The sequence below is a fragment of the Canis lupus genome, chromosome 7 (genome assembly GCF_003254725.2).
Source record: "Canis lupus dingo isolate Sandy chromosome 7, ASM325472v2, whole genome shotgun sequence".
Taxonomy (NCBI): Eukaryota; Metazoa; Chordata; class Mammalia; order Carnivora; family Canidae; genus Canis; species Canis lupus.
Genome location: NC_064249.1, coordinates 43,794,424 through 43,847,546, shown reverse-complemented (window position 1 = coordinate 43,847,546; position 53,123 = coordinate 43,794,424). Strand labels below are relative to the sequence as shown.

The 53,123-nt window shown below is 47.6% G+C and overlaps 1 long non-coding RNA gene across 1 annotated transcript; it reads left to right on the top strand.

Annotated features, from left to right (window-relative positions):
- The first annotated feature begins 41,678 nt into the window (after positions 1–41,678).
- Positions 41,679–50,866, top strand: LOC112648248 (uncharacterized). Its single transcript, XR_003128857.3, has 3 exons — positions 41,679–41,831; positions 49,267–49,359; positions 49,477–50,866. It is a non-coding gene; the product is annotated as an uncharacterized LOC112648248 (long non-coding RNA).
- Positions 50,867–53,123: the final 2,257 nt, after the last annotated feature.

Here is a 53,123-nt window from a genome sequence, read left to right as displayed (position 1 = left end):
GACTGTGTTTCCTCAGTTTCCCTTGAGCTGCCTCAAGGATTTCACTTTTGAAATTCTGTCAATTGTGATACATTTAAGTGGATTAGCATTTTCCTCTTCCCACCAGATAATCTTACCTTTTTTCATTTGTAGAGAACTTGGAAGAGGATTATACTCAAGCCCAGGCCTTTCTGGCTCTACTCTCCCACTGCCTAGCCGACTAAGTAAAAATATTTTACTCCTCACAACTTGCCAACATTCCACACAGGGCAATTCCACACAATTATTAGCTGTGTGATCACTGCCATACTGCAGGGGAGCCTGGGGCAGGAGGAATGTGTTGGGTCCATGGGGCAGGGGCTGGGCTGGGGGACAAGGAGAGGTTCATAAAGGCCAAAGTGAATACTGAAGCCCAAGCTTTGGGGCACCGCAATTTTGCCAAAGGTGGGCTCTGCAAAAATGGACATAGGAACCTCACCAAAACGAACCAGGGCCCAGGAGGAGAGGAAGCTTTGGCAGTGTTTACTGCTTCCTTACTCCTTCTGGAAGCCCATTGGTGTCATTAAGCCAGGCTTTCACCAGGGCCTGGAGCTTTCGAGTCCTAGGACTGGCATTATTTGGGATCAAACTGGTGAAAATGTAATGTTTTTCCTGTTTGTTTTGCTCAAAAGCTCCCGAGTGGGGTTCAGAATCACACTGGGTCTGCACCCCAAGGAGCCTCGTGTTTTATAGACTCCACTTTCTGTGACGGAAGGGGTGAGTGCAGGATTGGGGAAGTGACTTTCCTTTCCTTCTTTATTTTATTTTATTTTATTTTATTTTATTTTATTTTATTTTATTTATTCATGAGAGGCATAGAGAGAGAGGCAGAGACACAGGCAGAGGGAGAGACAGGCTCCCTGCGGGGAGACCGATGGGGGATTCAATCCCAGGACCAGCTCTGAGCCACCCAGGCATCCCAACTGTCCTTTTCCTATGAGTATGGGAAAGAGTATGAAGTTCACAGCCATACCAAGAAATGAGGCTATTGTGGGCAGAGTCAGACACCAAAGGTGACACCAAAGATATGGGATATGCACCACTTGTTCCTTGGGAATTTACGCTGGGCTGGGTCCTATCTCGGTCCATCTGCCTCATGGCAGGGATTTACTGGGTGCCAGTTAAGTGCCCCAAATCTGTGTTACGATGAAACAGTTTTGATAAAACGGTGCTACTATTTCTTGTCCAGAGCCTGCAGCATGTCCTCTGAGGTTGTCTGTCCCCTGTTTCCAGGAGTCCGGGAGGGCTGTGCCTGCAGGTAACCCAGGCTGCAGGCCAACCGTGCGTATCTTGGCATCAGTGGGAATTGCTGGGTCCCTCTTTTCACTCACCTGTACCTCCAAACAGATCTCTTTTGGGGGTGACCACAAATGAGCTACCTGCTCCGGGTCATTCACTATGCCAGACTTTTTTTTTTTATATAGAAGTTATGGAATATTTCAAAAGTACAGAAAAGTATGGAGAGGATAAACTCTTTAAACCTGCTCAGAATTAACACGTTAGCCTTTGCTCATATTGGTTTCAGATCTTTCTTTATTTTTAAAACAAGTTTCCAGAAACATCATATATACATTTTGAAGTCTTCTTGCAACTTTCTCTACTGTGTGACCTCACTTAATTCTCACCACAACCCACTGGCTTTAATAATATGGCACTGTCCTTTCCTTAGAAATCATAAAGGTGAGGGTCTGTGAGGGAAGTGTAAATATCTATGGCTTGGAAGCCAGAGCGGGAGCCTTCCGACTTGGACCCATCTCACCTCTCAGGTTAATGGCTTTCAACCATCCCACTGTTGTTGTTCTTATCCCAGGAAAGAAGAAAGCCTATATTCTCTAGGTTTCAGCAGGACTTAAAGGGAAGCAGTGAGTAGACAAAGAGTTTTGTTGTTGCCCCAAGCCTGGAAAGTTAGGCCGCCCCTGCTTTGTCCTCTATCAAAGCTCCTTTGTGAAACCAGGTGAGATGGGATCTTGAACGTCAGGCGGAGCCCAAGCATGTGTGCCTGTTACATCTTGTCTCTTTCCTTTAGGAAAATGTAAAGGAGGGAACTAGGATTATTTAATGGGTAAAGGTGAAAATAGGTTGGTTTCAGCAGTGATTCTCTACAGCTTTTGTGCAAGAATGCCCACTCACACTGCTGCATCCACCACGATGATCTGAAGGGCTTTGGGTCCAGGCTTCCTCATTCTGAAACCCTATGAGTGGGTAGTGAGATGCCCCCGGCTGCAAGGAACAAGGACTCTGGCCCACAGGGACTTACATACCCCCCTTCAGTCATCTTCAGGTCCAGAGGTAGAAAGTTCTGAGTAGAGGTCCAGAGGTGGGTCATCTAGGCCACATCTGAGCTCAGCACCACTATCAAAGCCATCCTTCCAGTGACACCATCCTTAGAAGTTTGTCTTTCTGTCCTTTGGTGTGTTGCCTTATGGTCCCAGGTGGGATGTAGCAGCTCCAGGTATCATAACAATATTCAAAGATATGGGGCAAGAAGTGGTTGGGAGTATGGGGTTGACAAAAGGGCGGTGTTTTCTTCCCTTCCATGGCAAAAAAAATGTCTTTTCCAAAAATCTCTCAGACTTCTTTTTATATTTCATTGTGGGTCACACTATCACTCATTGCTGCAATAAAGTCTGGGAAAGGTAGCTTGTATTTTCCCCCCCAGTGTTAAGGGCTGAATGTTTGTGTGCCCCTCCATGCCCCCAATTCATATGTTAGAACCCTAACTCCCAAATATGATGGTATGAAACCATGGCGCTTATTGTAGATAATTAAATTTAGATGACGTCATGAGGGTGGGGCCCCTATGATGGGATTAGGGCCCTCACAAGAAGAGGAAGAGAGACCAGAACTCACTGCCTTTGAGGACACAGCAAACCATAGAGAAGGCTCTCACCAGAAACCCGCCATGCTGGCACCCTGACCATGGACGTTTAGCTTCCAGAACTGTGAGATAATAAATCTCTGTTGGTTGAGCCCCTGGTATTTTGTTCTAGCAGCTGAATGGACACGTAGACCCAGTAAATGTCTTTTTTGTAGATGCTGGAGTGGGAAGCAAGCAAGGGCAAAGTGGCTGGGAGTTATTTTAAGTCTGAAAGATTCTGTGGAAATTGTTTTCTCGGGACTTGTAAACAATGAGATGGTTTAGGTCAATGGTCCCCAAACCCAACTTTCTCCTGGCCCTTTGGGGCCTGGGTACTCCTTGTGCAATCAGAACCTCAGGGAGCAGGGGCTCGATCCTGCATTCACTGTCTTCTCTCCTCCTCTTTGGGAATTCAGAGGCTGTGGGCTCCATACCATTTGGGGTTGGGAGCTGCTGGCTTGGGGCAGGAGAGTGTGGTGAAGGAGTCTGTGGCCAGGCTGCACCAGACTGGTTGCCTGGCTCTGCAGTGCCCGGACCTGCCTGGAGCACAGACGGGGTGTGTCCTTCAAGCCTTTAGGCCAGAGTCAACATCTTCCATAAATGGGCTCCATGCTGCCTCCCTCGTTTTATCTCTATACTCTTGCATTCACTGGCAGTCACTGTTTCCCCTCTCTGCCTTCCTGCCTTGGCTCACGTCATTCTTTCCTCCCTCCCTCCCTTTCTCCCTGCCTTTCTCCCTCCCTTCCTCCTTCCCTCCCTTCCTTTTTTCCCTCCTCAAAAAATGCTTGCTGATGGCTAACATTTTCCCTCGAGCCTTGACCATTTACTCCCAGCCTTTCTGCTTCTTTAAATATTTTATAGTTGCTTCTTCTTCATCTTTTTTTTTAAAAGTATATTTGTCTCAATTTTTAATTTTCTTTAGGTTAAGGATGTTTGGTTAAACTGTTTATAAAAGTTCAAAAGTGACTTCGAATTTTAAAATCCTCCTTCAGCCTCCCTATCAAATTTTATTTTAATTGAGATATAATTGACATACCAAATTATATTAGTTTCAGGTGTACAACATAATGATTCAATATTTGTATATATTGCAAAATGATCACCATGATATGTCGAGTTAACATCTGTCATCATACATAGTTATTCACCACCCCCCTCCCCAGTCTGGTTCCTTGTTGAAGCTGTTATGGTCATCTTCCCACTACCACCCTTCACTCTAAGATTATTTTCCACCCTTAGTTTCCAGCTTACAACAGCACCATCTTTATTCCATACTCGGCAACTCTTGATTGAGCATCTCTGCTGCCCAGGGAATGTTCCAGATGGTGAGGACACAGAAACAGAAGAGACACACAACACAGACCCTCAGAGTGGCTTACAGTCCAGTCTGGATTTGGGCTCTTTCTATAAGTGTATTTTAACAAGTAATACATTGCTGTAAAAAAATTCTGATGGGAGAGTGTAACAAGTGAAAAGGGAAAAAGGGAAAGCACAGCTCTGAGGAGCTTCAGGGCTGGTGAGCCGGTAGGGGGGCCGGGTCTGTGCACCTGGAGGCCCGTGGAAGCCCCGCCCCTTCTACACACCTTGTCCTGTGCGTCTCTTCCGTCTGGCTGGTCCTGAGATGATACAGCCTTATTAAAATATAATAAACTGGTGATCTAATGACATGACTGTCTATGTAGAGAACCTCAAAGAATTTATGAAAAATCTTCTGGAACTAATAAGAACCAATAGAAGAAGAAGAATATACCAGACCCAGAGTGAACAGAGGAAGGAAATGACAAAGATTAGAACAGAAATAAATGGAATAGAGATCAGAAAGACAGTAGAAAAGATCAGCAAAACTAAGAGGTGATTTCTTTTTTTTAAAGGTAAACAAAATCGACAGAGCTTTAGTGCATCTAAGTGGAAAAAAACTCTCAAATAAATAGAATCAGAAACAAAGGAGGAGATATTACCATCGATGCCACAGCAACACAAAGGATTGTAAGAGACAAAGTAAACAGTTCTACAGCAACGAGTCGGATGACTGAGAAGATATGGATGAGCTCCCAGAAACATGCAACCTGCCAAGCCTGAATCATGAAAAAAATGGAAAAACCTGAAGAGACCAGTAAAGAGTCATCAAAAACTCCTCAACAAAGTAAAGTCCAGGATCAGGAGAGCTTTTTTTGATGAATTTTATGAAATGTTTAAAGAAGGATTAATACCAACCCTTCTTAAACTCTCCAATAAAGGAAGGAAGGAAGGAAGGAAGGAAGGAAGGAAGGAAGGAAGGAAGGAAGGAAGAAAGGAAGGAAGGAAGGAAGGAAGGAAGGAAGGAAGGAAGGAAGGAAGGAAGGAAGGAAGGAAGGAAGGAAGGAAGGAAGAGTGGGGCAAGGAACACTTCCAAACTCATTTTCCAAAGCCAGCATTACCTTGATACCAACATCAGACAAAGACTCCGTAGGACAAGAAGATTACAGGCCAATATCCCTGATGAGTATGGATCTAAGAAACTAGATCTGAATTGTTCCCACTACACACACACACACACACACACACACACACACAATGGACACTAGGTGAGGTGATGGATGTGCCAATTAACCTGATTGTTGTCGTTCCAGGAAGGATACATACATCAAATTGTCTCATCGTACACTTTAAATGTATACAATTTCATTTTTTTGGTTATACCTCAATAAAGCTGGGGAAGAAAAAAAGCATTGTTCTCCTTTTCCCTTCTCCTATTCCCCTTCTCCAGAGGTAACTGGGGCAGGGGGAAGCAGACCAGTGTCTTGTACGTCTCTTCCAAAAACATTCCACACCTTCGTGTTTTTTCCCCTAGTGGTTTTGTGCGTGAGTCCCCATCTCCCAGTTGGGTGACAAACATTCAGACAAAGGCACCTAGTTTTCCCATGTGTCCTTCCACGTTCATCTTCACAGGCCTGGGCACACAGTATTGATAGACTGGCATGAAATTCAGGGACAGAGAACATTCTTTGGGAGAACTTGTCCAGATCTCTCAGGATTTCCCGTGTGTGGCTTCTCGCCCCACTGGAGGCAAGTCCCTGGAGGGCAGGGCCACTCAGACTGTCATCAGATTCCTCTTCCAGGCTGACGGTTCTTTTGGGCTACCTCTCATGAGGCCAGAGCTCCTGGGTGGGTCCCAGGAGCTGGATACATTCCCTGACTGGTGCCGGGGCAACCAGGGCATCAATACCTTCCCCTCCACCCTGACCCCGACCCCAACCAGCCACTTGCACCACTCCTCTCGACTTTTCAAAGGAGTCTTGGAGATCGAACACCTTCGCTGGCATCATGTAGCTTGTAAGAAAGGAAGGGGGCCTGTTGGTGGGCACCCAAGAGAGGAGGCTGAGCAGTCGGAATGAGAAGGACGGAGAGGGAGCAGGGGAGAGCAAGGGTATCACAATGAGTGATGTGCTGTGTTCCAGGGTCAGTGCGTTACAAAATGATTCTTGTGAATTATTTAGAGCCCTCCATCTATCGGATGGCAGGTGTAGATGGGGGAGGGGGTATCAGTTCTTTCTGAGCCACAGATGGATGGAGGCCAGGTGGCTGCAGGTCGGCCTTTGGACGGTGATTCTGGAGAGGGACCTACCCAGGCCCAGCAGGGCTCCCTGCTTTCGATAATTCTGGCATTCAGTGCCACCGTGGTCTTGGCACTGCGTGGATAGAGGACAAAGGGAAATCAGCCCCCGATAATAAGATCTAAGGCAAGATCACATGCGCACAGCCGAGGCCAGCTCATCAGGCCGAATGAGCAGTAGGAGGGGAGTTAGGAAAAAGAGGGAGAAAGTGTCTGGGAAAGGATTCCCTCAGCCTCGGAGGAGTCTGGTGCCTCCTCTCCAGCTCTTCCCCTTCTCTGAACCATCTCCTTGTCTCCCCGGGCCGCGTCTCACCATTCTCTGCCTGCGTAGGCTGGGCAGCGTCCTCGGGCCTGGTTCCACTCATGGAGTCCGCCTCATCGGCCCAGGTTAAGGGAAGCGTCTCCCTAACACTAAGCCAGCTACCCAGGGCTGGGCCCGGCCTGGCCTTGGAGATTCATGCCACTGGGCAAATGGCCCCACCTCCTCCAGCCTCGGTTTTCTCATCTGTGAGTTGGGCCTAGACTAGGAACTGCTGTGGGGACTAAGAGAGGTGATGCAGGAGTGCCCGGTGCAGAAGCCACACGTGGCCACAGCGGCTGACCCCATGTGCCCTGCTTGGGTGGCCCTAGGGTGACATGCTCTAAGCAGAAGTACTGGCAAGTGCCAGCCTCACCCAATGCTTCATTTGGGGAAAACTCTGTCTTCTGATAAAGGAATGTTGGACAGAGAGCCCGCAGAAGATGTGCACATGAACCAGCTGTCTGCGGGGTGACTGGTCCCTGGCCAGGTCAGCGTTGGGCGCCAGTGTCCTGCACATCTTGGAGTCCTTCCCTTGGGCCACTGAGTAGCAGTCTGCCCGGGGGCTGACCATGTGGGTCTGGGAAGGAATCTGAACACCAGGGAAAGTGAACCAACAGGCACTGCCATGCAAAGGCACACGAGGGAGCAGACACAGCCCTGGCTCCAGGCCTCCTGTGGAGAGGGCACTCCTCCCTGGGTCCTTCACAAACTGCTGGGAAGGGAACACATGACGCCCCTTCCCACAGATGCGCAGAGCCTCGGCCATGTGGGGTGTGGACGTTTAATCCTGCCCGAGAATGCCAGCCGTGTTTCCAGGAGTCTCTGGGCTCTGTCCTGGAATGGAAGTCCTTTGAGGGCGTCCTGCAGGTGGCCCACGGGGCGGAGGCCACAAGTGGCTGGGTCTTCACGGAAGCATCTAGTACCAGTGCGGCCTCCTTCCCAGGCTGAAGGGACGGGGACACGTGTGAGTGAATCCCTGGCCCGGCGGCCTCCCCTGTCCTGGGCGGGGGGCACTGGCCGCGTGGTCAGCAGGCTTCTTTGCTAGGCTGGAGCCCTTGTGTTAGGGGATGTGGCTCTTCTGGCCTGTGTGTCCTCAGCTGCCAGTGCAGCACACAAGGGCTCGCTGGAGAAGGGGTGAAGGGGAGGTCCTCGCAGCTCAACCAACTCATAGGCTCGGGGAGGGGGTGGGGGGGCTGTGGTGAGGCGGGAACCATCTGATACTCGCGGAGCACTTAGTAAGGGTCAGGAATTTTCCTGGATGGTTTTGATGTATTAAAACATTTGACCCTAGCGATAACTCTACGAGGCCAATACTGCTGTTGCTTGCATGGTACTGATGAATTGGAGGCCTGGGGTGGTTCTGATAATGGCCCAAAGTCACACAGCTAGCAGGTGGTCACCTGGAGCCGAGGCCTGGAGCAGTCTGGCTGGCACGTTTTCTACTGGGAGACAACGAACTACTGGGAGATGAGTGTGGGCCTCAGATTCCAGCACGTGTCCGAAAGTGGGGGCAGGTGAATGGACACTGAGAGGGATCCGGAGGATTGAGCCTAATTTTGGGATTAAGATGTTGGCAGAACACACCCCTGCGTCATCTGTCAGGTGGGGTGTCATTCCCTCCAGTGCAGACGGATGGACTCAGTTTGCTCCAAGTCCTCATCTGCTCTAGCACTTTGGGGACTGCTTGGTGGGTATTCCAAGGGATGGCGGTGGAGACGCTCATGGTTTTATCACCCTCCTCCTGGCTTATTCTCCAGCCGATTCTGAGTGCCCCCACCCCAGTATTTCTGATCCTCCTTCCTGGAGGTTTGGCACCTCTGGGGGACACTTTGCACATGCCATCATCAAGCAGGGTACTATCCTCCCCTGTTCCGGAGGCCTCATCCCATGTTGGGCTCTCCCCGAAAGGGACACCTCTGGTGTGGTTCTGGCACAAAACTGCTGTCTGATTTACTTGGAGAGAGATGGATGAATGGTTCCAGAGCATAAAATCTGGTGCCACAAGGTGATAGTTTCTGTAAGTATGAGAAGGAATTGAGAGAGGAGAGATGAAGGCACAACAAAGCCAGTGGGAGTTAGGAGATGTGTGGTCCCATCCCAGAGACCGTACCCCCTTGCTGTGTGACCATGGGTCACCTCCTTACCCTCTCTGGGGTCAGTTCACTGAGCAGTAGAATAAGATAGCTTTAAACTCTGGGTGGCTCCGTCAGTTCGGTGTCTGACCCATGATTTTGGCTCAGGTCTATGGTCTCAGGGTCATGAGACTGAGCCCTGGGTTGGGGTTCACAATCTGTGAGGGAGTCTGCTTGGGATTCCCTCTCCCTCTCCCTCTGCCCCTCTGCCCACTCATGCTCTCTCTCTCTCTCTCTGTCTGTAAAATAAATAAATGAATCTTTAGAAAAATAAATAAAATTTAACAATTGTAAGACTTCCTGAGATGGAGGGGACCTTGGGATCTGCCCCAGTGTGGGGAGGCTTTGAAGGGGGCTGGGAGACCAGGGGAGTGCTTGTGCCACGTCCTGTCCAGCCACACCCAGGGCTGTCCCCGGGGGTGGGGGGGCTCAGGATGGCCCCCTCCTCCCTGTTCTACTCCACCCCACCCGGGGTTGGCCCAGGGCTGCCCCCTGCCTTCTTTCCCTCTTTCAAGCCCAGCTTGTTTCAGTATTTGTAACTGGTTCTCAGCTTCCCTCAGACACCACCGAGTTGAGCTCAGCCAATTCCCTCCCTCTCGATTCATCTTTCTTCCCTCCGCTTGTTGGACCTTCCTCCCCTCCATTCTTTTCCCAGAACCTTGACTCCAGCTCATCTATCTTCCTGGTGTGCTGCTGGTCCTGGCGCTCCCGCTCCCGTGCATTCGGGGGACAGGTGCTGTCGGGACGCACACATGGAGAGAATGAGATGCTCCTCCCTGGGTACGGGGAGGATAATGATCTGAGTGCTTCCCTCCCAGGGCATGATGAGAATCAGTGAGTTAATGCCCATAAAGTATTATAATTACTCCGTGGAGTCATCTGATGGAGCGATGAGGAGCTGGGCATCTGGCTCGAATTTACTTCGAGCTGGAGAATTCAGGCAGAAGCAGCGGCCTCAGTTGTTTTTCTTTTGGTCCCAACCACTCACCCCAATGCAGAGCAGCATTTCTTAGTAGAGACTGATGCTGTGGAGTAAGAGATAAATACACCAAATTCTTGATTCTAGGTGGGCTTGCTGTCCCACCACCACCCCACAATCTCTGATGAAACAGGCTCCCAGCCCTTCAGTGACTTAACCTTGGCCACTCAGCTGGTCGGTAGGGGGTCTGTGTGCCATCTCCCATTCCCACTCTCCCCCTCCTCTTCTCCCTCCCCTTCCACATGTATTTGTTAGGGGACCTTGTATGCAATTCCATCCTGGGCAGGACACCAGGTCTCCTGTTTTGGGTGTCCCGCCAGCAGGGGAAGGAGAAGCTACTGCCAACCTTGAACTCTGTGGCACAGAAGCAGGTGTTCCATTCACAGAGTCATGCCATGCTCACCTCCTCTGCGCCCACCAGCCTTCTCTCCATCCACCTTCTTCCAGCTTCTGCCCCTGCCTGGTGTGGCTCTTCCTTCTGCATCTCTGCCCATGTGGTTCCTCCTTTTCCATAAACCTCTTCCACATATCCACTGAGACACAACCTCCTCCTTTCAAAATATCCCTCTCAAGGCACACCCCGCCCTCCTCCCAAGCTCATCCAGAAGCATTTCATCCTGAACCCTGCTGACACTGGACCCCGTTGTTCAGCTGTTCCCTGTCTCCATCTCCCAGGCTCTCTGGGCTCACTGATGTCCTGCAATTGCATTGCAGACAGATGTATAGCCCTTTACATGGTAGACTCACTAGGGAAGACCATGCCCTTTGCTTCACTTGCTTGGCAACTCTAAGCCGGGCACCAAACCCTTTCACTCCGTACTGGTGCTGCCCTGACTAGAGCCCCAGCCCTCAGCTGTGTTGTTTTTATCACACCTGCAACCCCTTATGCTCATGTTACCTGTGGGCATCCTTTGTAACAGAGCCACATCAGGACCGCAGCCCTCACCCTGCTCAGTGTCAGCCTCACCTCAAATCCAGGACCTCCAACCATGAACTTGAGTGTTGGAAATACTGACTACCCTGGCCCTGCGGATGTGTCCCCCCTTAGACCTTCTTGAGCACTCCTGCTTGGTCAACATGTAAGATTTCTGCCCTTGGAGTATAGTACGTAGTACAAGGAATGGAGGAGCCTAGTAAGTAGCAATCATGGCCTTGAAAGTAGAGGCCATGCTTCTAAGAGAATCTCAATAAACCTCAATAAATATTTGTGGATGAATTGACTTGTTGACATTCGTAGGCATGAATCTCATTCCTGGACATTTGTATCGAGTCTATTGCTGTGTTAGGCAGCTGAGGCCCCAGGATTTATCTGGCCCAGACTCGGGTGGAAAGATCAGGGACCCTGGTGCTGAAATGGGGGTGAACTAAAGAATTACTTTAAAAAAAAGGGTTTGGCAACATTCTAGACTCGCATTAATGCCTGTAGACAGTTGATGCTTTGTAGCAACACTGTAATTGTGGCCCTGCTGTAACTTAATGTGGAATGGTCCTGCGTTAATGTACATGAGCCCCCCGTGCTTCCTGGGGATTCTCTGTCTGCTAAAACATTGAACTTGCAAACCTGAGCACCTTGTCTCTTCTTGCTGGCAGGCATAGAAGGACAAGGGGGAGAAAACAGCTTCGGGTCAAATGAACACGTGTTCACCCCTGATCACAGACGTAAAAACATGACCTTGAAGAAGAAATGCATAAAGCGACGTCCCCATACTGTAGAATTTGCCTCCGGTTCCCTCTCTCACCTCTCTGCCCTCTGCTTCCCTGCCTACTTCTACATCCTCTGCTGTCTGACCATGGGAAACCCTTCCTCTGGCTTCTCAGTGGTCACGATGCTCAGTGACAGGAGGAAGCCTTGGATGCATCCAGAAACATCAGATGCACGCGCAGATCCACCAACAGAGGAAATTAGGTGTGTTCTTAAAGACATCAGCCTGGTGGGCGTCCTGAGCGGGAAAGGCCCTTCTGTGGGATGGTCAGATGTCAGGCTGAGCACTGGATAGAGTCCTGGCTGCGATGAACCTCCTCCTGCCTCCCTGACAGAGACCGCCGGTGGCCAGGCCCCTGCCCAGGGGGGCAGCTGCTTTCAGCTACCCGGCCCCTGGCTGCGCTTCCTCTGGGGTGGCCCAACAGGCCCTCCACCGGCCAGGGACGGCTTCCACCCAGGCCCCGGGCAGCCTCCACGCCAGTGCTGGTGAGAGGCCGCGGTCTGTTCCGGGGGGCCCTGAGCCACATCCAGTTTCCTGTCTCTTTTTCTTTTGTTAAAGCCAAATGAAACAATGTAATTAGCTTGTTACAATTAAAGTGACTCGACTGGATAAATTGTAATCACCCAGAATCAAGTCAGGCATCCCTGCAGGTCCCGGACATCGCAGCTGAGCTGCCTCATTTGCATAATTAAAATATACAAATGATAATGGATTTTGTACTCAATTTCCAGCGGCTGTGAATTTGAGAAACTCTGAAATTAGAATAACAGAGATGAAGCCCGCCTTGAGGTAATGGGGATGACAAGTTTTGACAGTAGGGGTGTTTATAACACTAGTTTCTCGCTACAAAATAAATAAGTACAAAAAAGATTAGAGAGTGATATTAGTTAATAGCTCCACGGGCAGTGGGAAGTGCAGATAGACTATGATTACCTCTGTGAATTTACGCTGCCTTTTTTTTCCTTCCTGACAAGCTCTCGCCTAACCTTAGGGGATACCATCCCCCTGATTATGAGAAATTGAGAATGAATTAAATGCATAAAAAGGGTTGTCACAGATCGACTCACCAAAGGAAAAGAAGAGAAATGAAATTAGTCTTGCCACTCTTGCTTCCAGCGAGGGGTGGAATGAAGGCAAAGGGCGCCGAAGGAGGCAGAGAGCGGGCCAGAGGGTGAGGAGGGGCTGGGATAGTCAGGGAAGGAGGGGGCGCAGAGGCCAGACATCAGGGGTGCAGGCGGAACTGAACATCGGTGGAGCCAGAGGACAAAGTTACTATGCAGAGTGAGATTTGAGTCTTGGAAAGCTCCCTCTACTCAAAATAGACTCTGCAGAGGGCACTCACAATTCTGGTGGCCACACCATTAGTGTAGACGCTGTGCTCTCTGCTGATACTCTGAACATGAACATACGGATAAGGCTATTCCTTTTTTTTTTCCTGTAAAACACCAAGAAGGCAGGGGTCGTGCCCATCCTAATCATCCGCTATTCCCAGGACCTTAGCACAGGGTAGATTTAAGTATTTCTTGAATGAATACATGAGTGACCAGGCGATACTGCGGACAGTGTTTAAGAGTATGGGGAAGCAATGAGAAAGAAGGACCTTGAAGGCTCAAGTCATCGATCTTCCCCTTTTTTCTTGAAGTCAGCCAAGCCCTGGGTATTGGAGTCCCCATCCCAGTGGCTGTGGGGTTTCCGAACCCATCTCTCTGAGGCCAGAATGCTTTCACCTTGCGGTCAGTTGTGACGGTGGAAGCGGGGCGGGTTCTCTGTGTCTGGAGCAGGCAAGGGGGAGCAAGAGGACAGTAGCTGGTGAGGGCCAAGCCTACTGCTGTCTGGGAAAGAAATCTAGAATGAAGGCTCTGGGCCTCTCTCACTGATGGGCTCAGCACAGGGGCTGTTCCATATGGCAAGGAGGGAAACTGCTGGTTCCCTCAAAGCTGTTGGCTGATAGATACTTGCCCGTCTCACTGAAAAGGGAGTGCAGAGTGGGGCAATCAGAAAATACACCAACTAGCCAATCCATTGTATGGGCAAGGAGATGTGACTAGGGCCTGATGGTTGGAGTCTGACAGAAGCTTGGGGGCCTGTGAACTGAATGCTGCCCTTGGCAAAAGTGTCAGCCCTCTGAGCCAGGTAAGAGAGGAAGGAGGGGGCCAACATCAGTTTCCAAAGGGTGTTCCTCACGCTGGCCTCCCAATGGGAGAGTAAGTAGAAATTCCACTTGTGGGTCTCAACCCTGCTCTTAAGGATGGTGGGACCTGCCTAACCTCAGGTCCTGAGGAATTATGGGACAAGATGCCACAGCAAAGGCAAGGTTGCTTGGAGAAAGTACACCAAGGTACACAGATCTGTAAATCCATGCACTCCCGGATAGGGCTGGTGACCGCGACCACCAGGTTAGTGATAAGGAAAGCCAGTCATGCCCTTGTTTTCTAGAGAAGGCTGGGATAGAGACCTCTGGGCGCCCCTCAGACCTGCACTGGGCATCACTGTCTCATGAGAATCGGAAGTGCCACCATGAGCCATCCATTGGTTCATCCAGTCTTAGCATCTGTCCCCAATGTAGGGCATTTGACAGATACCACTTCAGGCATTACACAGCTTTGAACTTGCCCCCAATACCCTCAAACTTTCTTTTAATTAGCCATCAGGAATTTTTCATAAGCTTCTCCAAATCAGTCTCAAAACTATTTGAATTACGACTTGCTGTTTCACCTCAGAATTCCTGCTTTTTGGAGGTGGTTTTTATCATTCTGAAATGGATTTTGTATTTCTTTTAACGTTGACATGCAGAGGTGGTCAAATTCTGCTATCTGGGATGTAGCACAGCGTCTGTTTCACTCCTCTGCTGTCAGCCCTGAGCTCAGCCCCATCATCTGAGAAGGATTCTCCATCTTCCTCCCTGTCCCTGGGCACTCGATCGCCTCCTATCCTGCCCGGCTGTGCACAGGCTAATTCGCAGAGGCCAGGCAAGCTGGCCTTGTAGTCGAGGTGCGGCAAAGTGCTCTTGGGTGTGAGAAGATCTTTATTCAGACTCAGAGGGACTGCCATGCTCTGCTGGGCAGGTCAGAGCTCAGGGAAACTAGGCAAAAGGAGACATAGATCTTCAACGTGTTGCTTTTCACCATCCCGTAGGAGGCTTGGCATTGCTGCTTGGCTTCATGGCCTGGTTATTTCTCCCAGGCATACTGTGCCAGGAAGAGAGGGGCCAATTAATGATCTGCTGGGTGAGGAATTCCCATGGAGAGAAGTGGGAACAGCCTGTGCTCTCCTTCTCCCATTTACTTTCTCTAGAATGCAATACTATGTCAACATTATAGTAAAAAAAAAAAAAAAAAAAAAAAAAAAAAAGAAAAGAAAAAGGTAAGTAAGTTCTTTGAGGGCTTGGATGGACTGTATCTGTTTTATTATTAGGTCTCCAGCATCAGCATAGTGCCCAGCACACAGTACTGAATAAGTACTTGTGCTGAATAAGTACTTGTAGAATGAATTAATGAGCGATCCTGTGCTTTATATATATATATATATATATATATATATATATATTTTTTTTTTTTTTTTTTTTTTTTTTTCCTGTGCTGTTTTTAAAGTCAAGATCCGTTGCAGGGCATTTCAAAAGAGAGAATGTATTCTTAGGTTCAAATCTGTCAGTTGTATTCCTCAATCTTTCAGTGGATATTAGTCACTTTTAGGTTGACCCACAGCTTATTTTCTGGGTTCTTCTCTCCCTTCATCCCCTCATTCATTCATTTTTTTAAAGGTTTTATTTATTTATTCATGAGAGACACAGAGAGAAGCAGAAACATAGGCAGAGGGAGAAGTAGGCTCCCTGCAGGGAGGCCAATGTGGGACTTGATCCCAGGACTCCGGGATCACACCCTGAGCCGAAGGCAGAGGCTCCACTACTGAGCCACCCAGGCATTCCACGCCACGCCTACCCCCCCCCCCCCCCCCCCCCCCCGCCCCATTCATTCTTTTTGTCAGGCTCTGTTCTCAGCCCCAGGAGTGCCTAACAGTGAACAATTGCTGGCTCATCAGCTATGCTCTGTATGCTCCCTCTGGGCATTGCTGCTGTCACTGCTCTGGGCCAGGCCACCACTGACTCTTAGCTGAATATTGTTTTCTTGGGTTCCCCAAACTCAATCTTCTGGCCCTCTTGTTGTTTCCACACTGCAGCTCCAATGAACTCTCTAAAAAACAGGGCTGGGCTTTTGAACAAAGAATATGACCCATCCTCCTCCCTCCCACATGGTCCCAGTTTGGGACAGGGGATTGTCAAGATATTCTATTTTCTAGTCCTTGATCAGGAAGGCAAGACCAGTGTCCCCTTCCTGTTTGGAAGGCTGTGGGACATCCTTTTCTTGGGGCAGACAGATGTCATCAGGGTTGCTAATGGGTTCCCCTGGGCATGGATTTAAAGAGGGGATGCTCCACTCTTGGGCTGCCCCTGCCTTTGGGTGTCTCCTTTCTAGAGGCAATGCACATCTGTCTTGTACCCGGAACCTCCGGGCAGCCAATTTGAGCCCTTGTCTATTAGAGAATTAATTTTTAATGGGTTTTATAGCATGGCGGATAAATCAGTTAGGGAGAGACAAGGAGCTGGCAATGCCTAATGAATATCGATTGGGCCATTTATAAGAGAAACCTTGCCAAAAGGGGGACAGCCACCCAGCAGAGTCAGATCAGCAATGCTGAGTTGATGGAGGGGCACCAGTGGCTTCTCTTTGTCATCAGTGGCTGAGAAATTTCTCTAACTTGTTAGCCACTGATGCCAGAAATGTCACCACTTTTTTGGGGGGAAGAGTCATGCCTTTTGTTAATATTTCCATACCTTTGAGACAGGATAAGGAATCTATTACCAATATATAATCTCTTAATATAAAATAATTGTGTAGGTATTTCCCAAGGAATGTGAGAGAGAAGAAGAGAATGGAGATAAGGGGATCTTAACCATTTTCCTCAGGTTGGCTGGGTTTGGGAATCCAGAAGACAGCTTCTGAGAGGTGCAAGCCCTTTTGGGGGGTCCTTGGTGTTACAGAGGGGAGCCCAAAGCCTTAGGAATGATATGGCGGGTCTTGCAATGTCATTTTTACTTAAAAATCTGATGAAAACCGTTGTTCATTAAAAACACTTTTCATGGAGAGGACAAACAATTGACATGCATAAAGAAATGTCTCAGCCCCTGTTTCTGCGAGAAGTGAGACTTCCTTCCATGATAGAGACAGAATTGGCCTCAGGGCAAAAGCTCTGGGTTCAAGTCTTGATTCCAAGCCTAACTAATAGATGTGCAGTATTAATGGACACATCATTCATTATTTGAATAAAGAGTATACAATTCAGTGCTAAATTTTGCAGTATAGACTCTAACGCAAGGGGGTTCAGTTATCTCTGAGGACACTTCTAGCTCTAACATGCCATGACTACTAAGAGGATTCATTACATTTAACGTGCCAGGGTGTTAAGTCTTCTCATGTCTGCCCTATTTTTAAATGAATGTGCTCCTCTCCCACTGGAAAATCATCTGTGTTTTTCAATGATGGTGTCTCAATGCAGAGCATGTTAGGAAATTCTTTCTGAGAATGACTTTAGAGCCTGTGAACCATGAATGAACATCCACTTTATCAAAAACCTTTGAACCCTGTAAGCACAATGTGTGCTGGGAGGGGTGGGCAGTGGGATGGAGGGAAGAGCAGGAAAGGCCAGCTGGGAGCAGCCCTGGGCACCGTTGTGGAGGTATAGGGGCTTTTTACATAATGGGCCTCTCTGTCCCCAGATCCTTTTATTAAGTGAAAGTTGTCTCCCCTAGTTCAGTTCAGAGCTCTGTCGATATTGCTAAATAATGGTATTCCTTGCTACTCAAGGTTTGGTTATGTGGTTCTCTTCCACTGGTCCTAGGGAAACCTTCTAGCCCCCTGCCGCCCGAGAGCCACCAGGCGGTAAAGGGCTGGAGCAGTGATTCTCATTGGAGATGGGGACACTGTCTGTGGAGTCCCAGGGGAGGGGTGAGGCATCCGCCCTCTCCCTACAATGCCTGTCTCTGTTTCCAGGGAGGGTTGGGCTCATGCTGTGAAAGCCAGAGGAATGATTTTTTTTTTATTTAGTATTTTAATATTTTATTTAAATTCAATTTGCCAACACATAGTAAAACTCCCAGTGCTCCTCTCATCGTGTGAGCTCCTTAGTGCCTTTAGTAGGGGATTCAAAGGCCATACTGTTTCCAGAAGGGAGTCAGCCCCAGTAGCCTGCAAGATTTCCTCTTCTGTTTCAAATCCTATTGCCGGTATAGAGCTTCTGCGGAAAAATTCAAACTCCTACAATTTGTAGACTCATAGAATGATATCTGGAGTTGGGAGCAACTTTAGTAGAGTATTTAGGCCACCTTGACTTCCTCACTTTGACTTCCTCATGAAGAGACAAGTCCAGAGAGGGGTTGAGTCTTGCCAAGATATTAAAGCTAGTTAGTGACAGAACTGAGTATGTAAATCTTAACACCCTAACCAGAGTGTGAGGTCCCTGAGGGCAGGTGCCACATGTTCTCCCGTATCCTTACATCGTGGGGCATCGTGGTAAGCATATAGTAAATGCTCAGGAAAACCCTGATGACCTATAGTCATGGTTCTCAAACCTGGCCTGGTACTGAAATCACCTTGTAAAAACACAGGTTTCTGGGCCTGATCCCAGAATTTCTGGTTCAGTAAGTTTGAGGAGAGGCCCAGAGAATTCTCACTTTTAACAAGTTCCCATGTGGTTCCTGGGACCACACTTTGAGAACCACTTCTGTATATGTTTTATGGACTTTCCCATTTCTATATAATTTAAAACACTGCATTCCCAGGAAGCCTGCTTTATTAGACAGTAAGTGGCTACGTGAGAAATCCCAGACTTAAAAGATACTAGTGTAAGAGTATTTAAAGTGAATAATTACCTTCAGGGTGGTCTAGGTAGAAAGATTAAATAAATTAAGTTGAGTCAATAGGAGTTTAAGCATCATTTGTTAAAGCAGTACTATTAGTTTTTCTTTTCCTGGTGGAAATTCTCTTCTTGTCACATAATCCTAATTAATTATTGTATAAAGACCTGAAAACTTAAATGCACAAGGGAGTAATAATCTTATGTTTCATTAACCAGCAGCTTTGAAAGCCAGAACCAAGTGTGTAGAAAGAGCATGAACAACGTGTACCCAGCAGAGCTTCTTCCAAGCTGGCCTGAGGTCTACCCTCGTGCTTTCATTTGTCACCGAATGTGTTAACATGAACACACATTTACACTCTTAAATCTATCATCTCTGTTCAATATAATCTTATCAGAGTAAGCCAATCAATAGGAATTTCAGGAGTATTTATCATTGATTTTGCAATATGCTTTGTAATTACTGAATCAATATAAAATTCTCAACTCATTAGGAGATTAGCTTTTTTAATCATTTATATTAATGTGTTTAACCAAAGGCATTGGAGTTCTTTTTTTTAAAAAAATCACTTGTTTAATTACTTACATTAAAAATGAACAAATGCTGTGGACTAAAAGCTCACTTTGATTTTTGAAGGGCCCTTGCCTGTGCCTTGCCTTTGATGGGATCTCAACAAACTGGTTGCATGGAGCCCACATCATGATCTAGAACAAATGGGAATGCACATCTGACTAACTTGATGAGAAATGGAAAAAAAAAAATCCAACCAAAACACTGACTTTTGGATTCATTAAATATTGGCCCTAATGCTCTAGTTTAATTTGGTGGCTTTGACTTTTATTCTCCACTAGTTTTTTGTGTGTGATACCTTGTCCCATGCATGCAGCTTCCACATGTGGTCAACTAATAGAAACTGGCCATTTGGGCAAGGAATACACCCAAGGTGAATTCAATAATTATGCAAATTTCCAGCAGTGATAATAGTAATGTCTTAACCACAGCCCTGAGAGTGGCTTGGGCAGGTGTTTGTTTTGTAAAGGAAGAAATTGAGTCCTGGGGGATGAAATGACAAGGTCCAGGTTAACTCACACTTGTACGGCAGAGATGGATCTAGGACACAGGTGTTCCTGTTTGAGGGATTAAAAATGGGGCAATAAAATTTTAGGGGTTTCTTAGGGGTTGTAGTCCTCACTCATAAAGCATATACCTGCAGGAGACTTTTTTTTTTAAGTATAATGATTTTATTTATTTATTCATGAGAGACACACAGAGAGAGGAAGACACAAAGGCAGAGGGAGAAGCAGGCTCCCTTCAGGGAGCCCGATGCAGGACTCCATCCCAGGACCTTGGGATCATGCCCTGAGCAGAAGGCAGATGCTCAACCCCTGAGCCACCCAGGCGTCTCTGGAGACTTTTTGCTTTAGACATTCACGGTGACCTGAGAGTGTGAAGGAACCCCCTCAGCACCTCCCCCAGGGCCACAAAGACCCAGCTACTCTGACTCCAGCTGACGGCTGTCATCTGAAGTTTTCAGGGCTTACTGCTCAGTTTTAGGGGTTTTCAAGGTGTTTTCTCTGCCATCAGGATTCCATTACCCTGGTTACCATCCCTGGGAACCACGGTAACAATGATCCAGTCCTTTGGTACCAAGCCTGAGTTTACACAGCGCCTAAATATGTATGATCTTATTTTGTTCTCACAATGACCCTATGATATGGGCTAACGCCACGGTCCGTTTTACAAGGTGAGGCTAGGGGAGCTTACAGGAGGTAAGTCGATTTTACCAGGAATGAGTAAATGCTTGGAAATATATCACCCCCCACACTACAGCCTGTGCTGTCCTCCCAGGAGAGGGAAGAGCCCCAAACACCCGGTCAGGAGGCCAGGTTCTGGAATCCACTCAGCTCTACTTCCTGAGGTCTCAGTTCCCATTTTAGCGAGGTGGGGTTGGATCTCCTGCTCCTCTCTCCTTCTGGTGTCTTTTACTTCAAACACGCAGCGACGTTTATTGCATTCTGCATCCGTCAGGGCGGGGCTGCCTCATGCACACCAGGTACCACGGCGCAGACCCGTTCTCTGACTTGAGGAGCTTTGTGTTGAGAACAGCACTCATCCATGAACCCCGTCTGAGGATCCAGCTTCCTTCTAGTCTTGTAAGAATGATAAGTCTCTGGTTGGTGCCTTTGCAAACACAGTGTATGTGTGCTTGAAGTTTTAGTCTTTGACTTCGCGATGCTCGATGACCGCAGAGTGTGAACCTGTAGTCCCAGCCCTCTCAAGCCATCTGCAGCTTCCATGAGCTCACACCATCCCTCGTGCCTCTGGAAGGTGGGCAAAGCCAAACCAGGGGCCTCCTAGACTATGGATGATTCCATTGCAACTACCTTCCACTGCAAAAAAAAAAAAAAAAAAAAACAGTAAAAATGCTTGCACTGGGTAAGTGTTCAGTCTCTTGCCTGCCAGGAGATGGTCTCATTCTGAAGGAGCATTGGCCTGTGGCTTCGGTCTGTGGACTGCCAGGGTCAGAAGCCCCCGGGGTGCTGCCGAGTGGCCCCTTCCTTCCCCTGGAAGCCTGGCCTGGAGATGATGGAAAGGACACCCGTGGACATCTGCAGCTCATAAAGCTCTTTCACATGCGTGGTCACAGCTGTCCTTTCCACAACCCTGCAGGATGGCTGTAGGATGTCTGGGCGCATCCCAGCACTGCCACTTTGTAGGTGAGGAGACTCTCAGCCACCAGGACGAGAGTTTCGTGAGAGCTGGCACTTTGTGTCAGTAATTACACAGTGAAGTATGAATGGAAGGACAGATGAACGGACAGGTGGATGGATGGATGGATAAATAAGCAAATGGCGAGTAAGTTCCCTCAGCCTGGTTTCCCATCCAAAGGCTCAGCAGTGGTGCCTTGGCTGCCGGAGGCCAGGGGGCCCCAGCTCACTGCTGGTGGCGGTGGAGAGGGCTCTCGTGCCGCCTGAGAGAAAAAGGCGATACCAATGTTGTGCTGGGGCCTGGCTGCCTTTCCTCCCAGGGCCTTCCCTCATCACTCCAGGGGCCTTGCCCATTGCCCCATGTGACCCACATCTTTTCTCAGGATATCAACCCCAGGCTTTGAAATGGCACCCAAATGTGCTGTGCTGGCTTCCATTCCAATGCATACCTCAGCTGGCTGAGCAAGGAAAGGAGCTGACAGTCATTCCCCTAGAGGTGCAAATGACAAGGTTTGAATGTTGCCCCTGTGCCCTGTGGAATTTCGTCCCCTCCATGTGAGCAGGGTCTGATGGAGGGCACACATCAGCTGACTGTAGGGCCTTGCTACTCCTCTGGATAGAAGGGCACTTTGGCTGCCATCCCGGGGACTCCTGTTAATAAATCAGAGCTCTCTGCCACCAGCTGCTTGGCATATTGCTCTTGGAAGGTAGTGCAGTTGCCAAGCTGTCAGTGGGCTGGGCTGGGGGTGGCCCGGGCACCGGTGTAATTAACCCCCGCAGTGCCCCTCACCCTGGAGCTCGCCCAGAAACGTGGCTGCAAGGTGGCCCACACGGCCGGGGCATGGAGGGCCGTTGGCCTGGCTGTCCTCACCGGGGAGAATGGATGAATCGGGGAAGGGCAGTTGACAGACTGGAGAGGGATCAGCTGTCCCCCAGGATGGGGGTGAGAGGTGCTGGGCCGCAGCCTGTGGGAACTCTGTGAGCATCCTCACTCCAGATGGGCAGCCATGGGAGTTAAGCAGTAATATGGGTGTTTGGGACTTTGCTCCTCAGCTCCACTTGCTTCACAGCACCTTTTAAAATGGTTATTGAGAAGATAATGTAATAAGGAAAAATTTCTTAAATGACCTTTGAAGCTACCATCACAAAGAACTTCAGGTTTGCATGTTACTATAGAGCTCCAGTTCACAGGCATATTTATTATTAATTTTTTGGTAGTTGGTAATTAAGGTGCTCTCTCATTCTTGCACCTCTTGTCGCACTTTCTCCAAGAAGTGGAAATGGGGGCAGGGCTGTGGAGCTGCCTGTCTACCCACAGAACCTGGTCCAGAGCTGAGCCTCTTTCCTCGGGCCTGGGCTGCTCTTATTGGGGCACTTGAAGGCCAGGCCAGTGTTGGGGGTTTAGGGGCAGAAGGAGGACAAGAAGACCTTTTAGGTATTGCTGTGTCACCAACCATACCTGATTCTGTGATTTACATGGGACTGCTCAGAGCCTGGCTGACATTTTCACTGTGCAGGGAGGCCCCCAGGTGTGTTGGGGGAAGGATCACTGTTTTCAGTTTCTCTTGCTAACTCGGTGTTAGCAAGAACCTGGTGAGATTCTAGCCCAAAGTTTCCATTGTACAGATGAGGACTCTGGGACAGGGAGGCTCTGGGACAGAAAGTGACCTTCTGACAAGGGATTCACTTATGAGTTGCATGGATTGTAGGGGTCAATTCGAGACCACGGAGAAAAATTTATGAATCACATTAAGGAGTCAGACGTGACATTTAGGTTAAATCACACCAAATGAACATGTATTTTTGACTTATAGAGATAGCAATTTCACATAGTTCAACCTGCTCTTTGGGGGAGGCAAGACATGTGAAGAGACCTCCCAGAAGATAAGAAACAGAAACATCAAAAAAAAATAATTCAAAGGAATTATTGGAGAGCTGCCGTAAGACATTTATCATTGAGAACATTTTTACTTAGTTTGAGGGAAGTAGCAGAGTCATGTCCAGATTTGTATTCCAATGTATAAAAAGTATTTTTCATAGTATCTGATTCATAATAGGTGCTCATTGAATGTTTTTTTTTGAATGCTTAAATAGTTACAGTGTTTATTTCTGGTTAGCAGCTGACTCAGGATTCCTCTTGGCTGTCTGTGACAGAATGTGGCCACAGTGGCTTAAATAATTAGGGATTTTAGTTTTCCCACGTGAAAAATGGACCAGGAATAGGTTATCCAGAGCTAATGTAGCTATTCAAGCAAAAATGCAGTGACCTCACTGCATTTTTGAGTTCCTTTATCCTTTGCAATGTGGTCTTGTCCTCATAGCCCCAAGATGGGTGCTTTCCTCAAGGGATCAGGTGCAAGTTCCAGGCAGGGACTTTTGCAAATGGCGAAAAGTGCTGCGTGCTGCTGGTAAAGCATTTCTCTTTTTATTAGAAAAATAACATTTTTTCCTGGATGCCTAATCATTAGACTTCTGCTAGTAATTCATTGACTGGAAAGTGAGTCACAGGGTCACCCTTAGCTGCAAGGGAGTCTGAAGAGTAGCATTGAACCAAACTAGGTTCTGTTGGTCAGAAAGTGGGGAAATGCATCTTAGTAGATATTGCACTCAGCTGTTTTAAAGTGAGCAACAATTTTTTAGGCATAAATATGCAGAAGTTCTAGTTTGGAAATCTCTGAGAATAGGTTGATGTTCACTCATGCACTCATATATTTGTTGCCCTGCCAAGCTTCATAAAATGTTCATTATGTGGTAGATGTTGGCTAGGAGCTGGAAATGCCAAGGTGGACAGAGTAGACTTGACATCTGTCCTCAAGGGGCTCAAACGCACAGATGCAGGACAGTAAGACCCACTGGGCAGCGAGGAAGGCAGATTCAGGTGGACGGTGGGAACAGCATCTGCAAAAGCCAGGAGGAAGCAGAGTCTGAGGAATCCAGAAGAAGGCCATGGTGCAGGAGCAGGGTAACTGAGGGGGTCAGGCTTTTAGAGACCTGGCTGGATTGGGAGGTAGGCAAAGCCAGACCTGGGTCACATTCTGCATACATCAGTTGGAGGTGGGGCTCCAGAGTAGCATTCTGGGCCCATGTGGAACATTTAAATCTTTCCTAAAGTGTGATGCACCTAGACACTCAGTTACCAAATACCCTTCTTTTGCTCACTTCAAGCTGGAACTTGGATTGTGAGATCTGGACCAGAGGTCTCATTTTACAGGTAAGTAAACTGAGGCCCAGAGGCCCCAAAGAACTTATTTATAACTGTTTTCCTAGTCAATACCCACACTGGGATCAAAGCTGTAGTCTCCCAACTTCTGGGCTTTTCTTCTTCAGACACACTGTATGTTTACAAGCACTTAGTTTCCCCTGTCTGATAGCAGCCCAGGGGCACAGGCCCAGGGGAATGATTCTTTCTGAAGTTACGCAGAGGAAGACTAAGGCCGGGAGGATGATGGGCTAGAGCTGCCTCAACTCCTGCCCCTCGCTCTCCTCCTGTGGTCAGGAGAGCAACTCTGTCTCTGCTGAAGTGAGGAGGCCTGGACCACTGTCCCCAGTTGCTGTTCTCATAGGTGTGACAAGTGGGAAATGAAGGGTTTCACTCCATGACATGGACAAAGTGGCTGAGTTCTTGACTGAGTCTCGAGCCCGAGGAACACAAGGACCAGCTCTGAGTGTGCTCTGAGTGTCCCAATTGCTTCTAAAATTCTTTATCATTTGTGATGATCTGGCCATGCTTGGCCACCCTGCATCTGGGGCCCTGAAGGTGGGAGAGGCCATTAGAAAGCTGACAAGGTGCAGAGCTGTGGGCAGTGATGGACTGACTGGCTGCCCGATAACCTCAATGCCAGCACACATTCTATTGATTGACCTTTTGGAAACAGAAATCGGTGTCTTGCTTGTCACCCGATTAGTGAGGCTGGGCAGAGTTGTCTAATGGAGACAGGGTCTGTTCAGAGTTCACCTCCTCTGCTCCACCATGGAGCCAATGAGGACACTCTGAGTGGGTTGTTTCCACAGGGTGGTTTTGTGGAGGGGTGTCCCGTGGCCTGTGGGACACTTGAGAGAGACCAAGGTCAAGCCTGGGGAGCTCCTTCTCCCCTTTCTTTCCCAGTCTGCCCCCCCCATGGGTCCCCTCTGATGTGTTTCTACTGCTCCCTTGCTCCCTAGACACCATGGGGTTCAGGGTCTGATGGCTTGGCTGGCGTTTCTTCCTTTCCGTTCTTCTTCAACAAAAAGTCTTGTTCTCACCTCTGCCAAGGACATGCCGCGCTTGCCCCTGCCAAGCCACTGACACTGGTGATGACTTTCTCAGAGCCACTGGCCACTTTTGAAAAGGCAGTAACATCTTATCCTGTAGTTTTAGAAACTGGACTCTATGAGAATCTTAAAGTCTCACTGCTTTTTGTGAGATGAAATTCTAAAAAAAAGTTAATCTAAATAAAATCAGAATCTGTGAGGGGCTTCCTTAACCCCAGTCTTAGGACTCTGTTTTTGAGCTAACAGTAAGTATGACCATAAAGTAGTACTATTTTAACGACAGAAAAACCCAGAGGATACCCAAAGATATGAATCTCCAATGCAGGCATTTAGGACACTCAGATGTAGGGTAGCAGGAGATATTTGGGGGTATTTGCTGGCCCCTGAAATGATGTGATGTGAACGCACATGGATGGGAACAACCCCCAAGAGGTTCTAACCATGTCACGGCTTGTGCACAGAGGACAAGAAGACCTCAACCCTACTTCCATTCCCACTCCCCTGACTCAGGAGAGCCCCGGTTCAGAGTTCAGGTTCAGATCAGAAACTTTAAGAAGCATTGTCTGCAAAGTGGAGAAATAATGGTAGCCCGGCCTCCTATTGTGTAGTTGCACCAGATGCCCTTAAAGGTCTGGGAATGTTGAAGATATCTCCTTGTTTGAAATAGCCTGTGAGAAAAACAGAATCAAGCCCACAGCTGAAGGAGCAGTGTGGGAATGTGGTGGCTTCCATTTATTCCCTGATTTAGGCAGGCGTCGGGCTTAGCTGCCTTCAGAGAATTCTCTTACTGAAACTTCACAACCTCAAGACGTAGCCTCTACTCATCACTTCCAATTCGCCAAAGAGAAAACAGAGGCACAGTGAGGTGAAGTAACCTGTCCTAGTTCACTCAACCAGGACTAGGTAGAGGCAGGTTCAAGCAGTCTACCTTCTGACCCTGCTGTAGAGCTGAACATGAGAGGGCAGGCCAGGGTTCTGGTCTGGGCTCCTCCATCCACTCTGTGAATTTGGGTGGGTGCCCGGATTTCCCAAATCCTCAGAGCCCTCAGCACACCATGCTGAGGTTAAATGGTAAGCTCTGCTATCATGAAGGAGACAAGGGTGGAGTCCTCCCCAGCCGCCCCAAAAAGCATGACTCTTGGTCCCATGATTATTTCAGGTCCCATTTCTTTTTGATCTACTGTGTGGGGTCGCTGCTGGGCTCCTGAGGCCCACCAGGCATTGGGGGACCCTTGAAAGCCTGGCTTATTGGTCCAGCTCTGTAAATACATATTTAGGGAGCTTTAATAACACATATTATTGACCAGATAGGACTGTAGAGCTATTTGTGTGTAAATCCATATTTAGTACACTATTGATCTACATCAGGCAGCCAAAACCATATTAATTTGAATGTGAAGATTAAAACCATTTTGCAAAAGTTGTTGCAGAGTATAAAGGAGCTGATGTTCAATTTCTAACAGCGTGATGCGCTTTGCTTTCCTTTCGACATCCCCCTTCAGCTGACGGAGCTTGTTTCTTTTCCAACTGGCTTCTCCTTCCCATTCTTCCAGGGTGGCGGTTCATAGTGGAGGCTGCGCTGAGCCCCTGGATGCTCTCTCAGGGCAGGGAGCTCTTCCTCAGGGCTTGGAGTGCAGCCGGCTGATGGCTCTCTAAGTCCCTATCCAGAATTTGTGCTCAGCTGGAGGGCCTTGTCCACCTCGTCTAAGGTGACATCCGCTCCTGCAGACAACCAGTGACAGGCCAGTCACTGTGGGCTGCGAAGGGCTTCCCCAAGCTCAGAGATCCCTGTGTGGTGGCCGAGGGCTTTGTGACAACTGCTGTGCTGCTCAGCTCCTCACTCTGCATGTTAGGACCTTCCCTTCCCTCCTCTGAGGCTGTGGACTCTGCCCACGGATCTTTGCCTCTGAGTCGGTTTTCTTTTTCTTTTCTCTTCTTTTCTCTTTTCTCTTCTCTTCTCTTCTCTTCTCTTCTCTTCTCTTCTCTTCTCTTCTCTTCTCTTCTTTCTTTCTTTCTTTCTTTCTTTCTTTCTTTCTTTCTTTCTTTCTTTCTTTCTTTCTTTCTTTCTTTCTTTCTTTCTTTCTTTCTTTCTTTCTTTCTTCTTTCTTTCTTTCTTTCGATTCCATCTATTTATTCATGAGAAACACAGAAAGAAAGAGAGGCAGAGACATAGGCAGAGGGAGGAGCAGGCTCCATGCGGGGAGCCCGACGTGGGACTTAATCCCGGGACTCCAGGATCATGCCCTGGGCTGAAGGCAGCACTAAACTGCTGGGCCACTGGAACTGCCCTGAATCGGTTTTCTAGGGAACCTGACCCGAGACACTACTCAAACCTGAAGGCAACCATCCTTGCCTCTCTCCTCTTCAACTTCTGCTAAAAAACAAACAAACAAACAAAAAACAAAACAAACAAAAAACCCCAACAAAACAAAACCAACTTCACGGAGGTATAGTTTGCATACCATACAATCTACCCATTTGAAGTGTACAATGTAATGTTTTTTTACATATTCATGGGTTGTGCACTCATGGACACAATCAATTTTAGAACATTTTCATCACTCCAAAAAGAACAGTCTAGATCCCCCCAGCCATCCCCTCTGATCACCTCCATCTCACTAAGCCCTAGACCACCACTAATCTACTCTCTGTATTCAGAAACTTGCCTTTTGTGGACACTTTATATAACTAGACTCAGACAAGATGTGGTCTTCTGTGACTGGCTTCTTCCACTTCACATCATGTTTTCAAGATTCATCCATGTGGGAGTGAGTCAGTACTTTGTTTCTTTTCCCAGCCTAATTGGATGTGTGGATGAACGTTTTATCTATCTGCTCTCAAGTTGATGGACACTGGATTGTTTCCACTTTCGGGCCATTGTGAGTAATGCATTTCTGCTATGTTTTACTTCCCGAACTTTCCTTGGGTTCTGCAGCTCCTCCCACCATCTGACACTCACAGAAACCTCTTTATTGGCCTCTATTCTTTCAGTCTTGTTTATTCCAGGTCATCTCCCAAAACTGGGCATCTTACTCTGTTGCCTAAAACTCTCAAGATCAAGCCCAAATTCCTTAACATGTAATAGTAATATTGTGCCACAAAACAATGCTCCTCTACGTCACCAGGGATTTCAAGTCACACCCGCATCTCAACTTGTCTAGGTCCTCATCCCCCTTGAGTGCTCATTGGCCTTCAACACTGTGAAATACTTTCTGAAAATACTCTCTGGTAAGAGTCTTGTTTTCCTCTGACTTCCCTGGCTGTTCCTTTCCTGCTTCCTTTGGAGGTTCATCCTTATCAAACCTTCTCAGAGGCTTGATCTTGGGCTCTTTTGTCTTCTCACTCCTTACCTTTGTTTTTTACTATGGTATTAATGCCCAGAGTTCTAGATTTATCTCTCCAGGCATGAGCTTTCCTTGAGTCAGAAGCACTGAGGCAATAGTCCACTCAAGATGATACCCTCCTGTCTTAAAGAGACTTCTAGCTCGGTGTGTCCCCATTGTGCTCCCATGTGGGCCTCCCAGCCAGAGATGCCTGCCCAGAGGATCACAGCCTGAACCTGAACGACAGCAGAGCTGGCCCATGATAGTCACTTCCTACCTCCCTGCTTATTAAAATAGGATGCCTGGGGTTTACCCTCAGGGATTCCAATCTTGGGGTTTGATTAGAGGATCAGGAATCTGTATTTTAATAAGCTCTCCAGGTGGTTCTGATGCAGGTTTGTGGCCCACGGTTTGAGCAGTGTTTTGTTAGGGGAGGTCAATCCATGGATCCCTGAAGGGAAGTTAAGAATTGAGGTGGATAGTGTGAAGGAAGAGAACTGGCTTGTCACTTACAAGTAGTGTGATGGTTTTAGGACCCATGAGGCTCCAGGCCTCACAGATGTCATTTGATTAAAGTTTGGTCAATCTCTGTTTCCTTTCCTTCCTTGCTGGATAGGAGTTATTGGCATGATACCAGTGACAAGTGTCTTTTAGCTTCTACTGGAATCCTGCAAGGATAGGAGGTCATGACCTCATAAGTAAACCACTTTTTATTGGTGAGCAGCTGAGGTTTTTACGAAAATATTGTTATATTTTACCTTTAACTTCTGCTGGGCCTCCTTCTGCCCTGTTGAGCCTGGCACAACTCATTAAATATATCAGCAAGTCATGGGCTGGTGGGAAAGGGAAGAAGCTGTGGGCAGCATGGGTCATGGAAAACAGGTCTCCCTGCACTTTAGAGCCAGCATATACAGCAACCCAGAAATCCACCCTCAGCAGTCAGAGGATCAAGAATGACCTTGAATAGGCTGGTCTCCAAGGGAGTGGTTCTTTTTTTTTTTTTTTTTTTTTTTTATTTTTTTTTAAAATTTTTTTTTTATTATTTATTTATGATAGGCACACAGTGAGAGAGAGAGGCAGAGACACAGGCAGAGGGAGAAGCAGGCTCCATGCACCGGGAGCCCGACGTGGGATTCGATCCTGGGTCTCCAGGATCGCGCCCTGGGCCAAAGGCAGGCGCCAAACCGCTGCGCCACCCAGGGATCCCAAGGGAGTGGTTCTGATCTGGGTGGAGCATGATAACGGGAAACTAGGTGGTCACAACATTCAGAGTCAGGTAGGTGGCATCAGGATTTAGGGGGCTTTAATGAGTTTGGAGTAATGATGATGCTAGTAGTAGTAAATAATAATAGTAATATCTAACATTTATTGACTGTCCTACAGAGCACCGAGTCCTGGTTGGCCTCACTTTGTGAAGATTTGACTTCATCTGGAAGCTTGTTAGAAATGCAGCATTCAGATCCCAGCCCAGATCTGCTGTATCAGAGTCTGCATTTTATTGTTAATATACTCAAATAAAAAAAATAAAAATAAATGAGTCCTACAAAAATAGCTTCTAAAAAGTAAAAGGACCTGCATTTTAATAAGAGCTCCCTGAAGTGATGCACATCACAGCTGGAGAACTGGTTAGGAGAGTCCAGGCTATATTAGTCAGGACTCTCCAGAGAAACAGAACCAGTAGGAGACAATATGCAGAAAGAGATTCATTTTGGAGACTGGCTCATGTGGTTATAGAGGCTGAGAGGTCCTGCGAACTGGAGACCCAGAAAAGTGTGTGGTGGAGTTCCAGTCCAAACTGGGAGAACCAGGAGAGCCAATGATGTAGTTCCCATTCTGAGTCTGAAGGCCCCAGAACTAGCAGCACCAATGTCGAAGGGCAGAAGGTGGATGTCCCAGCTCAAAGACAGCAAGTGACCCTTCCTCCACCTTTTTGTTCCAATCCAGCCCTCAGCAGATTGGGTGATGCCCACTAGCACTGGAGAAGATTCCTTCTTTGCTCTACCAATTTAAATGTGAATCGCTTCCAGAAACACCCTCACAGATACATCCAGAAATGTTTTGTCAACTCTTGGGGCATCCTGTGGCCCAGTCAAGTTGACACGTGGGATTTGTCACCACGCAGCATCGGGCAGTAAGACCACGTCTAGAAACCCTCAGCTGGGGCAGATGAGCTCACTGGAGGAGGACCAGCCTTGGCAAGGCTGTTCTAGGAACTGAGGGTTTGGGGGAGATGGGAGTAGTTGCCCAGCAGCCTTTCAAATATTTAAGTTATCATGCCACCATTTCCAGTGAATTCTTCATCTGTTCTTCCATGGTTGTCAGATCTGTCACCATCCTGGTCACTCTGCTCTGGGGAGCATGTCAATGACTCTCTTGAAATGTACAGTTTATACTTACTGGGTCCTAAGTTTATAATTAATTTTATTGGCAGCTTTATTATCTTTGTGTCAATGAAATAATGAAATCCCAAAGTTTCCCCCTTCTTTCCATGAAATGATTATTTAAATAAGTTTCTTACCCTTTCATTGCATCGTAAATTAATATTTTTATTATATCAGTTAATTTACATTTTATTAGTTTTGGCTCTATTTTTGGAATCCCAATTGCACTATTTGATGTACTCATACCTCCAGATTAACAGGAAAGTCCAAAAGGACAGAGTCTAGGAAAGAAGAATCCTGAGACCTAACACCGTATGTGGAGAGATCCACCTTCTAGCTGATGCCTACCAGGTAAACACCCTTTCCAAGGCAGCTGATCCCTGAGCCAAGGGACCAACCAGCATAGGGCCACCAAGGCCACACTTGTCCAGGTTGACAAGTGCATTTCCCTAGAGATGCCTGAGGTGCTCTGCTCCCTCTCAGGAGCAAAATGAGTCTAGCTGCTCAGGCCTGTTCTCGTTGGGTCTATGACAGATTTTTATAATCGTAGTTTTGTCTCCTCAATGTCTGACTTTAAAATTTTTTTAATTTGATAATAGTTTTTGATTTGACAGAAACTGTAGAGATAGTACAGAAAGTTCCCATGTACCCCACATCAGGATTCTCCCGCTAACACCTCACGTTAGGATGACACATTTGTCACAACTAAGGAAATGACATTGTTATATTACAGTCAACCAAATATTAGTTTCTCTGGATCTCATGAATTTTCCCCTAAGGTTTCTCTTTTTCTTTCTTCCTCCCTCCCTCCCTTCCTGAATCACAAGGACATCACTGTTGTGCCCAAGATTGCGTATCCGAGAAACCACCAAGGAGCCGAAACCGATGCAAGCGTATGAGGGTTTATTTGCAAGCTCGAGGTTGGGTCCAAGTATACCCGACACAGCAGAGCAGGGATGTGGACCCCAAGGTTAAGAGGCGTAGCAGTTTTATAGGGGCCAGTGGCCAATGAGGTTGTAACACACACAGAAAGTTGCATAGTCATGTTGGTCCACACGCAGGTGGCCAATTGAATTACAATTTACCCTATAATGACCGTTTGAACTAGCCTATCACTCTGGTCAGAATTGGTGGGCAGGTTTGGCGGGCAAAAGGCGGGGTTTACATTCTTTGGCGGTTAGGGGTTCTGCATTCCTATATGAACTGGTTTCTGGTAAGAGTGTGCTCAGCGGCTTGACTAGGGTGGGGGAATGCTTTAAGCAATAAGCAGGTCATGTGGGGGTTATACATGAGATGGCAGTTGTAGCACAAAATGGAGTTAGTCCTGCTCTGCTTGTCCAGAGGTAGGGGATTTTTGTTAAATTCCTTGGGTCCCACATCACAATTATATGTATTCATCAGGTCCCATAGGCTCCTCTGTGCTGTGACAATTTCTCAGAGTTTCCTTTATTCTGGTGACCTTGACAGTGTTAAGGAGTACTGGTTGGGGATTTTGTAGAACGACCCTCAATTTGAACTTGTCTGATGTTTGTCCCATGGTTTGACTGGATTTTGTCTCATGGTTTGACATGGATTTTTATGGATTTTGAGGAGGAAGATCACAGAAGTAGAGTGCTGTTCCCATCACATCATACCAGGGATATGTACTGTTAACATGACTTACCTGGTGAGGTTGATCTTGATCACCTGGCCGAAGTAATGTTAGGTGTCTCCATGCTCAAGTCCCTTTTACACTGCTTTCTAACTTAGCTGAGGGGAAGCCTGAAGGTTTCCTGCCTTGTATTTTCCAGAGTCCATTCTTACCCTATACCTAAGAAGTGGAGCATTTGCCTACACTCATTTTTCTGACTCCTCCAGTGTCACTCACCATGATTCTTTAAAGACTTGATCATTTTCCAGTTACATTTGCAAGACCTTTTAGAATTCGGAGATGCAATAAATCAAGGGCAGGACATATCCACACATTTTTTATCTATTCAATTTATACTTAGTATCACTTTTATTCTAAAATCTCTGCGAGGTTCTGGAAGGGGATATAACAATGGATAAGGCATGGCCCTTCTTCTAGAAGGCCAGCTATGTTTAAAATCACTCTGGCTCAGTATATTTGTGTGGACCAGGGCAGTAGGTGTGAAGGTCAGCTGATGAGCTCTGCCTGAGGGTGGGGTTTGAGGGCTGAGAAAGATGTCAGAGTTGGTGGCACACAGGGTGGTTTGCCCATAACCTTTGTGCTTTGAAGAACTTTCAAATTACACTCTGGCTGGCTTTGCATAAAACCCTAGTGCTAACTGGTAAGTATCTTAGACTCAAGATGGGACCGGGCTTAGGTTAAGGGACATTGGGTAACAGCCACACCATCACCCTGGGGAATGCTTCCCCATAACAAGAGAAAATTAACAAGGCAGGGAGCTCCCAGCCAGCCCCTGGGTAATTCAGGTTCTCCCGGTAGTGAGCATTACATACGGCCCACAGGCTATAAACCACCCTAACAGGCATAATGACTTCCGCACCTCCACCTGAAGGGGCTCATTGCAGTAAGGTAACAGCTCCTGCAGATGCCTCTAGCTTTAACTATGGGAACACTTGCTTTATAGCACCACCTGAATGATCTACATCCTGCTCTCGTCAATGGCAATTTCAGGAGTGATTTGGCTTCTGTCTTTAGTGCCTGTGTGTCTACACAGCACCCTGAAACCTTTGGCATTGGGAACAGGTGAAGGGGGATGTGTCCCAGCTGCAGAGCTGGGGATGGGTAAGAGATGGGCCTTGAACTAGATGTTAAGAGAGAACTCTGAGGGGTTCACGCTAATCAGAGGGATAAAACTAATCCCTATCTTCATTCATTCATTCAATCAATCAATCAATCAATCACAAATCCTTACTGAGTCCTCCTGTTTACCAAGCACAGTATTGCTTACTTGGGATGCAAAGAGAAAGGAGACAGAGGCCTTTCTTTTAAGATCTCCTAGATGAGAGAGGGAGGCAGAGTCAGTCGTGTGCTGGAGCCACCTCATGCTGGATAGTGAGGCACCGCTGCCCAATAATCAGAAATATTGTGTATTTACCCTACCCAAATCAGCAGACTATAAATCAGAGGGGTATTTTTTTCATTTTTTTAAGTCTTTGGAGAGCCAGCTTATCCTCACACCATGGTGAGATAGATATAACTGACAAAATGCCTACATAGATAGAGAGCAAACAACCCATGGAAGACTGCTTCGTGGGCTTGACATCTAGACCACCTATTTTATTTTATTTTTAAGATTTTATTTATTTGGGATCCCTGGGTGGCGCAGCGGTTTGGCGCCTGCCTTTGGCCCAGGGCGCGATCCTGGAGACCCAGGATCGAATCCCACATCGGGCTCCCAGTGCATGGAGCCTGCTTCTCCCTCTGCCTGTGTCTCTGCCTCTCTCTCTTTCTCTCTTTGTGACTATCATAAATAAATAAAAAATTTTAAAAAAATTAAAAAAAAAGATTTTATTTATTTATTTGATAGACAGTGAGAGCACACAAGCAGGGGGAGCAGCAGTCAGAGGGAGGGAGGGAGAGAGAGAGAGAGAGAGAGAGAGAGACGCAGACTCCCCCCTCCTAAGCAAGGAGACCGATGAGGCGCTCAATCGCAGGACCCTGGGATCATGACCTGAGCCCAAGGCACATGCCCAACCAACTGAACCACCCAGGCACCCACCCTAGACCACCTATTTTAAGTCCTGGCCCTGCCACTGAGCTGTGTGACCATGACAAGTTAGTTATTCAACCTCTTTGAGGCAGGGCAGCTGGGCTACCCTCGCATTAACAGTTGAGGTCACTAAGGAACAAGACAGTACAGTGACTTGCCTAAGACAAGAAGCAAGGTCTCCTAAAATCCCAGCCTCTTGGTGCTTCTTCTTTCAATATATCTCTAATTATTGGAAAAGTGACTTAAAGCATGTGTCCTCCAGATGGTGGGGAAATAGCAAAATTGTTCTTGATTAAAACACTCCTGCTCAGCATATAGCGCTCAGTTCAGTGTCTTTTCCTCCAGGAAGCTTTCCCTGACCACTCATCTCCTCAGTGTAATTATTAGCCTCTCCATCCTCAGGACTCTGAACCTGTCTTCTTCAGACTGCAAATATAGATCTGGTTTCTTTGCAGGGTATTTATCTGTTTACATGTCTGACCTTCCCATTAATCCTTGAAGACAAGAACAATAAAAATTGAAACAGTTCTATAATTGTTTTATTCATACTCCACTGTACTTTAAAGAGTATTTAAGAAAAAGAAATACAGTACAAAAAAATGGTAAATGAGAAAATTCAGTTTCTGGATAAGGTTAATACTCCAAATTAGGTTAATACTCCAAAAAAGGTGCATACACTGGAGCTGCACTTAGGCTCTGAGATACCTGGGAGAGCATGCAAAGAAGGAAATGTGATGGGTTCCAGGATCGACCATGTTCATCAAGTGAATACAAGTTAGTGGCATTGAAGATGAACAATGGTTCCTGGCACTAGGATCGGAAAGAAACTTTTCATATGGATTCTCTTCAAGAGAAAGCATGTAACATGATGAGTAATCATCTTAGCTATGTCTATTCCATAAAAACCGTGGGGACGAATCTTGGAATGGCCCCAAATAGTAACTAATGTCCATTACCACAGTTTGTTCTCATAAAACTGTTTTCATAACAACATCAAAACATGTCGTCCATGTGCCTAGGTATCTGACGATTCTGCTCTGTCTAGGGGAATGTCATGGAATAATTGATAGAGGATTCTTACACTGGCCTTTATGAGGCCTCTGAAACCCTAACACGGTCTGCACAATTTTCAACATGTGTTTATGCACATTTTTCTAGGGTGAGAGTCCATGAGTTTTCCCCTAAAGGTTCAGAACCTCTAAATTAGAAAAACAGCTAGATTGTATCTCTGTAGATGATTTCTTAACCTGTCACACTTTGATCTGGATCATTTGGCCAGAAGTTTGGGGTTATCCTACATGATGAGTACCTGGAATCAGATATTTGGCCAGAAGTTTGGGGCTATCCTACATGAGTAGTACCTGGAATCGGATATTTGCTGGGGCAGGTGAGGTGGTCAGTTGAACCAGGCAGGAGTAGTTTATGTGTCCCTATGAGAGTCGAGCTGCTCAAGGAGCACGCGCGCTTGAACTGAAGACCAGAGCTGGTATGTAGCCAAGCCTTTGTGGAGCGAATACCTGGAAGGAGCATCACCCAATTAACAGTGACAGGTGCCACACAAATTCCTGAAGTCCTCCGTAGTATTAGAAACAAATTAATAAAAAAGAACCAAACCCCAAACAGAAACAAATTCACAGAGCTGGGGAACAATCTGATGGTTGCCAGAGGGCAAGGGAGGGTAGGGAGACAAGTATATTAGGGGAAGGGGATGAAAAGTTACAGACTTCCAGTTATAAAAAAAAAAAAAGGACAAAAGACACAATATCAAACACGGAATATAGTTAATAATACGTAACAACAATGTCCAGCGACAGATGGTGGCTAGATTTACCGTGGTGATCACTTTGCAATGTGTATAAACGGTTGAATCACTATGTGGTACACCTGAAACTAACATAATACTGTACGGCAACTACACTTGAATAAAAAAGAAAAAGAAAAAAGGAAATGAGAAAAGGAAAAGGAAAGAAAACAAAAAAAAACAAGCACCAGGGCCGCACAACCGAGCAGGCATCCTGGCCACTGGCCACTGTGGACTCCGCGCACGGCCCCGAGCGGGAGCCAGCCGGGGAGGGAGATAGAGGCTCTGAGGGCTCGGTCCTCCTGAGCCATTGCTGCCTTTAATCAGGTTGATTAATAAGAGTCAGTAAATAAACTCTAATCAAAAGACGCCCTAAGCCCTGAAGAACTCCCCTGCTCTCTCGCTATTTATTTGTTTTGGATTAATTTTTTCTTTGTGGAGATGAAAAAGGAGCCATTATCCAAATGAGGCCGGGTAAGGTGATTAGATGTTATTTACAGAAGGGGGCAAGGGGCAGATGAAATCATCCAGTGGACCCTGGGTGTGCTGAGCAAGACATTATTTTGTTAGCAGTGTCACTGTTTTTATGGTTGCAGAGGGATGCCTCCGGTGTGGTGAGGAGGGATTCCCTGTTTCAGTAATCGCCCGTTACAGGAACTTGAAAAGTTGGTAATTTCCAATACAGCGACGCTCAGGGGGCCTGTGTCTAATGCAAACCACAGATTTGTCAATCAGTCAATCCGGAGATATGTATCGATCGCCTACTACGTGCAAAAACATATCAGAAGGAGGGAGCAGGTGTGAGGCGTGACCCAGACTCCACAAAGCTTTCCTGAGCGTGCAGTGCGATGAGCAGAGCTTCCCTACCTTTAATGCGCCCTCGGCTGTCTGGACACCTTGGTAAAGTGCAGATTCTGATGCAGGAAATCTGAGGTGGAGCCAGAAACTCTTTGTGACTGACAAGCTGGTGCAAGGACCACACTCTGAGTAGCCAAGGGGGAGAACGGCCCCGAAAGAGGAGTTGGTGGGTGTGGGTTTCAAGTGGTCACCAACTTGGCCAAATCACTTTGGCCTTTTAAAAATTGCATGCCCAACTCCTCCCGGGGCACCACTGGCAGAGACTCCGGGTGACTGGTGCAGCACACAACCTGCCCACGTGTATGCAGAGCTCCTGAGCAGGTTGGCTTACAGACAGTGGCTCTTAACTCTGGCACTTTGTGATCATTCAGCGAGTTTAAAAAAATACTAATTTGTGAGCCTCCTGCTCAATGGTCAGATATAGTTCCATGAGGAGACTGGGCATTGGCATGTTCTCTAAAGCTCCCTAGGGGATCCTGAGATGACTCTACAAGTCCCTCTCAGCTCAAGGTCCTGTGGCACTGAAACTCTTAGGCTGTGCCCACAGAACCCCTAGACTGGCTGGTTACCTACCTCTAGAAGACCAGAGAAGAGACATCACACAGAAGGAGAAGACCAGGGATTTCCCTGGAGGAAGTTAGTAGGTTTAACTTGATCAGAAGGGGAGGCCCCATCATCAGTGGAGCCGCAAGAACCAGGTGCAGAGAGGGAGCCCCAGCTCGAAGGTGGTTGTTCTTGGGACACGTTTCTACATGGGCAGGTGCCAGCACATACCCCGGAACTCCTGTTTGTTGACAGAGATCAACAAATAACCATATCCGCCGATGTATCACTGTGCACAACAGTGAGGGCTTGGAAGGAAAAGCAGAGAACACTCCAGCAGATGCCACGGTTTTTTTTTTTTTTTTTTTAAATATTGTATTTATTTATCTGAGAGAAAGACAGAGCACAAATGGGGGAAGCAGCAGAGGGAGAAGGAGAACCAGACTCCCCGTTGAGCAGGGAGCCCAATGCAGGGCTCCATCCCAGGTCCCGGGCACTATGACCCGGGACCATGACCTGAGCCAAAGGCAGCTCCTTAACCAACTGAGCCCCTAAGAGGCCCCGATTTAGACTGGGGGTTTGAGAAGCGGCCACAGAGTGAGAGCAGAGGAGGAACATGGAGGGACAACTCACTATTTATTTATTTATTTATTTATTTATTTATTTATTTATTTGGGGGGGCAGCTCTTTCTGTCATGGGTATCTGTATATGGAGCCTTATGGAGTCCCCACCATCCATCTCAGTCCCATCCTAAGGACACGGGGTGAGGGGCACCGAAGGTGTACCTGCCTGGGCCTGCACTGTGGCCCTCCTGAGGCCTGCATTGGCTCCTCCCTGGTCTTGGAATCGGGGGTGTCAGAACACACATTGGGCGAGAGCGGGGTGCAGGGCTGTCCGTCTCAAGGGCCCTCTTGCTTCTCCTGCTGGCGGCCTAGCTGGACATCTGCGTGTCTGTCCCTGTCCACACTGTCCCCCACTTGTGTGCTGGGCCTCAGCCTGGTGACGGAGGCCCCAAGGCCTGGAGGGGGACAGCCTAGGGGCAGGGGACAGAGCTGTCTCCCCATGTTTGGCTCAGGCTCCGCTTGGGCCCCAGTCTGCTGTCCCTGGACCCCTTTGGCATGGGGTCCCGGCGGTCCCCAGCTTGGGGAGCCTCCCAAATCCTGCCGCCGCGTGATTGATAGCGCCGCAGAGCCTGGAGACAAAGCCACCCTCTCTGGTTTTCCTATTAATGCTGGGTTATCTCCCATGGTATTGATTTTTTGTTTGGCTTTGGAAATTTCTCTTCTCTGTTTCTGAGCCGTTCCTATAAAAATGAAAGAGGAGGTGAGGGATGATGGCGCCCGGGCTGACAAGCTTTGCTGACTTGCAGTATTAGCTGCTGTTTTCCATTAGGTCTTGCAGAGCCTGTCAACTGCCTCCCTTGGGCGGAAATATATTTAAAACGTGGTACGAAAAGGTCCCCGTGTGTCAGTCATAAGGGCCTGCCACCAAGTTGTCTCTGGATTTCACTTTCCCACTGTTAGGACTCCGGGTCCCCTCACCAGGGCCACAGAGGTTTGGGCCCCTGGCCTCCCTCTCTCGGCTCCGGTGTCTCCCTCCTCAAAAGGCCAAGCTCTGCAGGACTGTCTGGGGCACTCACCCTCCGTCCCCTGGGACCTGTTCTGGTCCTACCTCTCCTCTCCTCACCCCTTCCTGCTCTTGGGCCACCAGCAGCCCTGGGCATCAATGGCAGAGCAGCTTATAGGGGGATGCTCGTCCCTGGGATTTTGCCTTAAGTCGGATTGAAATGAAGGCTTAAGGATGTTGAACTCTGAACGGTGGGGTATCGTGCATCCAGCTGAGAGAGGGAGGATGGGAAGGCAGCAGTCCTGAAGTCTGGACGTGTGTCCTCGACCACTTCCACTTTCTCTGGCAGACCTTCATGTGGGCTGGGGTTTGGGGGACCAATGCCAGGAGGGTGGCTGCTTCTAAAATCCTGGGGCTGGTCATTGGCCTGTCAGTCAACAAGTATTTTAATTGAATTAAGGGCCTGCCTGCTTACAATGTTGTGCTGGGCCCACAGGCCTATTTTGTCAGGTGCTACTTCTCTTTCTCCATTCGTTCTTCATTTCACAAACATACGCATACACAGCGGCCACAGTGGCCAGGTGCAGGGCTAGGTGCTGAGGATGGAAAGAGTCAGTCAGTTCCTGGCCTTATAGAGCTGCCCAGGTCTGTGACCTGGGAGCCCTACCGGCCCTTCTCCCTTTGCAGCTCTAGCAAAAGGAGTCAAAAATTCAGTCACCGGTCCTGGCTCCCTGCCACTGTCCTTGACTCTCTCATCCAGAGCCCCTAGAATAGTCCCTACCACTCATAGGAGGCCCCCTGTACATGGCAGTCTACCAGCCTCCACCTCGTGCCCCTATGTATGATGGAACATATGGCTAGGATCGCTCTCTTGCCTTGAAGTCTCCAATGACTCCTCATTTTCTACAGAATAAACTCAGAATGGCTTTGAATGGCACCCAGGCTTTTCATGATTTTGGTCCCTGTCAATCTATCCAAGCCCATCTCTATATTCCCCCTCACCTCACCCCTGAATTATTGAGGGTTCTTCAGAAAACCAAACCAATAGGGTGTGTGTGTGTATGTGTGTGTGTGTGTGTGTGTGTATGGAATTGCCTCATATGATTGTGGGCACTGGTGTGTCCGAAATTCGTAGTGTGGGCTCGTAGCCTGGAGATAGTGGTGCAGCCACAGTCTGAAGGCAGGCAGGCAGAGACCCAGGAGAGCCAGGGTACGAAGGCAGCTATTGGAGAACTCCTGCTTGCTTAGGGAAGTCAGCGTTTTTGTTCTGTTTAGGCCTTCAGCTGATTGGAGGAGGCCTACCACAATAAGGGCAATCTGTTTTAGCCAATAATTTAGTGATTTAAATATCAGTCACACCCCCAGGCCCCCTCTCAGTTGACATGTGAAGTTAGCCATCACACCCCCTTTTGCCTTTTATACCCTGGTGGTAGTTTCTAAATATGGTAGGTAGCCCGTCCTGCCTCTGAGCCTTTGTACTCTTTTCCTTCTGCCAAGTTTACCCTTCCCCACGCTTATCCACTCAGCAGACACCTTCTAACCAGTCCAGTCTCAGTGTGGACGTTCTCTCTCTTTTGGTGGCCCCTTCCTTGAGCCTCACAGAAAGCGTGGGTGCTTTTGCGTGACTGCTCCCACTCTGTTTTGTACTGAGCTTGGTGACATCATTTATCACGCCACAAGTGTTGGTTGGATATCTGGCTCCACAGTGGGGAGGCAGGGCTTGTCTTTTCATTTAGGTCTAATGCAGGCCTTATGGTAGGTGTTGGAGGAAGATTTCTTGGGTATTAGGGACTTAATCAATCTTAGTCTCATTGGCACCTCCTTTTGTTCACCTATCAAGTGGGAAACTGGACTAGCAGGACCATAACCACTCACTCCTCATCCTGATATCCATTATCCCCTTATCTCACAGGGACAGAGCTTGTAACTGATCCCACTGTCACCAAAGAGTAGAACTACATTTCCCAGCAGCCTATGCAGCTAGGTGTGGCCACGTGATTAAATCATGGCCAATGGGATGTCAGTGGAACCCCTTCAGCACCTTCTGGGAGCTTTTCTTCTCTGTTAACTCCTTCCTGGAGCTGCCTGCGATCAAAGACCACCATCTTGAACAGCGAAGATGAGGAGCAGAGGCCTGGAAGTGGTTTACCAACAGATGACTATGGATGCCCCACATGTGCTGCTTCATCTGACTGTTGTGTCAGAGGAAAGAATGCCACTATCCTGTGTAAGCCACCATTTTTGGAGTCTTTGTGCCACGCAGTTGAACCTGATCTAAGGGATACCTCTGAAAAAGTGCTTTTCAAACTCTTCAGAGGAATCATCAGACACTCTGGCCTGGGGGAGTGGTCCAAGGATGTTGGACTTAGCCCTCCTTATTCCCTCTTGTCCCAGCCCGAGGGCAACTGTTTTACTTCTGTGTATTTTCCACATTGACTTAGAATTTGTTTGAAGATGGAAGGAACTAGGGATGCCTGGGCGGCTCAGCAGTTGAGCATCTGCCTTTGACTGAGGGTGTGAAACCGGGGTCCTGGGGCCGAGTCCTGCGTTGGGCATCATGCATGGAGCTTGCTTCTCCCTCTGCCTGTGTCTCTGCCTCTCTCTCTCTCTCTCTCTCTCTCTCTCTGTGTGTGTCTCTCATAAATAAATAAAATCTTAAAAAAATAAAAGAAGTTGGAAAGACTAGATGCTCCCCAAAGGCTCATCCAATGCTGACATTCTGAGACTTTGTCCCTATAGACAAATGGATTAAAAAGGGCACAGTTCCCTAAAGAAGAGCAGGTTTCTCCATGAGGCATCTGTAGACATACATGGACACAATGGCTTTTTCTGATGGTGGAATTTAGGCACTGTGGTGGGCACTGGGGCACGTCTCTGCCTCCTTTATCTAGGTCTGGGATCTTGAGCCGTGTCTTCCGCAGTTCCTGCTCAACCTGTACTACCCATCCCAGAGCTGGGTCCAGCTGTCAGGGGTTCTTCACTGACTCTGCTGAATGAACGTTGGGATGAATGAGCCTGTGCTGACTACTTCTCACTGTCTTTTGTGCTGAATGCTCTCATTTGCTGTTTTGAGAAAGCTGTGGGTTTGTTTTTTGGCCTCATTTTTACCCCAGTCTTACCCCAGGAGTCTTTGTGGAGGATCCCAGCACTGAGCCCATGGCAGAGGACACTGGACACACAGCCTAGGTGTCCATACTTGTGTGGTGTATGTGTATACGGCACATGGCTTGTCATTGTCTCCCCCTCCCAGGCTGGGTCACTTTGCCCAGGAATACACCCTGGTGGCCCAGAATGGTGCCTATTGTGTTAGGTGGTAAATTTAGAGTACCAGCCAGTTGGGAAGCTGTCACTCTCGGTAGTTGAAGTGTGTAGGCCGAGGGGGGGGCGGGAGACGGGAACAGAGCTGAATGGTCCCTTCTGGGCTTGCAGTGGAACTGCCCCAATTCCGTGATGAGCAAGGCTTTCATAGGTACTATGAAAGTTACTACTACTGGTGGTGGTTGGCACCTTTCCCTGAGAGCCAGTACTACCTCCATCTTCCTGGGTCCCACCTGCGCAGTCTGGATGCAATGGGTGTGTGAGAATTTGTGCATGTGTGGGTGTGTGCTTGTGTGAGCAGGTATGCACAAGTGTGTGTGTGTGTGCACGCCTACAAGAGGCTGCCCTGTCACTGCTGCCTTTAGCCATAGCTCAGCTGCCAACTCTGATGAAGGAAAACCTGCACTTTGCCCCCACCATGCAGCCCATCACTTTTCCAGCTGGGCATCTGTCACCAGCTCTCGGGCAGGAGGGAGCATGTGTCATCTGGCCTGAGGGATGGCTTGGCCAGCTGAGGGGCTCTGACAGGAGTGGGACCTATGCCCTGGAGGTGAGGCAGGGCAGGCTCTGGCCAGTTGCCCCGGTGTGTGTGGGGTGGCCCCAGGAGAGAGGCCCTGGGTGCTTCCCCCCAACCCCCGGGGCCGTCCTGTCAGGTCAGTATGAGGGAGGTGGGCTGTCTCACCAGGACCAGGGAGTCCGACGGCATTCGTGCTGACCTGGGGTCAGCCACCATTAGTCACTCCCTCTGACACTGTTTCTGTGGCAGGGTCCCCCGCAGTGGGGAGGGTGGGAAGGGGTGAGGGGCAGGGAAGGACAGCTCCCAGAGCTTGCCAGACCTGAGAGCTTGCTTGGTGCAGGGGGGACGAGGCCCAGGTCTGGGACCCGGCAGCAGGACCAGACTTAGGCAGATCTCCATAGGGGTAGCACTTGGGACCAGGAAGCCAGAGACCCAGTGTCCCTGCAGCTGGGATACTCCCCTGCCCTACATGCCTCCATTTCATCAACTGTAAGAGGAGAAAATTAATAGTCTTAGCTTGGTAGGTGTGGTGAGGGTAGAATGACTTGGTCTTTGCAGGGATTCAATGAGTAGCTGTTGTCCCCATTTTTACTGTGCTTGGGGCCTTGCCCTTCATTTGTCCTGGGATTTTGGGCAAGGGCAGCTTATCTCTCTAGGTCTGTAGGTCCTAATGACTAAGCTGAATAAGCAGCCTCCCACTCCTGGGCCATTACTGTAGAAGGGGACAGTGAGTCCTTCCCACAAGGCCAGTCACAAGGAGGGTCCTACAGAAAGACTGGGCAGGGGATGAGGGACGGTGGTCCCTCACCCACCCATGTGAGGAGGTGGTTTGCTTTCTGTGGCAGTCAGGGCAGGGAGCGGCTGTGCTTTTCCAGGGGAAGGCCTGCCCTGTGCCTCCCTCATCATCCCTGTCGGCAGCCATGCTGGGGGAGTGGTCCTGCTCAGATACATGTGGCCGCTTTAAAAAAAAAAAAAGTGTAAATGTTGGAGATGGGATGCTAATATGCCAGGTGGTTCAGGGTGCCCAAGGCCAAGCCCTGTTCTGGATTAAACTCAGCACCAACTATCCGTGTGCGTGCATGGATGTGTATGTGACCTCCCCTGGAGCTTGAGGGGCCGTCGGAGAACCTCACATTGCACAGGTCATTTTACAAAGAGGAAACTAGGCTTCTGGGAAGGTGAGACTTTCCTGAAGCCCCACAGTTAGAGGCAGAACCAAGGTCTGGCCAGAACCAAGGTCTCCTTAATCCTAGGAGTCTTGTACTCTTTCCAGGATAGTAAATTCCTCATTTCATAAATGAGAAAATGGCAGCCCAAAGAGGTGCAGTGACTCACCTAAGGCCACACAGCCAGGGCATTATCCCTCCTTACCCGTGATTCCCCAAAGAGTCCTGTTTTTCCTAATGGGTGATGATGACTATTGACTCTCAGTGAGAGATCCTGTGTAAAGAGATCACATTAGCCAGGGAACCAGATCCTGTATTCCATCTGCCTCTGAAAGCTGTGTTCATTTATTTCCTTCTGGAGCAGAGCAGACTGCCCCACAGAGCCCTGGCTGGGCCCCCACTGTGCAGACGTTGCTGTGGCCCTATGGCCTCCTCCTTGATGAGACCTCCCAGCTCCCCCAGACTGCCCACCCTACAGCGCACACTCAGCCTACAGCCTCCGACTCACCAGGACATAAGCTGGGCAAGGTCCTGCCCCAACAATGGCCACAGGCTCTGGACTGGACACATTCACATGGATCATTATAGGTAATTCTACAATGGCCTTTCAAGGAAATGCCGTTAACATTCTTCATTCTCAAATGTATAAATCAAGGCATGAGAAGTTTAAAGTAACCTGCCAAATGGGATGCTGTGCGTAGGTGGTAGCTGGTGGTACAAGGATTCTTGCTGGAAGCAGGTTGAGAGCCCAGCCCAAGATGGTGCTGCAGCCCACTCATCACCACCTTGTCTTTTTTTTTTTTTTTAAGACTTTATTTATTTATTCATGAGAGACACAGACAAGAGAGGCAAAGACACAGGCAGAGGGAGAAGCAGGCTCCCCGTGGGGAGCCCAATGTGGGACTCGATCCCAGGACCCCGGGATCATGACCTGAGCCCAAGGCAGATACTCGACCACTGAGCCACCCAGGCGTCTCTTTTCAATGTTTTTCAATCTGATGAGTATGAACTGGTAACTCGCTGCCATTTTTAATTGACATTTCTCTGATTTCTAGTTAGATCAAGCATCTCCTGAAGTTATCAGTCATTCTCCTCTTTTGTCAATTGCGTTTCATATACTTGGAACTTCTTTCTTCTAAGTTGTCTGTCTTTTTCTAGTAGGTTTGTAAAAGTTCTTTAGCTATTCCAACTACTCCCATATTTTTCATCGTGACGGTTGTAGATGTCTTCTTCCATCTCGTAGCTTCATTTTTCACTTGGATTAGCATGTGTATTTGTTTTAAAGTAGCCCCATTTGTCAGAGATTTCCTTGTGATTTTTGCTTTTCACATTTTGTTAAGAGAATTCTTCTTAAACTAATGCTATACAGATACACTTCTACAGTTTTTTTGGGGGGGAAATGTTTGAATTTGGCTGTTTTCCATTTAGATCATTAATCTGCATGGAATTCATTTTTTCTATATGACATGAGGCAGAAATTTTTACTTTATTTTCTTACATATGATAGCAATTGTCCCAGTATCATTTCAACAATTCAATGTTACGTTTGACAGATGGAGGTCCAAAGATGTGAGTTGATTTGCCCAAGGTCACATAATGACTCAGTGGTAGGATTAGGACAAGGAATATGTTTTCCAAAGTCCCCACCTGGCAGGCCAGCACGACCATCCTCCTGTGCCACATCAATCCTGCCATGGACTGCTTTCCACTGTTCTCATTTAGACATGTACAAATCTGAAGGTAATTTTCTTGAAAGAGGGATTCTCTCCTTTCCTCCTATTACCTTTATGCATTTAACACAGGCTGAGTATCCTAAGTAGGTACTTAGGAAGATCATTTTAAATAAATAAATCACTGGATTCTACAGATTGATTCCAGCGTAATAAGTTCTTTTAAATTCAGCTCTCTGTTTCATCTCCTGTATTTTTATATTTTTTCATATCTATTCATTCAACAAACATTTGCTGAACCCCTACTATGTGCCAGGCCCCGTGCTAGCTACTGGAGATTAAAAGAAGACTAAGTTGTATATTCTGTTCTCAAAGGACTTAAATTGTAGTAGAAGAGACTGAAAAGTTAACTAACTTTGTGGCTGTGCTATTTAAACATTATATGAGGGAGGCAGGAAGCAGATAAAATCTGACCAAAAAATCAGGAAGGCTTCCTGGGAGAGGAGATGTGTGAGCTGCATCTTTAAGGATGAGGAGGAGTGGTCCATTTGGCAAAGGTGGAGAAGGATGTGGTATTCCAGAATGGCATCATGGGCAAAGACAGAGATCTAGAGCTTCTGGCCATGATTCACTGTGACTCAAGCATAAAATAATTAGGTGGCTGGATCACATCTGCTCATTTTTAAGAGTTCAAGGCGCTTGCTTTCCCAGGTGATTCTGGACTAACTCGGGTTTGATCACAGCTTCTCACAGCACCCCCAATACTGCCTGCCTTGTCACGGATTGGACCAACTGGCTTCAGGCACTCTACTTGGTTGTTTTCCCCTTGTTTAAAGTGGGCCTCAACTTTTTGTTAAGGAGTGTGGTTTTCACCTTGTTTCACAATTGCAAATTGACATTCCCATTCTTGCTGTTGTTTCAGTTGCCAACGCTATTATTGTGGGCCTTTCTCATGCAGCCAGAATAACATATGAGACACCAGCCTGGAGTGACAGTGCGCCTGACAAAAACAGAAATAGCCCGGCTCATATTATTTGCAAAAGAATTATCCCCTGGAGGTGATTTTTAATTTGGGGGTTTGCTGCAAAATGGAAACCTGACCAAAGCTACTTTGCAACCCAAATGCTTGTCTTACCAATCAATTATAAAAATGAGACTTGCTGGGTCCTATAGCAAGTCTTTCTGGGCTCTCTCCTTTAATGGGTCAAGTCCAAGCAGCCTCTATTATTGGGAAAAGCTGGGGGCAACTGAGCAGTTTAATTTGCTGATGAGGGGGAAGGGAAGGTAGAGAAAGTGGTTTTCACAACCCAAATAAAGAACAGCACAAAAGGTGGGTGGAGCAGGTCTAAATTAAAGCCAGCTACGTCAGCTGGGTGGCAAGAAGGCAGCGTGTGGCGTGCTGGTGGTTTGTTTGTAAGGGATTAATAATTCAGCCCCAGGAATCAGGTTAGGGCTTATGCACAGCAGACTTGCATAAAGGTTAATTGGTATTTATGGGGTACGGGTAAGTGGCATTTACGCTATTTTGGTATTTTGGGGGGACTTGAAGGAGAGGGAAAAGAGAGAAGCAGAATTGAATGTAGAGATACAGGGAGGTCTTTTCTCAGCATTAGGATGTTGTGAAATAGTTCTCCTAGCCCCAGCAGGGAGGGGCTGGGGGGCTCAGAGCCTTGATGGGCTTGAAAAATGAATTTCTGTGTCGCCTCCATTGTAAGCCTTGCACATGCTATTTAAACTTGACATGTCATAAATCCAATAGCAGCAAACAAGATGGCACTGGCTTGCTGTCCACTTTATTTGTGTGGATGCAGGAAATGATGCTCCATGAGAAAGTGACAGGCCCTGCCAGCCATTTGGTCTAGGGGACTCGAGGGCTGGCCCCAGGGACCCTAGAAGCAGGGATGCAGGGTTGGGACCACCACCTGATTTGGGGCATCAAGTCGCCTCTGTCCAAATGGCATCTGCAAGATGTGGGCTTAGGGTCAGGGCATCTCTCTGGATCCCACAATAACCTTTTCTATAGGGGATTGGTGTGTGTGCTTCTGAGCTACTAGAAAAATTATCCCTGGTTTCCATGTATGTATAATCAACTGTCTCCTCACTAGGCCAGAGCTCCTTGGGGGCAGCACCAGGTCTTGTTCATGCTTTATAGTCAGCATGAGACCTTGGCATTCTTCTAGGTCAGGTTTGTTAAATGGATACATTGGATTGTGGGGGAAGGTCTATGCCTGCACCGGCACATTCCAGGGGGCAGATGTCTTCAGTCTGTACTGGATCAAGCAGCCATTTAAATTCAGTACTGACTTGATTATTTGAGAAGCCCTACAAGATTTTCCTGTATCCACACATCTCATTTGCGGCCTCTTTGACTTTTGGAACCTTCACTGTTAGTCCAACACCTTGTGCACATCAAAAGTCTCCATTTCCTCGGTGCCTTTGTATTTTGCCATAACTCTCAAAAGCATCTTATTTCGGAATCTGAGGACTGTCAATCAGCTCTGGATTTTGTATTAGACCTAATGTTTTGTTGCTAGCATTAGTGACATTCTTCTAAGGAAGAGCCCAGATCTGAAGAAAAGCTCCCAAGCTTTTCTCTTTCCTTCCCCCGCCCCCTTTCCTGTGTGATCAAAGTACACCACAAAGTCACTTCTCAGACAACACTTCTCACACTACAAAGGTCCACTCAGCTGGTCTTGAAAGCATCAGTTACATCCTCTTGCTCTTGAACACATGCTTCCTCTGGGACTGAATTTTAGCATTTTTTAGGAACAACTCCTTTAAAGCCAGCTTTCCTTGAAACGTGAGGATAAAGAGCAAGAAGAACCTCAAAAAGATTCACAGTGCATTCTCTTGTTTCGGTATAGGACTTTATTAAATCATCTGAAAGCCTTAAATTTCCCTGAGAAGATTCTCTAGTCTTCTAGTCCTCCATGACTTCAGACCCCTGTTGGTCTGAGTGTTAATTTGATTTTCTAATTACTTATTTTCCAGCTGAAAATTCAGCCCAAAGGCTTTCTCCGTACATCAAAATAGTTTGCTTCTCTTCCTTCCCTGGCGTGTTTGACCAAGGCCCCAGAGAACGTGGTGAGTATGACAGAAACCTGGTTAGGAGGAAAATGGGGAGGTGGACATGCATTAAGAGGGCCACAGGGAAAAATTCCTGAGGGAGTGTCCCTGGTCCCTGTTTTATCCTCCCCACAGTATCTCAGAAGCCTCCCTGACCTTGTTCCCTTCCATCAGGACAGAGATGTTAAAGGCTGGCAGAGCTCTGGGTACTTGAACTGATGTCTGAGCCTGGAGGGATAGAGTGGAATACATGGACTGCAGGCCCCAGCCAGGACTTCCTGAGATTAAACATGTTCCTCCTTCTCTTCCTGTCATGCTCTGATGAAAAAAGCCAGGTAGACCAGGTTTGAATCCCAGCTCTGACACTTCATAATCGTGCAGTCTTTCGGCAGATTGCACAAGCTGTCACTCTTAGTTTCCTCACCTGTTAAATGGGAATGGCAATAGCTAATTTGTAAAGTGTTGAGAGATTATGTATCACACGAGTGTGAATCCTTGTTCTGTTACACGCTGGCTTAGAGATCGTGGAAGGATCACTTACCCTCTGTGTGTCACAGTTGCCTCTTCTGAAAAACACGCTGAAAGAAGCGCGTACCTCAGCTGATTATCAGTGGGTAGGTTGGTGGTGAAGGGTGTGGCCTCTGAAATGAGACCCCTTGGATGTGAATTTCAGGTCTGTTCTTTCCCACCTGTGTGACCTTGGGCGATCCATTCAACCTCTCTGTGCCTCAGTTCTGACATCTTTAAAATGGGACTCATGCTAAGTACCAACCTGTAGTATCAGTCAGGGTAGTGCCGATCTCTGCTGTGAGGGGTAAGTAAATTAATATCCACCAAGCACATAGAGCATGGCCTGACATGTTGCAATTTCTGTGTGTTAGAAATTACTGCTGAGGAAACTTAGTGAAATGATACAGAAGAAATCACCAGAAAGGTGTCTGGTACGTACTAATCCTTCGATAACTGTCGGCTAAGGCAGCTGGAACACAGGGCGAGTCTTCAATAAATATTACTTCTCTTCCTCTGTCTCAGGTGTGTGGACTGCGGAGCTCTCCTCTTAGCTGAATTACACAGGCCAGGTAGGCAGGTGGAGAAACCCTGAAGCTGAGGCTAGCGGGGCATGGGGGATGGGGCCTTAATGGAGCTTAGAGGCTGTTCACTCCAACAACACTCTTTTGGTTAAAATGCCACCAAGGAACAAAGTACTGCCCTAAGCATTCTTATTTTTGGTCAATATGCTGCAAGGAAGCAAAGGAAACAGAGGGCTAAATTAAAGCAGGATTTATAAATACTTTAATAATGATGAATAAACGATTCACCAAAGTTGCTTGCGAAGTAAATTATTCCAAGATGCACAGAAAGCTGTCAGAGTGATTTTAAACTAGTTAATAGATGATATTACAACTTGCGAGGAAGCACCTCAGAGCAGCAGCTCAAGCAATTATTTATGCCTCCGCACATCCTAGTATAATTTAAGAAAAAGGGAAATTAACTTATGAGCTCTTAATAAAGTATTCATGCTATCTTAATGTGAAATGTTACCAAAATTATTTACTGACTTATTGATTCTGTTAGGTTTGATGTTACTCTTGGTATTTTTTCTTATTTAAACCAGGTGGGAAAGTTAACTAAGGCAGTGTGGCCTTTTATTTAAACAGTTCCCTTCCCTAGAAATTTCTCAGGATCTCAGGAAACCTCGCAGGGATATGGGGTGGAGGTGTAGGCATTGGAGGAGGCCTGCGGGTGTACAGCATGAGGGACCAGACGGTGGGCCTGGATGTTCTTCAGAGACTGTGGTGGATCCTTGGAAGGTCAGAGTTGGAAGGAGCTTCATACATCTTCTGATCCAACCCCTAATCAGGAAACTGAAAGCTGGAGAGGACTCACCGAAGCCTTCATAGCTCAAGAGTAACAGAGTCCAGGTGCACTACGTCATGCTGGAGCCCTATCTGGTGTCCCTCATGCCACATGGCACCCTTCAGGGGACCAACAGAGATTTCCCCATAAAGTGGAAAAGAAGTATTAACTGCTGACTGTGTGCATGGCACTGAGCTAAATATTGAGCCAACCAGGCATTAGGCTCAGATGTGTAAAACAGAAAGCCCAAATAAGGTAACAGAGATGAAATAGTGGTTATACACAGAAAGTTTGGGAGCAGGTGGTTGGTTGTGTGAGTTAGAGCCAAGGTCTCTTCTGGCTCTTTGGCCTTTGCCTCATGCCTACAACATGGTTGCTGTTCCAGCCATCACCCATGTTCTCAGCAGAAGGAAGGACAAAGGTAGAAGAAAGGAAGCAAGACCTATATCTAAGTCAGGCAGACATTTCCCAGAATTCCTCATGGAGCTTCCACTCATATGTTATTGGGTAGAACTGTATTCTCCAGCCATCCTTGGCTATGGAGAAGCTGGGAAATGTTGTTTATTTAGCTAGAGAAATGTAGTTTATTTAACCGGGGCTTAATGAACCCCCAACAAAATGGGGATTCTGTTAGAAAGGAAGTAGAAACTAGATATTAGGTAGGTACTGACAGTCTTTGCCATGCCTGAATTATTCTACTTATTTCTCATAATCCTGTGGGACAGACATCATTATCATTCCCATTTTATAGATGGGAAAACAGAGGCCTAGGGAGATGAAGTAATCCACCCCAGGAACCGAGTGGAGGCTTAAACCTGGGACTGCATGGCATCAGAGGCTTTGCTCTTGACCCCTCTGCCATCCTACGTGTCTGGTAGGATATTCTTTCCTGCTCTGAATTTGACAACAGCTTCCTAGAGCCTCTGTCTCCCCATGAGGGGGCGGGTGGGAGACATTCTGAAGCAGCAGGAAGAACTGAGGCAAAGGCAGCCTTGCCTGGCCCCCAGCCAGTGGTTTGTGCAGAGGGGCCTCAGAGAACGTTGGCCATGAGGAGGTAAGGGGGGGGCAGAGATGGAACTTCACGAGGAGGCGAGTATTACAGATACTTCACAGGCAGCGTCAGTCTCAAGTGGAAGGCAGGGTGGATTCCGGGGCCTTCAGCCTCCTGCCCCTGCCCCTGTCCTGGTCCATTCCTCCCTCCGAGGATGCCTTTCAGCTGGTCACGGCTCTGTGTACCATTTCAGCTTTATGAAACCCTGATTCAAGAAAACATCCTATACCAGTTGGCTTGCATTCTCATGACTTTATAGAGAATCATGGAGGAACGACTGAGGTCATGTGATTTGTTCCCACTCCTTCATTTTGTAGAGAAGGAAATTGAGAAGTGTATCTCCCAGTTTTATACAGAGGTCAGTGGCAGATTGGGCTGGGACGCCAGGACTGCTGACCCCTGGTCTAATGTGTGTATGCACGTGCATTCCTATGCACCTATGTACCTGGTGTGTGCCTGCATATGCACGTGTGTGCACATGTATTTGCTGTTTGCATTTCTCTCCTGCTAAGGAAGACACTTTGAGAAATACCTGGGGAAAAACTGGTGACATGAGAAACAGTCCTGAAATCTTAGCATATGGGTGGATGCCTACTTTACCTTATCAGAAATCGGGGTTGAACTGGTCTCTTGACAATAAGAAAAGGCAGACCAACAGCTTAAGATAAGATGTAGAAGAGATGAAGCCAAGTGAAGCCCAGGCAACCTGTTGGGGAAATCTGTTGACAGGAGATGTGGGAATCCTGGCACAGATCTGCCTGCTTTAGTATAGAAACCTAGTTCTTTGGGCAATGACAAGCACCCAGGGCTGCTGAGCTTCTCCTTGGCTGCAATGGCATCAGGATGGGCTCAGATCTACAGGTACAGAGAACAG